The sequence below is a fragment of the Tasmannia lanceolata genome, unplaced genomic scaffold (assembly GCF_043159265.1).
Source record: "Tasmannia lanceolata isolate RefF3 unplaced genomic scaffold, GAP_Taslan_0.1 ptg000002l, whole genome shotgun sequence".
Taxonomy (NCBI): domain Eukaryota; kingdom Viridiplantae; phylum Streptophyta; class Magnoliopsida; order Canellales; family Winteraceae; genus Tasmannia; species Tasmannia lanceolata.
In genome coordinates this window covers 32122016-32194104 of record NW_027518679.1, presented here as the reverse complement: position 1 = coordinate 32194104, position 72089 = coordinate 32122016, and the positions used below count along the sequence as shown (strand labels likewise).

The 72089-nt window shown below is 38.3% G+C and overlaps 3 protein-coding genes and 4 long non-coding RNA genes across 7 annotated transcripts; 5 read left to right on the top strand and 2 right to left on the bottom strand.

Moving 5' to 3' along the window:
- Positions 1 to 6995: 6995 nt before the first annotated feature.
- On the top strand, positions 6996 to 11309 carry LOC143869944 (CASP-like protein 1E2). Its single transcript, XM_077376487.1, has 2 exons — positions 6996 to 7379; positions 10878 to 11309. The coding sequence occupies exons 1-2, from the start codon at positions 7120 to 7122 to the stop codon at positions 11215 to 11217; spliced, it is 600 nt and encodes a 199-aa protein (XP_077232602.1). The 5' UTR covers positions 6996 to 7119; the 3' UTR covers positions 11218 to 11309.
- A 4116-nt stretch (positions 11310 to 15425) lies between these two features.
- On the bottom strand, positions 15426 to 23066 carry LOC143869940 (zinc finger protein CONSTANS-LIKE 13-like). Its single transcript, XM_077376483.1, has 4 exons — positions 22461 to 23066; positions 18249 to 18461; positions 16085 to 16368; positions 15426 to 15724 (listed from the first exon to the last, which is right to left on the bottom strand). Exons 1-4 carry the CDS (start codon positions 23001 to 23003, stop codon positions 15601 to 15603), a joined length of 1164 nt encoding a protein of 387 aa, XP_077232598.1. The 5' UTR covers positions 23004 to 23066; the 3' UTR covers positions 15426 to 15600.
- Positions 23067 to 31091: 8025 nt separating this feature from the next.
- Positions 31092 to 47670, top strand: LOC143869930 (kinesin-like protein KIN-12B). Its single transcript, XM_077376476.1, has 16 exons — positions 31092 to 31620; positions 32730 to 32864; positions 32974 to 33057; positions 33166 to 33294; positions 33403 to 33462; positions 38051 to 38104; positions 38187 to 38276; positions 39301 to 39396; positions 39909 to 40054; positions 43171 to 43320; positions 43431 to 43560; positions 43665 to 45002; positions 45127 to 45225; positions 45300 to 45452; positions 45572 to 46369; positions 47098 to 47670. Exons 1-16 carry the CDS (start codon positions 31330 to 31332, stop codon positions 47404 to 47406), a joined length of 4062 nt encoding a protein of 1353 aa, XP_077232591.1. The 5' UTR covers positions 31092 to 31329; the 3' UTR covers positions 47407 to 47670.
- Positions 47671 to 49769: 2099 nt separating this feature from the next.
- Positions 49770 to 51571, top strand: LOC143884162 (uncharacterized). The gene is made up of 2 exons (XR_013252764.1): positions 49770 to 50497; positions 51296 to 51571. It is a non-coding gene; the product is annotated as an uncharacterized LOC143884162 (long non-coding RNA).
- Positions 51572 to 54371: 2800 nt separating this feature from the next.
- Positions 54372 to 56030, top strand: LOC143884156 (uncharacterized). The gene is made up of 2 exons (XR_013252761.1): positions 54372 to 54907; positions 55596 to 56030. It is a non-coding gene; the product is annotated as an uncharacterized LOC143884156 (long non-coding RNA).
- Positions 56031 to 57562: 1532 nt separating this feature from the next.
- Positions 57563 to 58955, bottom strand: LOC143884152 (uncharacterized). The gene is made up of 2 exons (XR_013252759.1): positions 58784 to 58955; positions 57563 to 57762 (listed from the first exon to the last, which is right to left on the bottom strand). It is a non-coding gene; the product is annotated as an uncharacterized LOC143884152 (long non-coding RNA).
- Positions 58956 to 68866: 9911 nt separating this feature from the next.
- LOC143884148 (uncharacterized) lies at positions 68867 to 69924 on the top strand. The gene is made up of 2 exons (XR_013252756.1): positions 68867 to 69349; positions 69628 to 69924. It is a non-coding gene; the product is annotated as an uncharacterized LOC143884148 (long non-coding RNA).
- Positions 69925 to 72089: the final 2165 nt, after the last annotated feature.

Here is a 72089-nt window from a genome sequence, read left to right as displayed (position 1 = left end):
AGGCTTATCAGTGGTTTAGAGTGTTTACAACTCGTTTATATAAGGGGAAACAGTGGTTTATCTAAGTCTATCAGTGGTTTAGAGTGTTTATAAGTGATTTATATAGGCTTATCAGTGGTTTAAAGTGTTTATACATGATTTATACAGGGTAAACAGTGGTTTACAGCGTTCATAAGTATTTTATATAATCGTAGCAGTGGTTTAGAGGATTTATAAGTGTATAATATATGGTAAACAATGGTTTAGAATGTTTATAAGTTGTTTATATAAGCCTAACAATGGTTTAGATTGTTTATAACTAGTTTATATAGGCTTAACAGTGGTTTAGAGTGTTTATAAATTGTTTATACAGTATAAGCAGTGGTTTATATAGGGGTAAGCAGTAGTTTAGAGTATTTACAAGTGGTTTATATAGGGTAAACAGTTGTTTAGAGTGTTTATAAGTTGTTTATACAGTGTAAGCACTGAGTTAGAGTGTTTATAAGTGGTTGATGTAAGCCTAGCAGCGGTTTAGAGTGTTTATAAGTTGTTTATATAAGTCTAACAGTGGTTTATAATGTTTATAAGTGATTTATATAGGCTTAACAATGGTTTAGAGTGTTTATAAGTTGTTTATACAGTGTAAGCAATGGTTTATAGTGTTTGTAAGTGGTTTATATAGGGGTAAGCAGTGGTTTAGAGTTTTTACAAGTGGTTCATATAGAGTAAACAATGGTTTAGAGTGTTTATAAGTTGTTTATACAGTGTAAGCACTGGTTTATATAGGGGTAAGCAGTTGTTTAGAGTATTTACAAGTGATTTATATAGGGTAAACAGTTGTTTAGAGTGTTTATAAGTTGTTTATACAGTGTAAGCAGTGGTTTAGAAGATACCGGAGAGAGGTGCACGAACCTGCGGGGCATTGTGACCCTCTAATGGACGGTTGGGATCATCCCATGAGAGAAAGAGGGCATTGTGGCCCTCTAATGGACGGTTGGGATCATTCCATGAGAGAGAGAGGGGCATTGTGGCCCTCTAATAGACGGTTGGGATCATCCCATGAGAGAGAGGGGGCATTGTGGCCCTTTAATGGACGGTTGGGATCATCCCATGAGATAGAGAGGGGGGCATTGGGGCCCTCTAATGGACGGTTGTGATCATTTCACGAGAGAGAGAGAGAGAGAGAGAGAGAGAGAGAGGGCATTGTGGCCCTCTAATGGACTGTTGGGATCATCCCATGAGAGAGAAAGATAGAGGAATTGTTGCCCTCTAATTGATGGTTGGGATCATCCCATGAGAGAGAGGGGACATTGTGGCCCTTTAATGGACGGTTGGGATCATCCCATGAGAGAGGGGGGCATTGGGGCCCTCTAATGGACGGTTGGGATCATCCCACGAGAGAGAGGGAGAGAGAGGGGGCATTGTGGCCCTCTAATGGACTGCTGAGATCATCCCATGAGAGAAAGAGAGAGGAATTGTGGCCCTCTAATTGATGGTTGGGATCATCCCATGAGAGAGAGGTGACGGTATTTTAGAAATGAGGGTATTTTTGTCCTAAACCCATGCAAACCAGTCACCATCACTGTATATTGGTTATTTCCAAGTCTCCCCTCTTTAAATGTCATAGTCAGTAGAAAGCCCTTTCATTTGGTCATTTTCCCATGAAACAACGATTCAATGTATACACATATACCGAAGTTTCTGTCTACACCTGATTGGGTTGCACTTCATAAATTCTAACCAGTGAACTTTAAATTGAGGGGTGCCCAAATAAAACAAGGGGTGCTTGTGCATCAGTTCCCAAAATTTTGCTATATTAGATTAATGATAGAAGGTACACCTAATATTACCAAAGTAATTAATGATGCTCGGCAGGGCGAGGGCGAGCAGTTTAGAAATGATGATAATCATGTGTTGAAAATGTGTATGGGATTTGGGTGTAGGAAAGGAGCATTCCCAAATTCAATTTTTTTTCCAAAATAAAAAAAAAATCCTTGTTTTCAAGAGAAACTATTACCTTATTAGATTTTCGGAAATTTTTGTCCATGGAATATTTTTTCGTGAAAAAATTTATTTTTCATAATTTTCTTTACCCTAGATCCAAACACACATGTACATTGGTAAGGGACCATAATTTGAAAATAACACATTGCAACCTACCAATATTTACATATGAGTTTGTGAAGGCTAAACAATGTGTTGCATTTGATTTAATATTTTAGTATAATTCTTTATTATATGGGATTTGCTAGCATCTATCGCAGAAGGCATTTTGCAGTCCATCGTGAAATGCCTTCTGCGATGGTCACTAGCAAATCCCTAAGGCCACGTTTGGATACTCACAAGATTAAGATTTGGATTTCTCACATTTGCAGTTGAGATTTGGATATGGATCAGATCCTTAGATTTTCTAAATCAGCCTCAACAGTGAAAAAAAAATCCGATTTACAAATCTGTTCTGCAAGACATTATTTGGTAATCAATATTTTTTTGGCAACTGCCTTCATCCTCGCTGCTCTTCGACCTTGCTGCTGCAGCATCCAGATCTCTCTCTCTCTCTCTCTCTCTCTCTCTCTCTCCATGAGCATGAGGATGATTGATGTATTTTATATCCAAATACAAAAACATGAGGTATCCAAACGTATCCTTATTATATTTGTTTATGTGAACCTAATTTGACTTGGTAGAAAAACTAGAAAGTTCTGGAAGACTATAAAATTTATAGGAAAATCCACCATGTCTTATTTAGTTATTTCTAGCATAGTTTTTTTTTAAGAAAATCAGAAATTATCAGTAAATCTTTCATGGAAAATGAGTTAGCCAAACTATGGAAAACTCATTCTCCAAGGAAATACTAACATAAATTTTCCGTGCATTAAAACCAAGGTTTTAAATTTCGGCCGAAATCGGTGAGGAACGAAATTTTGGAAATTTCTAAAATTTCAGCGAAATTTTTGATAAAATGTTAATTTTTTATTCCTTTACATAATGTCGGCCCAAAAAAACAACATTTCAAGCATCTTTACTGAATTTCGGCTAAAATTTTGGTTTCAGTGAGTCCTTAAAATTACCCCGAAACCGAAATTTAAAACGTTGATTAAAACAGATTTTTGGGGCGGCCTTGGTCCTTTCTCTATTATAGCAAGTCCGTACTAATACTTTGTAGTAACGCCATTAAAAGTGTATACCCTTTGAAGCATTCCCATCCCCTTGTTTGTCTTTTTCATAAATATAACTGCATTTCCATGGCCTTTTGCTTGTCCCATTAATAATTAGTTACACCCATGGTTTAAAATTTCAGTTTCTGTAACCATTTTGGACCTTCCCAAAACCAAAATTTCGACCGAAATTCCTAAATTTCAGTCGAAATTTGGTATTAATTAAAAACGAATATTTAATTCATTTCGAAATTTAGGACCGCAATTTCGGACCGAAATTCCGAAATTTGGTAATGGCCGAAATTCGGAATTTTGGGAAATTCCGGTTTCAGTCTCCACCGAAATCCGAAATTTCGGTCCGAAATCCGAAATTTCGGTCCGAAATTTAAAACCATGGTTACACCAACAAGGGCCCACCAATCCTTCATTTTCGCGTCCTCTTTCCATCTGTATTATTCTTATTTAATTAACGAGTATTTAACATGGGTTCCATTTACAAAGGATTCCCAATCCCATGAAAAATCAATAATCATAGGTGGGGCCCATCGCCAACCAATCTAGGCCATCCATCATGCGTGGCCCACCTTGGCTTTTTCTGATGACTTTAAGACTGCCATTCCAAAAATACACTTATTGGACCTCACTTTTGACTTACATGATCGGATCTGTTTATCCAAACGGAAATCACAAGTTCGGTCAAACATGATTTTGATCACCTAGGCCAAATTATCCTAGGCCCTTGATCTATCCCACCTCGATCAATCATGGTTTAAGATTCTACCAAGAAAAGCTAAACCATTGGTTGAAAAAGTTTCTTTTATAGCCCAAAAATTCTAAACCATTGATCAACTCATGCCAAGTTGATAGAGTAAAAAAAGGTAGGGGCAGACCGAAAACAACTTGGGTAGAAACAGTGAGGAAAGACTTGAGGGCTACGACCATAATAGAGAACATGACTATGGATAGGATAGAATGGAAGAAAATTATCCATGTAGACGAATCCAACTAGTGTCAGGATTAGACTTAGTCAATTTGAGCTGGATAGATCCTTTCTTCTTCATGAAAATTTTCTATAGGATTCATTAGCCAACCCCAACTAGTTTGGGACAAAGGCTTAGTTGATTTGACTTAATGGTGGAAGATTTATTAAAGAAGCAACCTTACCCTACCGAGATGGGCGAAGTAAGGAAATATAAGAAGATATAAAGGAAAACCTACATAAAAGGAATACAATCAAACCCCTTTCACGGACTAAGAAAATTGAAAACCTCCCATCTGTCTCTTTGGACTCCCACTCTAGTGAGTTTATCTGTCTCGCCATTTGTTGACCTTCTAACGTGTTGAAAATATCTAAGATCTCATCAGTAAAGTACTCTAATCTCCATGGGGAGCGGTCCGGCCTCCCAACCATCTGATTACATTGAGAGAATCACCTTCCACAATTAACCTATCGAAGTTAGTACTCTCAGTCGATCTACATGCCTCCCTATGCCTCCTTGTGGAACCCCAAAAGCTGTATTTTTACAAGTGACATTTTGCTTGGTCGTTCTCAATCTATCAAGTGGAAAAGGTTGACTAAAAGGAAAATTAAACCACCACAGGCACATAAAGGTTGTATAATTCTACTGCAAAAATGTCACTTTTATCATATAAAATTCAGGTTTTAGCATGTGAAATTCAGGATTTTACAATCGTAGATTATAAAATCCATGTATTCAGACAGTCGTCCCATACAAAAGGAAAAGGTACTCGCTCCAGGAATGATAGTACAAAACTACATGCTTTTATGACTAATTTTTATTAGATAAAAATTGAGCTTGAGCTTAAAATTATAAGGGTATTTAATAGTTATATTTACATCTACATTTGTTTAATAGTATAGAGAAATTTACATGCATGATAAATACATTTAATACTTATCAATAAATTTTTATTTATTAAGTATTTAACATTTTTTTTTAAATCATAATTATAAAGTTTTAGATAACTAAGGAGACAGCTAAAAATAATAGTCAGAAGGGTGTGCCATCCTTGTGATTGTCACTCACTTTTTGCTTTGTATGTTGGCAAACCGTCCATTAGATGGGCCATAGCCTAAATAGGTTGTGCCCCAAAAATCATTTCCGTAGGTTGATACTAACCCTCCAATCTGAATGTTAGAGGGTTGATCCTAACGCTTTATAGATTGGAGGGTTGGGATCAACCTATGGAAATAAATTTTGGGCCACAACCTATTAAGGCTGTGGCCCATCTAATGGACGGTTTGGATCATCCTATGGTGCGGGCCATACCCTACTTTTAATAAAGTGAGGAGTGCCCTCATCAAAATACAGCAGTGCTGGTAACATTTCCCATAATTTTTTGTTATATATAAATAGTATATGTAGAAATATGGACAAAGATTTAAGAGAATTGAAATTATAAAGTGATCCACATGTATTTTTAGGGCATGCAGGGCCTATCTCCTTGAAAACTAACAAATAAATGGTTTAGATCGTGCATATATGTGGACCCTACTATATAAGTTCTCACAATTTAAATGGTTTAGATCATGCATATGGGTGGGCCCTATCCTTTTTCTTCTTTAAGAAAAGAACAGCAGAGATATTATCAGGTTCAAAAAGATGAATGGTTTTAAAGCAATTAAAGAAGATATTAATTGACAAGCATTTACTCAATCCCTGGACCCAAAAAGAGAGAGGGAAAGAGAGATGGAACATGTGAATGCTCATGTCTACCTTGTTACATTGATGAAGTTTGGTGAATATTTTATCCTAATATTTTTAACTTCTATATGTATTTGATACCAATTAAAATCAAGATAATATGTTCTATTGTATCTATATTTGACACAAGGGGGTTGCTAGCGAACATCGCAGAAGCCATTTCACGGACCGGCTGCTGCATGAGAGAACAGCCACCTCAGATGAATAAAATGAATGAGACAAAATCTGAGCCTATGTGGCTGCTTTCTCATGCAATAGCTGGTCTGCGAAATGCGTTCTGCATATTGGGTTTTTCGCCAAAGAAACCCCACTTAAATTACGAAGCAAATAAATATGTGGATAAAAGAACACTAAACAATCAAATGAGCAATCACACAAAAGATTTACGTGGAAACCCTCCAACGAAGAGAGAAAAACCACGGGACGAATCAGACGAAATATCCACTAATCAAAATAAGTAATACAACGTCTTTCTCTCAAGTTTTCACCCAAACTTGAGCCAACACAAGAAATAAGAGAGCAAAAAGGGTTACCTCGTTGCGAACAACAAAACCCACTTTCTCACCAAAAAATACTCACTTCGATCTTCAAGTCGAAAAAACTCAAATCCTCACGAAGTCTCCATGCAACGAAAAGATTCGACGGTGCGGTGAAAATCTCCAAGAAGAAATGCTCTGAAAAAAGCCCTGGATTTTGGTCCCAATATAAAACCCTAACCACACAAAGAAAACCCCTGTTTCTTCACACACAAAGAAAAACCCCTATTTCTTTTCTTCTTCGTATTCTCTCTCTCTCTCTCTCTCTCTCTCTCTCTCTCTCTCTCTTTCTTTTTCTTTTTTAACGTTTTTTGCTAAAAACGTTAACACACAAAACCACTCACGGCTTCTTAGTTATTTTTTTTTTTTTTTCCTCCAAAAACACACACGTACACCATGCCACCGGCTCTCTTCTTTCCTTCTAAAATTAGGTGGCCTAATTTCCTATTCAAGATAAGAATCGGTGTGTGGGTGTGGGGCTACATGGGCTGGACCCACAACACCGCAATGGTCCCTAGCAAATCCCTTTCCACAAATAAAATAAATATATTAGGTGCTCTTTTATCTATAACATATAGCAAAAAATGGGGTTGTTATCTATGAAATCTATATAAACAAACTCCCACTTCTCCACTCTTTACATATTTGTCTCCTGTTTCCTAAGAATCTAAGTTATACATAGTCAGGCAATTGTACTTAGTTTTTCATTAGTTAGTGATAATGGAGTCCCAATTCAAGGCCAATATTGATGGAACCCAAGTGATGGGGAGTCGATCGGATGATGTAAAGGTTGCTAACCGTAGATCAATACGATCCTCCGACTTTCTCCTTCGAATTGTGGTTTTAGTGACCACTCTTGTTGCCGCAATTGTCATGGGAGTCGCCAAAGAAACTCGAGTAATCCCAGTCGCCTTAGGGCCGATCGTAACACCGATGTTTGTTGCAGTGCCGGCAAAGTCACACTACTCTTCCGCTCTCGTGTAAGGGAATTCTTCTCAATTTCTCCTATTTGGGTGCCTCAATTTTTTATCATTTCTCCATATTTTTTTATTTTATTTTTCTTTAGACTTTCTCTTCTGGGGTGTGGCACAAATTGCCACTTTTCTTCTATATTTTTTTTAGGCCATGTATGGAAACCATGAATATTTTTTTATGGAATATCAGCTTCGGTGGGTGGGAGGGAGAGAGAGGGTTTGACTGAGAAGAAGGTGAGAAGAAGATGAAAAACAAGTGGAAAACTACACTAAAAATACAATTTATTTTTCCTTGTTTTCTAGCCACCTCTCATCCTCTTCTCATTCATGCCCTCTCAAGCTAAGTCATAAATGCCATTCCTAGGAATATCCCGACAAGGGGAAATCTCGGGACTAAAAAAAAAAATGCATTAGTATACTCAACTCAACTCAACTAAGCCTTTGTCCCAAACTAGTTGGGGTCGGCTAATGAATCCTTTAGAAAATTTTCATGAAGAATGTGAAAGGATCTACCCGGCCATTAGTATATAAAATATAATTTGAAAATAAAAAATAAAATAATATTCTAAAAATATTGCAATATTATCGTGATATTTCCAAATAAAAATGAAAATATCTGTATATTTTTTTTAAATCTAAAAATTATTTCAAGATTTTGTCTTTTTATCAAAATGTCACTATAAAATTGAGATATTTTGACAAAGTATTACAGTTTATAGAATATATATCAATTTTCGAAGGATTTTTCTGAGTTATTACTGATTTTCACAAATTTAGGTCATATATATCAAACTCCATTATTTCATTCAATATCTGAGGATATGGTTCTCTTTAATTTAGAATTAAAATAAATATAACAAAATAAAAAAAAAGTGATATATTGGCCAATATATCGGACCATTAACCAGTATCCCGGAATTGGCTAAGGTCCCAGATGGCCGATATATCCACCACTTCAAACTTTGGGTCTGATAAAGACACTCTTTTTTTTAATTTCTAAACATTTCTCATGCCTAGGGGTGGCAACGGTTCGGTTTCGGTTCGGTTTGACCCCCAAACCGAACCAAACCAAAATTTGAACCAAACAACCAAACTGAAACCAAACCAAAATTTGAATTTTCGGTTCGGTTCGGCCAATTTTGCCACCCCTTACTCATAATCACTGGAAATCGGAGGCAACGATTCAGTTTCGGTTCAGTTTGAAATTTTAATCGGTTTGGTTCTACCAAACCAAAATTTGAGAATTTTCGGTTCAGTTTTGATTCGGTATCAGTTCGGTTTCGGTTGGATTGCCACCCCTACTTATGACCATATAACCGAGGAAAGAAGTTCAGATAATTAAATAGCTGACAATAAAATTCAGGAGGGACACTTTGGTAGCTAGTGCTTGATCCATTGTAATACAGTGAGACACTTCCACTAAAGTAGTGGGTCCCACATTTGATTGATCTGAACTGAACTGTTCATTTGATATTGATCTCCGGCCCCAAAATCACACAAATCATAAACAATGGGACAACCACTGTCTTAGTAAGTCCCTACCGAAACGTTCCTCACAAGTTTTGAGGAGGTGTATTTATCAAAAGAAGAAGGGGAATATATTAGCTCCCATTCTCCAAAAATAAATAAATCGTGGCGTGTAATTTAGGCTTCAAGAGACAAATAAGAGATCTTATCACTTGAATCATGTGAAAATATCTAAACAAGAGACCTATGCACTTGAATCATGTGAAAACATCTAAACAAGAAACCTATGCACTTGAATCATGTGAAAATATCTAAACAAGAGACCTATGCACTTGAATCATGTGAAAACATCTAAACAAGAAACCTATGCACTTGAATCATGTGAAAGGAGCTAAGGTGTTCGAGGGCTTGGTATCGCCACCCACAAATTTAGGTACTTATTTTGTTTTTTTATGGGTAAGCTGGGGTTAGGTGGACCCTACCAGATATATTATATAAGAAAAAAGATACATCATGAAGAAATAGAGACAAGCCCCCATACACATGGAAGGGGGAACAACCAAAAGTCTCAAGCCAACAAAATAAGGCTAAAATATCAACAATGAGAAAAACAAAATACGAACCAAAGCAACAAGCTAAAGCACAGGAAAAAAATCATGGGAAGAGGTCCAACAAGAACACAGGAAGATTGAGCACACGAGCCAGCCACCGATACGGAGATTGACAGAGACACCCAAAAAGAACTGCGACCATAGATTCCCAAACTTAACCGAGTTTTGGGGGCAATTTTGAGAGGGATGACAGAATACATGAAGGAGAGGGCCGGAGAAGAAGAACCGGAGGCTTTCCTTTTTTCTTTTTAACCGTTTGCCAGGGAGGGATCAATGCCATCTTGATCTAGGTCCTCCAAAGCAGAAAAACTATTTCCATGCGTGGGTGAAGGTATTGCTAGGAGGTTCCTTTTGAAGTTGATGCTGCTGTTGGCATCCCATCATTTTACACTAACAATCAGAAGTTGGCATCCCATCCGTAGGATTAAGGCACATGTAAAACAACGGTTCAGATTCTCTTAATGCATCCCTAAACAACGTCAAATAGATCGAAGGGCTAGGATCATTCTATCAAGGTGCGGCAGATGGTAATCCATCAGACTTGGGTTTGCCGGTCAGATTAAAGGGCCAGATCATGTCAGCTGGCAATGTGGGACCTGGAAAATTGTTGGGAAAAAACTGATATTTGCACTACCATGCTTTGATAATTTCACTAACTCATCTTATCTTTTATTAATTAAAAAGATGTCAAAAGTTAAAACTTAAAAGCTCTCAGATACCAATTAAATCAGAAAATACAAGCTGAGTTTGTGCAATTATTAAAACATAGTAGTGCCAATATCCGAACCGATATATACTTTTGAAAATGATATTCATACTCCCTGTTTTGATAATGCCACTCCACACTTTATTAACAACTTTTTTATTTGCTAATGATGGCATATTAGAATCAGTAAACGCAAGTTTAAAAAAGTGTGAAGATTGGTCTGTGCTTTAGGATATTAATACAATTACGGTATCAATGGGCCCAGGTGGTCCGATAGGATCCTTAACTAATAAGATTTGAGCACAACTGCTGGATCCGATCTTAAGTGGATCTCTGTGAAATGGGCGTGTCTTCCTAGCAGTTCTCTATTTTTCTAAGTCAGGTGATATGCACACCACCATTTTTTGATAATCGCACTAAATCACCTTGTCTTTTACCATTTTACGAGCTGTCGAGTTTATTACAATTCTCAAAAAGCTGTTAAAAGCTGATTAAAAAGAAAAAACAATGTGAGTTAGTGCAACTATCAAAACATCGTAGTGCCAAACTGCCAATTTTGGGAAAGATTGATCCATAACAGAGGATTTGCTTGGGACCTGCGGAGAAGGCATTTTCGCGGGCCGGCTGTTGCATACGAGAGCAGCCACATAGGCACATATTTTGTAATTCTTAGATTATTAACAGCTTTTAATCTTTCTTTTTTTTCTTTGTAATTCTTAGATTCTTCACTGTGGCCAATGCAATTGCATGTGCATATGCAACAATTTCGCTCGTGATCTTGATCGCTAATCGGACGGCCACCATTGGATTATCATTGTATCTCACCATCTTGGATCTAATGGTAATGGCTCTACTCTTCTCCGGCAATGGGGCGGCTTCGGCTGTCGGAATCCTTGCAGACAAAGGGAATTCCCATGTGGGGTGGAACAAAATCTGCAATGTCTATGGAAAATTCTGCCATCAGACCACAGCGTCCGTCATCATCTCGCTGATCGGATCAGTGTTCTTCCTCTTGCTGATTATCCTCTCTATCTTTAATCTCCACCGTAGATCTCGCTAAACCATGCTCATAGTATCCTTCAATCAAGTTGTATTTTCTTTATCATTTCAGTAGTTAGTTAACAAAGTATGTATTTGTTTGATTTGGGTTTATTTCTATGTTTTATCATTTCTTGTACAACTCGTGTAGAATCAATATGGTGTGTGTTTGGATTGTTGGAATCAGGCACTGGAATTGGAAGCCTATTCCGATTCCACCCAATTATGAAGCTGGTTTAAAAAATCAAGGGTTTAGCTATCCTTGGGGGATCAAGGGCCAAGAATCATTCGATCAAGGTGTTCTAAACAGCATTTGACTGGATCGATGGATATGATCACGTACAATAGTTAAAAATGAAGCCTCATAAGTGTCTTTTAGGATGAACCGCTAATAATGACTTTCTTTTTAAACCAGGACTCATCTGAAGTTTCGTATACTAGAATCTAAATAGTACCTGGGAGGGTCATGAACCCACAGTTTATCTAGGAACCTAACACAGACCCTGAATTTTTTATTGATAGAAACAAAAGAAGTACAAGAGGACATGCCACCCATCCTCCAAAACTAAAGGTGCAACTAGGGTTCATTTTGGGGAATTCGGGTTGAGCTTTTACCTAAAAATGGGGTCGGGTTCAGGTTGATTCCTATTCATTTTTTAGCAAAAGCTCAACCCGACCCGACCTGACCCAAGTTGCACCCCTATCCAAAACTCAACCAAAATGCTAAAGAATTCCACAGTAGAACCACACCGCTATATAAAATAAGGGCCCGTTTGGATGCCGAGAAGATTTAGATTTGGAATTCTCACATTTGCAGCCTTTCTGCATTGACATTTGGATCCCGATCAAATCCTTGAATTTCCAATTCAGCGACTGACAGTGAAAGAACTCAGATTTCCAAATAAGCTGTGGAAATAAGAAATTAGAAATCCATAGATGTGGCAGTTTCCTTCACCCTCTTAGCTCCTCAATCTCTCCCCTGCAGCAGGAATCACCCACTTCCTCCTCTCTCTCCTTCAACATGAGCTGGCAGATCTATTCATTTTGTACTGAAAACTCAATTCCAAATCCAAATACAAAACCTGAGGTATCCAAGCGGGGCCTAAGGGGTTTGGTAGGCAATTTCACAATTGACTTTTTCCATGAAAGATCAGCCACCTGCCACCTAGATGTATTAAATGAATAAGACAAATTTTGAAAAAAAAAAGAGTCTATGTGGCTGTTCTCTGATGCAAAAGTCAGCCGCGAAATTGCACAGCAAATCCTATTAAATAACTACACGGGCCAGAATCAACTCTGGGTGCAACTTGGGCCAAGTAAATTGAGCAATATGCAAATCATTAAGCAGTTTGGATGCATAGAAAATTTTATTAACTTTTTATGGAAAATAAATTTTCCAACATGGTAGGCCCAAAATTTCCATGTTTTCAACATGGCAAAACCACTTAGTGGGCCACAACTTTGAATGATCCTGACCATCCATTATAAGCCTTGCTTTGGATCTTCGACGGATCAGAAATTCAATGTGACTTGTGCTATCCTAATGTCCATTTATATGTAGTTTAATTTCTGACTGTTCACGTTCGTTGCCAAAAAAATCCTATCAATATAACATTAAGGTTGGATAGACTTGATTTTTCCAAGCCTTAAAGATCCATAACAAAGCCTATCAAATGGATGGCTAAGATCAATCGAAGGTGGGACCACTATGCCATAGGATGAGATCGTGCCCTATTGTCTGACATCAAAAATTTAGGTCAATGATAAATTCGCACCGCCTGTAGGATAATTCGCTCCCCTTTATACCCTTTATACGTTAAAAAGCGTTAAAGTATACCCTCTTTTAAAGGGGTGCGAATTATCCTACATGGGGTGTGAATTTATTAACTCCCAAAATTTAATTCAAAATGATTCGGATGAAAACTTCATTAGGACCAAGGCGGAATCAGAATACCACCAAACAAATTCCAGCATTCCCACATTTAACTTGGCGTCCAAACACACCTCGTGAGATGCAATTAATCCAAACACACCCTTTGTATGAGACGCATCTCTCTCTCTCTCTCTCTCTCTCTCTCTCTCTAACTGCACAATCATGCATAAGTCCCTCTCTACCGACCACTACGCTCAACTCTCTCTCTCTCTATGTAACTCCTAGGAAGAGAACGAAAGGGCAAAAAGTCATGAGAAAAAGGCAATGTTAGGTACCTTACCGATACGCCAAAAGCTCTAGAGCTGATGGAACACCTTAGGCAAGGCCCTTTAAACCTGTCACATACCAGGCTAGGTCCCACCTGGTCCCATACCTAGGCGGGCCTCCACTCAAGACCGTAACATACCACCATGCTTCTGAATCCGCCGTCCTCGGTGGCCCACTCTGTCATGGTTTTCACTCTAGCCTTTTTTTCCAAGTAGCCCTTCCCACATGTTTCCCCTTCCGCAGCGGCCCACTCTGTGGCAACTTCACTCTGGCGGCTTTCACTCTGGCTTTTTTACTAGATAGCCCTTTTCAGGTAGTCCTCTCTACAGGTCACCCCTTCTGTGATTCGAACACGGGACGTGATGGCTACCTGGAAAAAAAACCAACATTGTCATCGGAATCTCGGGATGACAATAAGTTACGAGAAACATAGATGAGAAGGATGGTGATGATAGCTATGGCAGAAGCTATTGCATGTTATGTTACCGATGCGCCAAAAGCTCTTGGCGTATCGGTAAGGTACCTTACCGGCAATAGCTTCTGCCATGGCTACCATCACTCTCACCATTATTTTTCTGTCCATCCTTTCTCATCTATGTTTCTCGTAACTTATCGTCATCCCGAGATTCCAATGACAATGTTGGCTTTACTGTACGTCTCATTCATCGATACTCCCCTCTCTCTCCCTTATAGTATCCAAATTTTACTCAGGAATATAAAATTATGATGGTTATTCACCAATCCAAAGCCCGTGTCGACTACATCAAATCACTCCAAGAAAGAGCAACACCTAATCTTCCTCAATCCCTAATCACGCCCCTTGATCTGGTTTCAATGCAAACCATGTTTCAATACAAACCATGTGACCCCATGCTTCCCACAGAATGATCCAATCTTTGACCCTAAGCAATATTCTTCATTTAGGAAAGTATCATGTGACGACGATGTCTGCTGCACTTATCAAGGAAGTAGTTGGAATATAACATCTTACTGTTGCATCTACAATATATTTTAGAAAGATGGATCTTACCTGGAGGGAGATGTTGCATATGATAAATTTATCTTCGAGGGTACGTCTCGCAAGTATGATGTGGATGATATTGCTTTCAGTTGCAATTGTGAAAATTCAGGATATCATTGGGTTAAAGAAAGTGATATAATTGGTCTAAACAGGCATAAATTATCACTTATTAGCCAATTATAGATGTATACTTTCTCTTATTGCTTTGTACCTTATTATAATAAGGATGTGAGTATGATGCCTTAGTGCAGGCATTGATTAGTGGGACAAAAAATACTATACTGCGGGTGCAAGATCCACACAAGACATTTGCCTTGTGCATTTTTTTATTTTTATTTTGTCATTCAAAGGATTGGAAGAAGTGGCGCCTAAGATCACTTTTCATTTCAAAAAATGTTGATTTGGAATTATCAAACACTAAACACTTATGTGCCTGCTGCAGACAACACTTGGTGCCTTGCCATGCTGCGTACTTATGACATTTCGATCTTGGGCAGTTTTCAACAGCAAAACGTCCTTATTGAGTTTGATCTCTCAGAACAAATGGTTGGATTTCGCCCTACCATGTGTTCCACCTAGATTTAATCTTCTTTTCTTCTTCTAATTTCTGTTTCTTATGTCTTTGTCGTTATAATTTGGTAAATTAAACTAAGTGTCTTATGAAATGACATGGTATTGTCGTCTACTATGCTGAATTGGAACAAAAAATGAAAGCTTTTCTATATTTTTAACGTTTTTTTTTTTTTTTGAATCATAAAACCTAGGTTTTACAGGTGTTTCCTCCAATCATTGAAGGATCTATCTTAAAGCCTATGGAGAGATCCTGAGAGTGGTATTTCTATGGTACGTGGCCCTGTTTGTTTTGGATTTTTTAGAATTGATTTTGATTCCAAAACTGATTAATTGTACTTCCTAATGGTCGAGTTAGGTAATTCATTCCAAAAAATTCAAAATTATCAAAGCTATGATGTGATTGAACACCTAAATTGCACCCATACAATTGAAGCAATTTGAAGACGATCAAAAATATTTTCCTATGCCATTTAGATGCTTATAATTAAAAGAAAAGCTTCCAATTCTGTATCCTTTCATGGGATCATATCCCAATTCATGAAGGAACTGTTGTGATATGCTTCCTGTTATTTTTATATAGAAATACTTAACACAACGAGGAACTCACGAATTCAAATCCGGCGAACATCTCTGTCAACATTTTGATCTTGGTTCACCTTCGCAAATCGACCCCTGATGCGGGCCCTGTTATCTGCTCGAGCTTTTCGTGATTCATAACGGATGTGCCTATCATATCTGCATGGATTTTCAGTCTAAATCTCAGAACACAACATTGTTAAAGTATAAATGATTAAATAACACCAACCCTAACAACTTAAGCTTTTGGAGTAATTGGTTGTTTCACATGGTATCAGAAAAGTCCACGTTGTAAGGTCAAAACCCAGCAACTCCTTGATATCAAAAGTCCATGTGTACGGCCAATCCAAAAAGAGGGGCCACGCATGAGGGGGAGTTTTGAAGTATAAATGATTAAATCCATAAAACTAATTCCAGAAAATTGTTCAAGATATGAAAATGATAACAATCTTGATGATGAAAATGAACTTCACAGAGAGGGTTAAATACCAATCTTCAAAGAATAGCAATACAGCTTACCTCCTCGTCTTCTTCTTCTCCTTATAACGTGAGATCACCAAGTCTCTGTCGGGGCCTGTTAACTCGTGTACACCTTTAGGTGGTAATGATGGAATTTCTTTAATAACCAGATCCTGTTGGTCTTTCTGGCCGTTGTTCGCATGAATCTCACTGACATTAACGTGGGTGGGTCTCTCGGAAACTGATGAACTTTCCTCCTTGGAGCTTCCTAATAAGTCTTTATAAGAAAAAAGTACTTGATCAATTGGTTCGTGAGAGTTTCCATGGCATTGGAGTGCGCTTGCCTGCAAGAGTCGCGACATCATCACGTTATTTCTTTTTGTAAACAAGAAAATAGGGTTACAAGGATTATGAAGTGCGGAAATTCATGAAAATTCCTATCACAAAGTACATAAACAACATGAAGGCGTCTCCTTTTCGCTTTATCTTATTCTTTTTTCTTTGTTGAACATGGTATTTCCAGTTATTTCCAGTGTATAAATCTGCATTCGGAATGTGTAAATTAGTGCTGGAAATCCAGATTCAGTAAAAATACTTTTTCCTTTTTTGTGGAAGTAGGGAAATTGATTAATATCAGGAAAGAATATACGAAAACGAAAAAGAATCTTTCTCTTTTTGGATCAATTGTATGTGAGATTATGCCATGTAGATGCTTCAATTGGACATCTGTTCCAGTGTGGGCAGAATAGCTTTGATATGCAAATACGTGCATGATACCCGGTGGCCATAGAATATGCACATGCCTAAAATTTTGGCAAATGAAGACCCAATATTTAGAAATTAGTAAAAAACTTGCAGAGGAGAAACAACCCACAAACATATATCCACATCACTAAATGAAATTTGCATATTTACATGTTAGTTGTAGCAGAAGATGATGGATAGATTGGATGATAAACTACCAGAATCAGAAGGTACAACTATCGTTTCTCTATGAGATCAAAGCAGAGAAACAAACTTCGTTTAGGTCTAACATCCAAGCAATCATGCTTATTTTAAGACCAGGAATCATACAATCTTAGATTCAATAAAAATCATGCATTGTCAATTATGCTCAATTGGCCAGTAATATGCACTTCTATATAATCAATACTTACATAACCAATGATTGGATTATCCCCTATGGCCTATAACATAGGCCAAAACAAAATCAATACCGAGTTGACGTAAATGATACACATAGTAGGATTAACCACACTGTACCTAGCATACACATGTTTGTTTTATGAGGCTGCAAGTGAAAGTGTGTTGACTAAATTGGTCCTTTTATCAAGAACAAAGAGAATGTGATCAGATGGCATGGTTGGTCAATGTTAGGCAACACAGATAGTTAAGATTGCATCTTTCCATAGATCTGGATTCTGACAAAAAATATTTGCAATTGACTTTTATTTCCTTCCAAGATGATATGTGGTGGAAGTGATAGTTGCATACTCAAGTATCAGTGGTATCCTCTTCAACGATGCCCACTCAGTCAAACCAATGGACACCCCTGCCTTGCAATGAACAACCACTATGCATGTCCTTGTCCACCAGAAAAAAACGTTTCCTCTTGTCATTATATCAAATGAGCATTCTAGACCTTTTTATATGCTCTTTATGAGAGAACATATTAATCGGAAACTAATTACTGAGCAATCAAATCACAACTGCTCTTGAAACCTTCCAACTACTCACTAGTTATTACAGCAGTTTTTTTTACATCAAACATATTCTACTGAACTCCAAGAACTCTAGCACTCAATTTGAGAAGCATTACTGGAATTATTAACAACACCAACATCCATCATTCAAAGCAATCTGATTAAAACTTATATGTTAGATTGGAATATGACATGAATTAACCAATTCCATCTACTATCCAATTCATTTCTATTCCTATAAGATATCACTGAATCCAGGCATTCATATATGTTTTTAGGTCTTACCTCAAATTACTGTATCCATATAGACAATCAGCTGAAGGATCTTAAGATTTCTATCATTTACAGACAACCAAACCAGAGAGTGATGAATAAACAAACAAAGAAGCTTCCAATCAGCAAATTGAAATCTAAAACTATTATTGCAGCAAAAGAATGCCCACACACGAAGGAACAAAAGATAAGGTGGAAAAGCATCAAAATGGAACATCATAGAAACAGAAGAGTGAGAAGAGATAAACCTTAGAACCAGGTACAGTAATTGATGCGGCATCATGCTCGACATCTATCCCCATACCCTGTAGCTGAAGATTATGCCCTGGCACTACAGACAATGAATGAGGAGCTGAATCGAACTCCTCATGATCATTATTCATATGGCTTTCCGACTTATTTAGATCATGAAGCTGCCGGAGTATTTCCTCCTTGTATTTCCCACAAGCAGTATTCCGGTGCTGATGCAATAACAACAAAATCAAATCACTACCTAAAACAAGTTTGCATTGCTCTTCAGAGAAAGAGTTTTAGAAAATCAAACAGTAGCTAAAAGAATCACGTATGACAAAATCAAACAAGATCCACCAAACAAAATTGAAATTTAGTCAAACCCAAGTGATATACTCCAGAAATTAGAAAGTATAGAAGAGGGAGTAAGGGCAGAAAGAAAAGAAGTCATTGTTTTCCTTCCGAAAAACAAGCTTGCATTCCTCTTTAAAAAAAAGCGTGGTTTCGGATAATCACATAGTAAAGAAACAAAACTACGATTCATGTACGAGACAATCAAACAAATACAGTTATCGTGCAAATTTAAAAGACTTTGAGGTGACTCCAAAAGTCACGTTACATTTCACAAACTATGATTTGGTATTGACCAAACAAAGTACGCACATCAAATTAAAGGAAGGACTATGGTGTCTTGCCTTTATACGTGCTGAAGAGATTTCCATCTTGGCAAACTATGCCCAACAAAACCTCTTGGTTGGGTATGATCTTGTGAACCATGTAGTTTCATTTGCTCCTAGAGTCTGTTCTACATTTTAACTCACCATCTCTGTTTTTTTTTTTTTTTGAATGGCGGCCCTCTCTGTTTTGCAAAATAGTTTTGCAGTGTCTTAGGATAACTTACTGTTAACAATGTTGATGTTGAAGAATAATGAGATGAAAAAATACCAAATGAAATTTCTACTGATTAGCGTTCTTAGCCTAACATGGCCCTGTTTGTTTTGAAATTTGAGAATTGATCTTAGGTCCAAAAGTGATTATTGAACTTAAAATTGCATTTAATTTTGAGTCTAATTAATCAGTTTTTAACCTAGAATTTATCTAGGTACCCGTGGCGGGCCCTTTATTTTTAATTTTGTTTGATAAGCACAAGAGAACATGCCTTTCCTATGAAACACAACCAAAATACTAAGAAAATCCATAGCAAAACCATGCCACTATATATATATATATATATATATATATATATATATATATATAAGGATTTGCTTGGTAATTTAGCAGAAAGCCATTTGGCGGCTAACTTTAACATGAAAGAATATCCACATACGCTCAATTTTTAGCAAATTTTGTCTACTTCATTTAATACATCTGAGGTGGCTGTTTGGCCAAAATATATATATATATATATATATATATATAGAGGAAACTGTTGGTGCGCTTAAGCGCCCAATCACATGGGGGCCCACTTTGTTAGGATGATCCAAAGCATTCATTTGAAAGTCCCTTACATAGATGGGGGGTGTACCAAAAATCAGCTCCATAGGATCATCCTAACCCCTCCATTTGTGGAGGACAAAAATGGACAGACACATATCTGCCCCATTTTTGTCCTCCACAAATGGAGGGGCTAGGATGATCCTATGGAGCTGATTTTTGGTACACCCCCTATCTATGATAAGGCCTTGCAAATGAATGGTTTGGATCACCACAGAACATGTGGGACCCATGTGATTGGGGAGCTTAAGCGCACCATAAGTTTGGTGCGCTTAAGCTCACCAACAGTTTCCTCATATATATATATATATATATATATATATATATATATATATATATATATATATATATATAGAGAGAGAGAGAGAGAGAGAAAACTGTTGGTGCGCTTAAGCTCACCATTGTTTTGGTGCGCTTAAGTTGTTATAACGCCTCCCATTCGTTTAAATGTTTGGGTCCCGCTTAAGCGCACCAATGGGAGGCATTATAACAACTTAAGCGCACCAAAAAAATGGTGCGCTTAAGCTCACCAACAGTTTTCTCATATATATATATAGCTCACCAACACTTTCCTCATATATATATATATATATATATATATATATATATATATATATATATATATATATATATATATATATATATATATATATATATAAGGATTTGCTTGGTAATTTAGCGGAAAGCCATTTGGCGGCTGACTTTAACATGAAAGAATATCCACATAGGCTCAAACAAAATTAAAAATGAAGGGCTCGCCACGGGTACCTAGATAAATTCTAGGTTAAAAACCAATTAATTAGACTCAAAATTAAATACAATTTTAAGTTCAATAATCACTTTTGGACCTAAGATCAATTCTCAAATTTCAAAACAAGCAGGGCTATGTTAGGCCAAGAACGCTAATCAGCAGAAATTTAATTTGGTATTTTTTCATCTCATTATTCTTCAACATCAACATTGTTAACAGTAAGTTATCCTAAGACACTACAAAACTATTTTGCAAAACAGAGAGGGCTGCCATTCAAAAAAAACAGAGAGGGTGAGTTAAAATGTAGGACAGACTCTAGGAGCAAATGAAACCAGTGTTTAAAAACGCGGATTTGACGCGGAATGCGGCCAGGAAAAATCCTTGTCGACTCAACGCGGACGCGGCCAAGAACGCGGTTGACGCGGTCATAACTTGGGAGTGTCGAAGGAGTTTAATGACTATGTAGGGCAAAACGCGGAATGCGGATGTGGTGCAATGCAAAACGCGGCCAAGGCAAAAAGGAGTCGACTCGGGGGAGTTCCTTGTCGAGTCAAGGAGTTTTTAAACACTGAATGAAACTACATGGTTCACAAGATCATACCCAACCAAGAGGTTTTGTTGGGCATAGTTTCCCAAGATGGAAATCTCTTCAGCACGTATAAAGGCAAGACACCATAGTCCTCCCCTTAATTTGATGTACTTACTTTGTTTGGTCAATACCAAATCATAGTTTGTGAAATGTAACGGGTGCATGTGTGCGTGCGTGCCCTTGGAGGCAAAAGTCGAAAACTCAATTCGAGGGGTTCGACGACCGAAATGTTTTCGTCCCTGGGAAAAGTAAAAGGTACCAACTTCTCCAGAGGATTAAGCTGTTGGAGAAAGGCGTTATTTATCTTTTATAGTTTAACACTCCCCGGCATGTGTGGCCCACTTGGCAAACACGTGGCACATGTGGTCCCACTTTGGGCTGACCATCGCATGTGGATTTTTGCTATCCCGGAGGTTTGAACTCGAGACCTTTGGCTCTGATACTATGTTAACTTACCAACTTCTCCAAAGGCTTAAGCTGTTGGAGAAAGGCGTTATTTATCTTTTATACTTTAACAAGGTGTAATGCTGAAAAGTAAAGATAAATGCTAAAACATGTTTGGATTGGGTTCTGGGGCCTTTTCCTTGGAGACAGATGTCTCCATATATGACTTTATTCGGGTAACCGCTCCTCATTAACCCACATTCTCTTGCATGGATCTTTTTGGTAACTGCCCATTCTAGGCTCACTTATTTGCACGTCCTAGATTCTTCCAGGTGGTTATTACCCATCTTCCCTCGATTGACAACCACAGTGCCACTTCTTTGACCTAGTCCATCAGGATAATGACTTGGTAACTCAGTCCCACTTGACCGATTGGGCTTAGAGATAAGTGGAACTTTTGACAACTGCCCAACCTTCTAGATTCCATTACTTCCATTTTCCCTCACATTTTCCCCAACCGCCTGCCTGACACATAGCTCCACTGATTCGGTCCAAACAAGTCGTCACTTGACAATTTGGTCTTTCATGACCGACCATGCTCAAAAAAATGGGTGTAAACAATTGGATAAGATAAAAGATATTTGTTTGTATGATTCTATTTCTTTTTCTCTTGAACCTAGAATAGAAGTACTCTTGGCAAGTCGAGACTCACCAATCTATTAGATAAGATAAAATACCTTTGTTTGAATGGTTCTATTTCTTTTTCTCTTGTTCCTAGAATTGAAGTACTAATGATTTGGCTGACTGCCTTGCGAAATCACGAGCGTCTAGTGAATCTTTGTTTATGAGGAATAAAACCCATCCATTCATATTTTTTTAATAAATTGCTACCATTATAAAATAAAAATAGCAAGAGAAAGTCAACAAAAAAAAATGGAAAGTTAAGAACAACCCAAGTGATATTCTCAAATAATTAGTAAAAGAAAAAAGACACCCTTTTCTAATCCTTACCTTGGGTGGAGGAATAAAACCCATGGCCTGAAAATTACGGCAAGAATCAGACATGGGTACAATGAGATCTTCAAGACTAACCACATTAGGAGTCTCCCACACCCATTGATCTAAAAACCCATCCTCATCCTCCCCCATATTCTCCCCTTCTTGCATAAACCAATCACCATTTTCAGCACTATTACAAGAGAGAAACAAAGACTTATCTTCAAACCCAATAATCGAAGAGAGATCAATAGCAGAAGGGCACCCAGAAAATCCATCAAGAGGGCGTCGATCATGGAGAGAGGAATGGGAATGGGAATGGGAATCAAAATCACAGTTTTGACAGAGAAGGAGATTTTCTGTAGAGCAACGAATGGAGGCAGGGTTAGAAGAACAAGAATCGCAGAGCTGAAAGCGAGTGTGCTTAGCAAAGAGGGGGTTTGCTGCATGAACTTGACGATCACAGGATAAACAAAGCTTGGCTAAGTCAGCTCGGCAGTAGAGTAAGGCTTGGGTTTCTGAACAATGGTCACAGAGGTGTCGGGGAGATGTTGCCATTTTTTCTTTCTTATCCTTTGTTTTGTTTGGTTTTGAGAGAGAGAGAGAGAGAGAGCGAGGGAGTATATTTTGAGAGCCCTTTATATTTATTTATTCTCTAACATTGTTTTCTAGTGCATGGAGAAAAGTCTCTATAGAGCTAACTTGGACAAGGGGAAAGACATTTCAAAGGTATAGGATTTTTCAATGGGAAGGATATTTTACCAAAAAAGTGGAGATTTTATACGGTGTAAGTCCTTACAGTCCTGTCTTTTTCAAGAAGTAGTGTATGGGACACAAAAAAATAGGTTGTGCCCAAAAAATCATTTCCATAGAATGATCCTAGCCCTCTGATCCATAGAGGTTTCCATAATATGTAGTTCTTCTATACATCGGAGGACTAAGACCATCCTATAAAAATGATTTTTGGGGCACAACCTATTTACGTTGTGGCCTATCACATGGATGATTTGGATCATCCTATAGTGTGGTCCATACAGCACTTCTTGAAAAATACGAGACTATCAGGGCTTACACCATATAGGCAGGAGAAGGGTAATTTCACAGCTCTTCTGGAAGCCCTGAAAACCCTAGGAACTACAATTGCCACAGTAGATAAACTTGGAATCCGATATTCCAGGAAATTAGCCTAATTAGGAAAGAGACCCAGAAAGGTAAGATTCCTAAAAGTCTGAGGATTACCCTATAAAGGGAAGACCAAACTCCCAAACTCCAAGGTACATACCTCATTCACACTTTCATACTCCTAAGCCCCCATATGGCTCAGCTTGTACTATTGTCGCATCTGACTTAGGTATCAAAGAGTCCCCCAGAGTCCAACTTCCATTATCTTTTCGACATTTTCCTTTGCTTGTAGGTTTCAAAGGTCATATTCTTGAGAGCTAGCTCATCATGGTCTGCTTCCCGAGAAGGCAGGACAGATTTCAGCAGCAACGAATTGGTGTCATCCGTGGAAATGAATTATGAAAGAAAACCCATAAGATCTGAACACTGCACCAAGGAAGAGCAACCGCAACACCCATCAAGATACGCACTCCAAGCACAAGGCGCTATCGACCCCGAAAACGTACTAGCATACAGCATCTCATGCAGCTCAACATCAGTCTACTGACGGCCATGCTCCGTCCTCAACTCAGGAGGCATTAGCAATTGTCCGCGGTCAGGTCAACAGACTAGTATAGCAGATCGCAGCCCTGACTGACCCGGTCAAAAGGCTAGCGGAGAAGGAAGACCTTCCTCCCAAACGAGAAGATTTAGGAAAAAAATCGGGAGGAGCTGCCACCCACCAAATCCTAGTCCATTTAGCCCAGTAGCATAGCACGAGTAACGGCACATTATACAAACCTCTAGATATCGGACGGTTAGAAAGCCTCCATCAAGGCATCAAACAGGACAACGTACAAGCACACGATCACCACGTGTCACAAAATGCTTGCCCTACACCTGATCATGCCACGTGGCAGTTCGTGGTAACTGTTAGCACCCCCCTTAACTGCTCCACTTCCCTCTCACACTCATCTAAAAACATAGAAATATCATTAACTACCGTTCCCTCCTCTCCTTTTTAAATCGAACTCTTTATCTCTTCCACCACAGTTTATAAGAAAATTTCTATACCCACTTTTGCTATATATCATCGTCTTCTCTTATTATCTCCATTGTTTTGCTATACACACTCCATTAATGGCTTCTTTCTCAAGGACCCTGTTGTACAAGTTCATGTTCTTTTCTTCTCTGCTGTTGATCTCAATGGCGGAATCGGCTTTACTGTTCCGTGTGGGCGGGCCGAGTGGTTGGACGAAGCCCACCGGAAATGAGACGGAAACTTACAATGAATGGGCTACCAGAAACAGATTCCATGTTGGAGATTCCCTGTGTAAGCATATGCTAAACTCGAAATTTCCTCTCTTTCCATATTTTTAGTAGTTATGACTTATGAGAGAGAGAGAGCATTAATTTGGTATTCTACTAGCCAGTTATAGAAAAATTTCACTAACAATAAGATAGGTTGCAGGTAGTTACCTCGTAGAGTAGTGGTGAGTTAACATTGAGGAGACAAGCCTTGTAGTTACACCGTAATTAATTACCTAGTGATAAGTAGTGTTTGGTTGTCAAACCTCGTAGAGTAGTGGTATGGATGTCATTACCAATATAGAGAAAATTAATCCCAAGAAAATCCAAGCTTTTTTACTTGAATTTTGTTAGCATGCCACATCACCAGACAAGTAGGAGACAACCAAGAGACATCAAAAGCCAAGTAAATCTCCCAGGAATGCTCGGCTTTTGTGTAACAATTGTCTATTGAATCGGTTGAATTGAGTTGATTCCGAAGTGGATTTAAACCCTGATAATTATTGGGGAGTGATAAATCGACCCCATATATCTTAAATCGGCCCTTTTAACGAAAACGTTCGGGCGCGTGAGTTGTACACTTGTACGGTTGATGAAAACTTTATTCACACGACCTAATGCTTTAGGTTAAAAGGGGTCGATTTAAGATATACGGGGTCGATTTATCACTGCCCTAATTAATACACCAACTCTCTATTCCTGTTCCAATTATCTTATACAGAATAACAAATTCGTTTTTTTCATTTGGGTTCTTTTGTTTGACTCATTGATTATTAGTTTTGCATTTGCTTCACCTCTCTTTTATGTTGATTTCTTTTCTTTCCCTCGTGCAGACTTTGAATACAAGAATGACTCAGTCCTAGTAGTCGACTCGGACGATTACACAGGGTGCAAAAGAACAGACCCGATTCTACTCTACAACAATGACAACACTGTAATTAATTTCGATCGCTATGGCTTCTTTTACTTCATCAGTGGATTTCCCGGACACTGCGAATCCGGGCAGAAGCTGATCATATGGGTCATGGGGCAGACCACATACACTCAAACCCCTGAAGCCGCACCAGCACCGGAGCCAGGCACCGGGCAGAATGGGCAGAGTGGTGGCTCGGTTTCTACTAGCCCTTCTAAGTCTCCTAACTCGACCCATAAACTAACTGTTGCTGAATCGTCTTTGCTTATGACTGCTTTTGGGGCCATTATGGTCATTTTCATTTTTATTTGAAGTGGTTAGTTATCTACTAGTTTCCTTTAGGCTACTCTTTATAGCATTTTAGTGTTGATTATAAGAATATTATAGATTGAAGATATTAATTATAGTTCATTTGTATTACACTTCATGAAACTGCCTTGTCTACATTAATGTTGCTAACAAGGGAAACGATATTCACACTCCCTTGGTTTGATCGTTGCACACCCAACATTATTAATACTTTTTATGACTAGTAAAATATGCACGTGCAGAGTTCTCTAGGTGCCACTAAGGTTATTTTACAATTTGTTTATTTCAATATTTTATTAATGAATTAGTATAACTTTTTAAAAATATTGTTCAATATTACTACGTAATTAATGTTTTTAATTTCAGAAGAAATTTTATATTAAAATAATCAAAGAAATGGCACCAGGATCAATTAGTAGAAGAAATAGGGAAAAAATTTCTTTGAAAGAACAAATAAACTTCTCTGATTTATTGGAGGAAGAACTAAAATATCCCCTGAAAGAAATGGGATATTTTTTTGCAAAGAGGAGAGAGTGTTTTAGAGGTAGAGAGATAAGAATATAAACGTATCAAATACATATCACAAACCTAAGCAAATCTGCATCAAGTTTCGAATCTATAAAAAATCAAATCATAATGATTGTTCCAGCAGAACCTAATTCTATCATTTCAGCAACCCATCAACATGTAACTCTCCAATTGCCAGCTTCCACCACCGAACAAGATCTCGCTATCTAGCGGTTTCTAAGAACCAAAAAACCAAAAAGCATGATCAAAATTTCCAAACCCTATTTCAAAACATTAGCAGAACACGCACTACTCTTCCCGAAGCTTTTGATCCATCAGAGAGACTGGGCTCTTAGGAATAATTTTACCTACTAAGATTGATAAAAATAAAATGTAAATCAAGTTAGAATGGATACTATACAGTCTATACGGATTTTCTTTTGAAAACCATAAGCACCTGATCAGGATTTCCGACTGAGAAATAAAAATATACAGAAATAAGAATTCCTATAAATAACATGGCAAATGGCAGGGACATTGCAGCAGTAAAATGATGAAAGTACCCTAAACAAATCCAACTTAGTGGAAACTTTTGAAGGCAAGGGTCCCGTGCAATGCACGGGCCGACAAAGAATTGTACAGACCACATCATAGGTTGATCCAAACCGTCCATGTGATGGAACACAACATAAATAGGTTGTGCCCGTAAAATCATTTCCATAGGCTGATCCTAGCCCTCCAATCTATAGAGGTTTCCATAATTGTTGTTCATCTTCAGGTGCCCGGCATCCGTCAATATTTTGTAACTTGTCCCAAATGCGTCATATATAACATAATTTTTTCGTCATTGTCATATGTCTATACCTCTTTTTGGTAGTTTTCTTTCCGTAATTGTCATAGACAGGTACCATGGGTCGGTACTTTTGACGATTGTACCCTCAGATCATTTCTCATTTAGAAAAACTTCTAGCATCAAAATGACGTAAATGCCCCCAGCTAATAGGATACAGTAGGGAGTATTTTTAAAAGAAGGGCATGTAATTATCATATGTAAATTATTTTTTTGGGAACAATCAATTTATATTGCGGCCCATTAAATGGACGGTTTGGATCATCCTATGATTAGACTTGGCAAACGGGTAACCCGCGAGGGAACGGGTAGAACCCGTGCGGGTATGGTTAAGGAATACCTGTGCGGGTACGGGTAGCCTTTCATGAACCCGGAACCCACCCGGGCGGGTATGGGTATACCCACGGGTAACTCGACAAATTTAAAGAAGTAATTATATATATATTTACCAAAAGAAATTATATGATGAATGGGTGTATGAACACATAAAGGTAGTACAATGGATGTACAAGCCTTGATATTTAATCCAACAACAGCTTCTTAACAAGTCAGCTGCTGTTGGATCAAATATCAGGGATGGGATGATAAGTACATGTTTATACGCCCATTCATCATACAATTTTTCATTTACTTTAACAAGTGTTTGTTTTGGTACAACCAAAGATACCAGACACAGTCTGATTGCTTTGATTTGTTTTGTTGGCCCACCCACATTGTCTATTTTTTACTGTTTAGTGTTTAGGCCTTAAGAATAAAAAGTTGAAAACCGATTGGCGGGTAACGCGCGGGCACCAACGCCCGACCTAGACCCACCCGCGGGTCATGGGTAAGGGTATTTTTTTTCGCGGGTAATGAAATTGGTACTGGTGCCCCCTGCGGGCGGGGTGTACCCGCGGGTACGGGTCCCATTTTGCCAGGTCTACCTATGATACAGGGTGTACGATTCTTTTGAAAAATACTTGATTGTACGGACTTACACCATAGGTTGTATGCCAAAAATCATTTCCATAGGATGATCCCAACACAGTTACGAGGTTTCCAAAATATGTCATTTATCTATAGATTGTAGGGATGCGATCATCATTTGGGAATGATCAAATGGACGGTTTGGATCATCCTATGGTGTAGGACGTAAAATATTCACTCCAATTTTTGATAGGTAAGTTGGGGTTTTGTGGGGACCCCTACCGGCTTATTAAAAAATAGTTCACTACATGGGCTTACACCATATATATTGTAACAAGAATTTTGTGACAAAGCTTGCAAACTAAAAACATATTTCTTACACTCCCTATTAAAAAAAAAGTACTGTATAACTTACACCATAGGATGATCGAAACCGTCCAATTGATGGGCCACATCATAAATAGGATGTTCCCAAAAAACACATTTCCATGCGATGATCTTAGCCTTGCAGTCTATAGAGAAACGGCATATTTAGGAAATATTTATGGATTGGAGGGTTGTAATTATCATATGGAAATGAATTTTGGCACATAACCTACTTACATTGTGGCCCATCAAATAGACGGTTTGAATCATCCTAAGATGTAAGCCATACAGTACTTTTAGAAAAACAATACTCACTATAAGGACTTACACTATATATAAAAACTCTCATAATCACATCATTTCCCTCTAAATCATGGGGAAACGGGTCAAACGAGCCGGGTCAAAATGACGCGGAAAATGTTATGGGTCATTGGGCTTGGAGCCGCACCCGGCCTGTGAGGGCGGCGTCTAACTGCGGGTCAACCGGATTTTTGACGTATGTTTTTAAGATATTTTTTTTTGTATAGGGATTTGCTAGCCACCTTCGCCGAGGGTACTTGTCTGCTTGTCGCCCATCCTTTGTTGCAAAGATTGGTAGAAGTACAATTTGTGCAAAGGTGGCTAGCAAGAATTGGGAATTGATATCGCCTCCTTTCCTCCCCGGCCTGCCCCCTTATAGTATAAAAAAGTAGTTGTAAATACCCTAAAGCTGGGGTGGCCCAGGGAAGAAAAGGGTGCGAATATAAAAATCGTAGCAATCCTAAGTTCCTCACATCAAACCAATAATGTGTTTTTGACCTTACAAAACAAAAAATACGGTGTTAAATTTGAATGATTAGTCATTTTTGGCCATAGGGATCTAAGGAAGGGCCTACAAGAAGAAGAGTTCAGATCAGTCAAAGGTAGGCCCCACTCTGCGGGTCCCATGCTGATCAGGACGATCCTAGATTCCTAATCTCTCAAACTTGAGATAGTGACGCTAACAACATTCTTGTAAATAAACCACACCCACCATCTGGAAATTATCAACGTCATCATAATTCATTTCAAATTTATGCCCCCTCTTCTAACGGCTATATTCTCCCTCAGGCACTACTACTTCAGACTCAGTTTTAATAAATACACGTGGCAAATGTTTGCTCAGTTTAGACAATTTATTAGGTGGGCCCATGAGTGTGACTTAATATGGTCGTTGCATACTGGGTCCCACGTTGAAGAGATGTCAATAACCTGCCTCTCCTATAGTAATTTTTTTAAAAATTCTCGTAAATAAATCGATTGAATCCTTCTTACTTGCAGGCTCCGATCAAACCGTTAGGATGAATTGTTTAGAGTGGACCCGGACCCAAGAACATCACAATTCTTTTGGTCAGAACCCACCAATTGAATGGTCCTAATCAAGTGATCTTGATACAATCAACTCTTTCATGACCTTGATTAAAGGCTAGGATCATTCAATGACGATGGGACTAGCTGACTAGGGGGCAATGAGCCAGTGGAGCCCACATTATTTGATGATACATTTTTCCCTTGGGCACCCCCACTAGTGTATTTATGGTCAAGGTTTAAAATTTCGGTTTCGGTACCGGTTTCGGACTCTGAAATTTCGACCGAAATTCGACTAGGGGGCAATGAGCCAGTGGAGCCCACATTATTTGATGATACATTTTTCCCTTGGGCACCCCCACTAGTGTATTTATGGTCAAGGTTTAAAATTTCGGTTTCGGTACCGGTTTCGGACTCTTAAAAATTTCGATCGAAATCTGGTACAAAACCCAAATTCAATATTATATTTCAGTGAAATATTAAATTAATATTAAAAAAACAGATTTTTTGAGTGGAAAAACTGAAATTTCAACCGAAATTCCAAAATTTCTACCGAAATAAATTACCGTTTCGGTTTTAAGTGATTTCGGTGTCGGCCATGTTTATGGTTACTATTTTTTACACTACAAGGGAGCGGTATGAGGAAGAAAAAGTGGCCTCGTACTCAGTGCCCTGAAAATCATCTCATGATCCTAAAACTCCAATCTATAGATTGACAACATTTTAATGAAACCGCTACGATCATCTTATGGAGATGATTTTTGGGTCTCGGCCTATTTTACGTTGGGGCCCAAGAAATGAACGGTTTGGATCATCCTATGGGCCCAGCTGTACATATACGTTCAGACACGACATAAAAACTAAGGTACGTGCGGAGTGCGGAGTGCGGACAACAAATGACGTAATATTGCCAGTTGTCCCCAACTAAGGGTACGTTTGTTATTTTATGAAAAGATAAAGGTCTTGTTGTCAACAAATATAGTTTTTATTTAGATACGTGTCGAATAGTGAATGGTTGTCAGGGCTCTTCCTGAAACAATCGCGTATTCCTAATTTCCTATCAGCTCACTTTTGCTAATATCTAATCCCCAAAAAATCAAACTGTGTTTTGTCTCCCGCTCAAACCCTTTCAACACATCTCTCAACATTTTCTCCACAAACCTCATTCATTACTAGGGTTTCTCCTCTAGGGTTTTGATTTTTCTCTCTTTAATTACCAGGGTTTCTGCTCTAGGGTTTTGATTTTTCTCTCTTTAATTACTAGGGTTTCTGCTCTAGGGTTTTGATTTATCATCACAATGAAAAATTCTGTACCTAGGACTGGAATCCTAAGGGGAATTCCCTCATCTGAAACACCTCCTTCTCAAAAACAACGATCGGGCCGGAAACCTAAATCTGGATCCGAAAATGTTGATCCAAACACAATAACAGAGTCTGGATTATCTTCTTCTAAGCAATCTTCTTCTAAAGTAAAAAGCCCTCTTCCGCCTAGGCCTCCGCCTTCAAACCCTAACCCTCTTAAAAGGAAGCTGGTGATGGAGACTGTTCCTGAAAATGGACCGCCCACTGGATCCGATTCGGGCGTTAAGGTAATTTAATTAGTTTTTTTTTTTTTTTGAATGGATTTGAATTATTTTGGCCCTTTTAACCCTAATTTTCCTTTCTGGATATGGGATTTTAAATTGGGAGTTTGGATAACCTTAGGTCTTGTTTGGATGGCAAGAAAAACATTTGTGATGTAAATTTTTTTCTTAATATTTTTTAAATTTTTTACAATTTGGAGAGAATTGATATAATTATAGTTAATTTCGAGGGATCTTACCGTAGATTGAATGTGACTATAGGTAAAAAATGAATAGGGTTGGTTCAAGTTATCTATTTTGTGTGTGAAAAAGGTAAGAAAGTTAGAAACATTTTTCATTTCCAAACTTTTCTAGAAAATTCCTGCAATCCAAACAGGGCCTTAATTCTGGAGGCTATTTTGTATTTTCGCTGTGTGATTTATTGTTTTGTTTTTTTAGTCAGAAACTTAGATTAAACAGAGGAATATAGATGGGTATTTATGGATTCGATTCCTTTATGAAGAACCTCTATTTGTCGATCTGCACGTTGTAGTTGGTGCAGATTTTCATGAATGCCTCTTTGCGATGATAATAGAATCTAGAAGGGAGACGGTTGTATTTTTGTTTCTGCAGTAGCAGAAATTCAACCTAATGGATTGAGCATCTAGCTCAGCTGGTAAAGACTTTATTCATTTATGATTATAGTTAATATGCCATGTCATATTAACTAAAAATTAAATCTCCAATTGACTCCATTAACAGCATAATCTTATGCACGCATGCATTTTTGCTAAATGAAGACACACCTCCTCATTCTCGTGATTGAGACACACACACACACACACACACACACACACACACACACACACAATTAGGCACTCATAGCCCATTCATAAACATAAGCAATAGCATGAGAAAGGTAAAACAAATAGCAACATTACTCTGCTGTCAATGTGGGACTGAACTTTAGAAATGCAGGTTTTTTGCAATAACTTCAAACCTAGACTTTTGTAAAATCAATTTATTTCTGGTGTGACTATTCTAACATGAATAGAACTTTTGTAATTATTTCATCCTAAAATATTTATGTTTATTTTGAAATTTTTTAACACTTTTTGTATTCTTGTATGGTTTAGGTAATAGTCCGAATGCGGCCCTTCAACAAGGAGGAAGAAGGGGAGCAGATAGTTCAGAAGCTTTCAGTAAATTCACTATCAATCCTTGATCATGTATTCACATTTGATTCTGTTGCTGATACAGATGCAGCGCAGGTAAAGTTTCTTTCAACATTAAGAAATAAATTCTCCATTTGTTTGTAGTGTATGAAAAATGTCTCACCTTTTCTTTTGAATATATTTTTCTTTTTAAATTTTCTATCAGCAAGATATATTCGAGCTTGTTGGTGTGCCGCTTGTTGAAAACTGCTTAGCGGGTTTTAACAGTTCCATCTTTGCATACGGACAGGTATTAAAGCTTCCTGATTCGAAATCTTATATTACTTTCTAATTAATTGAAGTTTCTTGAACTGACACACAAAGAATTTTGTGTTCTCAACTCAATTTAATGCCTAAGACTGGTAGCGGAAAGACATATACAATGTGGGGGCCATCCAATGCCTTGGTGGAGCAAAATTCATCAAGCAATCACCAAACGGGTTTAACATCTCGTGTTTTTGAGCATCTTTTTGCACGTATGAAGGAAGTATGTTTAACTCACTTCACTTTTGCATTCCTTCATATACATATATTTTATCATATTACGGAAACATCATTGCTTTATCTTATTTGATATTTCACATTTTATTTTCAGGAAGTAGCTAAACATGCGGATCAACAATTGAATTATCAATGTCGCTGCTCATTTCTAGAGGTACTTTTTGCGACAACTACTCTTAGATGCATATTTGGATTTTTCTTTTTCCCTATAAATAATAAATCTATTATAGATAGAAGGAAGCAAACAAAAGAACAGGCAAATATTGTCCAAATAAGTAAGGAAAAGACACAAAACCAGAAAGGACATTGCATTAAATGAACCTCTAAACAAGAAAGAAAATTGAAATAGATGAACCTCAAAACAAGAATGGACCTTCAAACAATAATGAACCAAATCAAAACAAGAATAACACTAAGACAACACATTCACAACAAATAAATGATGCCTTGAAACTCCATCTCTAGTTTAATCATCTCTTATCTTGTTTGCTTCATCCTGGATGTGGTTGAAAGAAATTCACATCACTCAATGACACAAGCTAGCCTCTATGGACCATGATCTTGCTTAAAGGCCCACTCAAATCACTTTGGAGAGTCCCCTTTAAGGTATAATTCTCCTTTTTTTAACATAAAAATTTAAGTCTCTAATAGAGCATGAGCGTATGCTTTATTAGATTCTTTTTTGCATACAAGACTTGAAAAAGCAAACCCCATTGACCATTAGTAACTTTGAAAACACCTATTATCCCAGTCAAGCCTATATTTCCTATGAACTCCCATCATAGTTGAGCTCATAATTTTAAAATTCCCCGCCGTCCTCGTGGATTCCCCTGAGTCGACTCCCTTTTCCCTTGGCTGTGTTCCATGTTTTGCCGCTGAGTTCCGCGTTTTGCCCTAAGGAGTCAATAAAAACTCCTTTGACTCTCTTGAGTTATGGTCTCGTCAATCGAGTACCCGACCGTGTCGTGCTGAGTCGACTAGGATTTCCTTCGACCGTGTTTTGACTCGCATCCGCCTATTGAAACACTGGTTGAGCTTGGTGGTACCTACAATTGTACTTGATTGAGCCAGTTCTTGTTTGGTATCTTCTCATATTTGTCTTCCAATTGCAATTAAGATCTTGGAAATTGATACCCAAAATCCTTTCTTACTTGATTCCATTGGAAAACCATGTTTGAATTTATGTAAATGAGCCTTCCCACACATGACTTCCTACAATTTCCATCATTTTTGTTAGTCCAAATCCCTTATAGAACGATCATCATAATAATTCCCCATAGAATATGCCTTCTCATGCCAAATAGGCCACTTTGCCAGCTTGGAAATGCCATTTTGCCTTATTGCGAAACACCCAATAAATTCAATTAAGCTTGAGGTATTCCTATGATACGCATTTAACTATCACATAGGGGATGAAAAGGTGATGTACGTATCTTATGCCTTTTGGCACATCGTACATATATGCTGGAATCTAAGCTTCTTGTGTTTGATATGATTGCAGTTAAAAAAATTATATTTTCCCTACTGTTCATGACTTGGACCACATTCACTTGAGAGTCAAAGGAGTTTTGAATTCTAATTGACTTGGTAAGGCAAGAATCAAACTCAGATGGGAACTTAACCAAGGTAAAAGGGTGTCGATTTGTGCAAGTTGATGATTGACTTGGGGATTTTTCAACCAGCGATTACCACCATCTAACAAAAGGCTTGCACTCTATTTGAGATGGAAACTCTATAAGATGACTTGATCGTACTCCCTTCCTACAAATACCTGAACCATGTTCTCTTACTCACCTATTCCTAAGAGCATACACTCCTTCTAAGTAATGAAGTAACTTAACATGTATATCACTGTCATTATTTCAAAATTTGGCCAAAATTTGGTAATTTCGGCCAAATTTCTGAAGAAATGCTATATAATAAAAAAATTTGGGTTGAATTTCTTGAAATTTCGGACCAAATTACAAAAAACCAAAATTTCGTCAAATTTCGGACGAAATCTTGTATCATTTTGGGTTTAGGCAATTTCAGTTTCAATGTTGACCGAAATCCGAAACTTCAGTCCAAAATTTTGGATTTTGATCGAAATTTAAAATCTTGTTTACACCATATCTATTCACCTCTTAGCTACTTCCAAACACTTGAACCCAACTTCTAACTGCATTCCAAAAATCTTGTCTTGAACCCCTCTTGTATACTTCTCCAATACGAAATTTTAGAGAGCATCATCATCTTCTGCAAGTCACCATATCCATTCCTTTGAAATAGTTATATTCTTCTCCTTTAGAGATCCAACCCCCAAAGCTCTATTCCTTTTGGTTTTGCACATCTCTATTCATTCAGTTAGATGAAAAATGCAATTGATGCTTTCCTATTTCCAAATTCCACAATAAGCCTCTTTTACTTTTTTCAGCCTTGCTGTAACCAATGCTTGTATCTTGAAGTGAGATGATACTTGTTAACTCACCAACTTTTCCAAAAGCTTAAGCTGTTGGAGAAAGCCGTTATTTATCTTTTATACTTTAACACTCCCCCGCTCGTGTGGCACACTTGGCAAACACGTGGCCAAGGTTTTAAATTTCGGTATTGGAATGCGTTTCTGTCCTCACCGAAACTGAAATTTCGGCCGAAATTTCAGGCAAAATCAAATGAAACCACTAAATTCGTATTTTATCTTGTTCCAAAATATCAGTAATTTCGCCTGAAATTTCAGGAGAATATTAAATAACATCAAAATTCCAGATTTTTTGGGATTTTCCTGAAATTTTGGACTGAAAATTTGGGGAAAACGAAATTTCAGTCAAAATTTTGTAACATTTCGAGTTTCCACGATTTCGGTTTCGCTCTCCACCGAAACCCAAAATTTCTGATTTCGGTCGAAATTTAAAACCTTGCACGTGGCACATGTGGTCCCACTTTGGGCCGCTCATCGCATGTGGATTTTTGCTATCCGGGAGGTTTGAACTCGAGACCTTTGACTTTGATACCATGTTAAGTTACCAACTATTCCAAAAGCTTAAGCTATTGGAGAAAGGCGTTATTTATCTTTTATACTTTAACAATACTGAATGATATTTCTTGGATGGGCGTGATTCGACTGGCCTACAATTAATATTAGCTTTTGCATATCATCAAATTTTAATCCACTATTTTCATGACTGGCAACCCCAAATCTTGTACCCTAGTTAGTGTTTAAAAACTTGGACTCAAATGAAAACGTGGCCAGCGTGAAAATGAGTGGATTCAGGCAAGTCAATGATTGACTTAGCAGGGAAAAATGCAGACTTGGTTTAGAAATCGTACAAGGTAAAAAAGGAGTCGACGCGAACGAGTTGTTGATTGAGTTGGGAAGTATTTAAACTGTGATCCTAGTGCCTATCTACTCTACTACCTTTTATCGCTAGGTGCTCTCTATTTATTTTTTACTTTTATGCCTGACGGAACATCAAATTGAGCCATCTTAGAATGCCTTTCTGTGATTTGGCCGACACTTTGAATTTCTTGTTGACACACGTGTCGTGTCGTGTCTGACACGACACCCGTGTCCACACGTGTCGACACTCCTTTAGACACTTTTAAATGTGCTGCTTAAGTTTTAGTAACTTTATATGTATGTACATGTATGAGTGTGCCACTAGTTCTAGATTTTCAAGGGTTTTCATGTCAGACCTCAAACCCGTGTCAAAACTCGGCGTACGAATCCGTATCCACAAATCATGATTATATGTATTTTCTATTTTAGCCGTGTCCCCGTTTCTAAATTTGGGGAGTTTGCCGTGTCCGACACTCCGTGTCCGTGTCGACACGCGACACTTGTGTTTGTGTCCACAAATAACTATCTTCTTGATTCAAATGACCAAAAGAGATAAAAATGTTGTTTGCACACATTGAAGGTGAGTGATAAGGGGGTAGTTACCTGTCTAAAAACTCAAGATTCAGCTCTATAAAACCAGGGATTTGCTAGGGACCATCGCAGAAGCCATTTTGCAGGCTGGCTGTTGCATAAGAGAGTAGCCTTATAGGCTCACTTTTCAACAGATTGTCTTATTCATTTAATTCATCTGAGGTGGCTGCTCTGTCTTGCAACAGCCAGCCTGTGAAATGCCTTCTGCGATGGTCCCTAGGAAATCCCATTAAACAATATCGTAAGGGCTTCCCCTACAATAGTAAAAAAGAGGGGAGATAAATGATCTCCTTGTCTCACCACTCTTGGAGGGCGAAAGGGACCAATTTGATGGGTCACTAAGGACAACATAAAAACTTGTTGATGATATGCAATTCCATATCAATTATGGATAAACCCCATTCTACTCATTAAATATTCAAAGAAATCCCAATCAGCATGATATTACACCTTTACATACATAACTAGCAAAGGCCCCCTGATCCACACCTTGTCCATAAATCTTTATGAATATCTTGTTTGAGTTGTTTTATATGATAATGACAGGTTGAGGTTAAACCACTGTTTTATGGTTCTTTAGGGACTTACATAGTTTCATGACTTTTGACTGCATTGATTAGGCGAGCTCTTATTTTGTTATTTTCTCTTGAGTTCTTTGTTCTTTTTTATATCTACATACATCTAATAGGCGTTACCTATCTGGCACCTCTTGAGCCCTCATTACCTTTGCCATCTCTTTTCATTACTGGGAAAAGGGAATTAGATAGCAAGAATTACATAGATTTCACCTGTTGGCTTTAATGCGTAGCTTCTTTGGTTTCTCGCTTTGCTGTAATAGATCTACAATGAACAAATAACGGACCTTCTCGATCCAGAGCAAAGGAATCTCCAGGTAAAACAGCCACGATTGCACTCGTATATGATTTTCATTCTCATGCGGTTCCTCATGTTTTGAGATTTGGCATGTTTTTCAGATAAGAGAGGTTAAATCTGGCGTATATGTTGAGAATTTAACAGAGGAGTCAATATGTACAGTGAAGGAGATAACTCAACTTTTGATAAAGGTATCCTTTGTTATTCAAGCATCTAGAATGCTTTGTCTTGTATGAGGTTCAAGATATCTTGGATTTATTGATGTAGGGTGAAGGTGTATGTTGTCTTTTGTTATTTAGTTGCAACGAAAATGTATAAACAAGATTAATTGTCTAAAAATTTGTTCGTAGTGTCAATTTTGTTAATATACCCTACCCTGTCATTTTGAAGAATCTTTGGCTCAAAACACATTCATTCTATATTATTTTATTCATTGTAAATGGTCATAATTTTATTATACTCATCTTGAACTGAGGTTTAAGGTATAGTTTTTCATCTGCACCACTCCCTAAAATTTTGATACTCCAGTTTTTTTGGGCCTCTTTTTTTTTCCGAAGAAGTTACTTTGTCAGAACTGTGGGATATTTTTTATAGCAAATGTGATTGCAAAAGTGAGAAATGAGATCTTTTAAATGTCCTACCTTTCAGTTCCTTGTGCCTCTAAGTTGTCAGGAAAAATTCTGCCATTTTTAGTTGGCAAATTTTGTTTTTGTAAGGTTTCTTCTATTTTTTAGTGTTAGATATACTAAAATGTTTGAAACACGTCCATCAAAATATTCACGTGTTACGATGACTACCTGCCAGAAGAGTCAGACATATTTTTTCAATTCCTTTAGAGAGTATGGATTTTGGGCACACAGGTATTAGAATTAAATGGAAAATGGTCGTCCAAAGACTTACTCTCTTTAAGTGCACCCCGTGAAGTTTTTTCTGCTCCAAAATTAACTCTGTAGAAATAACGGTCTCAAATAACCTCGAATATTGCAACGAACCTAGATCATGTAGTCAAGCCAATGAATTGGATTGAGTTCATTAATTTTTTAATGTATTCCTAATTATACAGGCACACACGCCCATGGTGTTTTAGTTGCCTTGGAGTGATTCTCCATGCTCTTTCTTTTTGTTTGAAAATTTGTAATTATTTAGTTGAAGTACATCTTAGAATCCATGGATTTAGTTGTACACAAGATTTACAAATGTGTCATACTGGTGCAGGGATTAGCAAACAGGAGGACTGGTGCAACGAGTATAAATGCAGAGAGTTCCCGTTCGCATAGTGTTTTTACTTGTGTTGTTGAATCACGATGCAAGGTAATGTTTGATTCTTGATTTCGTCTAAGAATGGATTTTTAACAGCTGTAGTTAACATTGGAGATTCTAGTGTCTAATATATTTTGTAGTTTTATTTCAAATTTTGTTAGTTTCACTGTGGAAATTCTAGTGTCTAATGATTCTTCTCCTCTGTTCCATCACATCAACCATCAAGACCTTAATTATAGTTCATTAACTTCATATTGTAATAGGGGGAATGATAGAATGAAGGCCGCCCTTGCCAAAACCACTTTCAAGGGTGCCCCATTGGTCAGTTTCTTCAAGCGCATTGAAGATGGTGCCGAAAAAAGTGGATGGCGCAGGAAAAAAACGGAAATGGCTTTGCCTTTTTCTGAAACTGACCAATGGGGGCGCCCTTGAAAGTGGTTTTTGCAAGGGCGGCCTTCGTTCTATCATTCCTCTTGTAATAGTAGTGCGCCGTCACAGGATTCTGTCACTGTTTGAATTGTAATTCAACAGCTTCCCGTCTAACCTTAGGCTTTATTTTATAGAGCACAGCAGATGGCTTGAGCAGTTTAACGATTAGCAGAATCAATCTTGTTGATCTTGCTGGGTCAGAAAGACAGAAACTGACAGGTGCAGCAGGAGAGCGTCTAAAGGAAGCAGGGAATATTAATCGCTCCCTTTCGCAGCTTGGGTATGACTTTTTATTTTCCTATTTGTATTAAATTGTATCAAAATTTGCTTACAGCATCATCTAGTTAGGTTTAACAATTGGCTTTGAAATCCTACAATTTACAGTTCAATTGGACTTCAAACTCAATTTCGACCTGGACTTGAGTTGTTAGATGAATTATACAATTTAATAAAATGTTGAATGTCGTAAAATTTTATGCTTCGTTTGAGATGATTTATATATGTCATTACTACAAATAAATGTCATGTAAAAAAAGGGCGGCCCAGTGCATGAGGCTCCCGCCATTGCGGGGTCTGGGGAGGGCTAGATGTATGCAGCCTTACCCCTGCTTTGCAGATAGGCTGTTTCCGTGACAAATAAATGTCATGTAATGATATTAATTGTCTAAAACTTGGTATAGATGTTAGAATATGGTTGATATGTCTGAATTGAAGTTCCTATACTTTCAAGGCTTTTACACAAATAGATCATAAAGTTGAAAAAGACTTGCATTCACTGATCAAAACTTCAAATCAATTGAAGGATTTTTACAATTCTATTTGAATTTCTGAACATTCAATAACAAGATAAACTGCTTTCACACTTAATCTATATTCAAAGCATTAGTGTCTTCCTCCCAGTCCCATTTAGTTATGTTTATGAAGTTTGTCTGGACACTACCTCAAATTGGGCATCTTAATTTGCATAAGCTTCAAATTGGCCCTGAAATGTGTGTTCCTTCAAAGCTTCTTAGGAATTCAGGAACATCAAGCTTAGTGACACATATTATAGTCACCAATTTATCATCTTCGGTATTTGTAGGGATAATTTCAATATCTGATGTTTTTAACGGGATAATATTGGGTAACAAAAGTGTAAAAATTATGATGCATGGATTGTTTGCCCCCTTATGCCAAATCTGTGTTGACGCTTTTCGACATGCGTTTTGGACATGGATTTGCATGGGACACAGTCGGATTCTTCTCGTAGCTATGTCCCACACGAATCCTTTTTTTTTTTCCAGCAAATCTGACACATTGTTGTCTCTTTTAAAATGTGAATCATGTATATTTTCCCTTTAAACACTTTTTCTTTGTAACTGTTTTTTGTAGATAAAAGCACAACCCGTCCTCTCTTAATAACCCTAACGCCTCGACCCTCCACCCTTGAACATCAGCACACATTCTCTTTTTCTTCAACTCTCTTAATAAAAATCCAAATAGCTTGACCCTCCTCCACACACACACACACAGAGAGAGAGAGAGAGAGAGAGAGAGAGAGAGAGAGAGAGAGAGAGAGAGAGAGAGAGAGAGAGAGAGAGAGAGAGAGAGAGAGAGAGAGAGAGAGAGAGAGAGCTATTTCTGCTCTTGAGCGTAGATAAGCTTATTTGCGCTCGAGTGCAAAAACAAGGGTGGGCACACAGTGTTGGGGGGATCCAAAGGATTCATTTGGAAGGCCCTATCATGGATAGGGAGTCCTCCAAAAATCAGCTCCATTGGATCATCCTAACCCTTCCATTTGTGGAGGGAAAAAATGGGCATATTTGTGGACAAACAGTATCTGTCCATTTTTCCCTCAACAAATGGATGCCCTAAGATAATCCAATGGAGCTTATTTTTGGTGGACACCCTATCCATGATAGGGCCTTCCAAATGAATACTTTGGAGTTTGGATCCCCCCAACAATGTGGGCCCACACTTGTTTCTTGCGCTCGAGCGCAGAAACACGAATCCTACTTTTTGGGGTTTGCCGAATCCGACACCTCGAATCCATATCGGATCCCGACATGTGAATCCGAATCCCTGCAACACAATGTAAAAATAAAAATAATTGCAAATTCACAAAATTCAAAACTGAATAATTTTTTTTTAAAAACTTGGATTAATACATGTTTATGACTTTGTGTATAAGGAATGAAAAATATACTAATTCTAGGGAGATTCTTTCGAAATATTAGGTAGATGTTTTTTTTTCGCCCCTTGTAGGATTATACACCCCCTTTTAGCGTGATTTGACTTCAAAAAGCGTTAAAAGTCAGCCCACAATCTATGTCACAAATATCATTCTCCGGAATTTCTCGGCAAGGGAAATCTCGGGAAATATTATTTTTTTCGAGTTTATATCAGAAAAAATGATAAAAAATTATTTTAAAAATATATAACTATATAAAAGTTTAGAAAAAAAATAAAATAAAAACATTGTAAAAATATTGGGATAAAATTGTGATATTTTATGATAAAAAAGAAAATATCGCTATATTTTTAAAATCTTGGGATTATTTTGGGATTTTGTCGTTTTACCAAAACGTAGCGATAAAAATGTGATATTTTGAAAATAGCGGAGATATTTGTGACATAGCCCACAATTCACGCCAAATGGGAATCCCTGGGGTGGGGGGTTAGAAATATACGAGATGGTTGTTACACAGCTCTAAAAACATTTATGATTGAACAAAAATATAATTTGGATGACAAAGCGGTAGTATAATATAAAGAGTACAATGAACAGAAGCCTTCTGTTAACATGATATTCAAGTATTATAGTGCAATGCACATGTATCCTACCCTTTGATTCAAGTTTGAAGGTTTGCGATTATACTTGAATATCATGTAGCCTTCTGCTAACATGATATTCAAGTATGATAGTGCAATGCACATGTATCCTACCATTTGTAGTTGCTAGGCGTGGTTTATTTTGTATTATTCCTTCAATTAGACATTTCACGAGCTTCTGTTTTAGGCAATATCTGTCCTATGGATCAGTCTATAGTTGTTGACATTAAAATGTTGCTATGCTGATCCAAGAAAGTTTGTGGACATTTTTGTCATGCTCCTTGATACTGCAGGCATTGCACAATGTTTGATTTAGTAGATACAAGTCAAACCAGGGATGAGCTGGCTTTTTTTATTATTACAGTGGCTCCACTAACTAAGATTTGGGATCTATTCCCCCCCCCCAATAAACTAGACATATTAGATACATACCTTTCTGCTATATGTTAAGCCAGGGAGATGATAGCTCGGTGGTGAGCTGCTAGATTATATTTCTGTCAGATATATCTGTTTTTTTTGAAATTCCAGATGAAAGAATAATAGTTACAGGAATACTGATTTTGCTGTGTTCATTGGGTGTTTCAGGAACTTAATAAATATTCTTGCAGAAGTTTCCCAATCAGGGAAGCAGAGGCACATTCCATATAGAGATTCCAGGTTGACCTTTTTATTGCAAGAATCTTTAGGTGGCAATGCAAAATTAGCTATGATCTGTGCCATTTCCCCGGCACAGAGGTAATCTCTCAAAGCCTTGAAAAATTTAATATATTGAATACATCTGTTTTTTTTTTTTTTCATTTTTCATTTTTTTTTCCAAGTACGATGTTCAATTGTGTTAAATGCAGCTGTAAGAGTGAAACATTTAGTACCCTAAGGTTTGCGCAGCGTGCAAAGGCTATTAAGAACCAGGCAATGGTGAATGAAGTAACACAGGATGATCCAATTTTCTTACGAGAAGTGATACGCCAACTAAAGGTATATATTGTTACGCTTATTGTATGGAGAATTAAAATTTTACTTTGTGGTTATGTAACAAGATGTTTAGCCTGTAATTATGTCTTGTTTGGTGTGTTCAACAGGATGAACTTTTACGAGTAAAGGCAAACGGAAATTCAACAGACTCCAATGGAGTTTCTTCAATCGGATGGAATGCCCGAAAGAGCTTGCAGCTCTTGAGATTGAGCCTCCGTCGCCCTATGACCCTACCTCATGTTGAAGATGACAGTGATGAGGAGATGGAAATTGATGAGGATGACGTCGAGAGATTATGTATTCAAGCAGGTCTTCAATCAGCTGCCAGTGAAGAGAAAATTAATAACTATGTAGACAAGCTACCTATTGAGTTAGACACAAGATCTCTAGCCTGTGAAGCTTCAAAAGATTCAATGGATTCAAAATCCAAGAGTTGTGATGTTGAAACCAAGTCCTCCAAGATGCAGGATGGTTCTGAAAGTGGTTGTGGCTGTGATAAAGAAATTGACAAGGCTAATGGCAATATGGAAGATTGTCAATTAGGAGAAGTGGTATTTCACCAACTTGACAAGCATGTAGTCCCTGATGGCCATGAGGAGACTGTTGTAAATGCCCCAGTCTGTTCCGACCCTAACATGCTAATTTATCAAGATGATGCGGGTAATAATGATGAGAAGCGTATGGTCGAGACAAATACCAAATTAAGTGATGGGAGTTTGGTAGGAGACCCAATTGAGGAGATGATTTTGGTCACCCCAGATTGTAAATTGCCTAATAAAGGATCTGCAGATGCGGCAGTGGAGGAAAAACCTTTTACATACGTAGATTCTAAATCTGACGTTGGAAAATCTCCAGATGTTGCAGTTGCAGACCCATCTCAAAATTCTCCCACGAGCTCTATAAATTCTGTCATCCAATCTAGCCTTAGTATTGTACCATGCCAGTTATCCCCGGTCCTCCAGTCTCCAACTTTGTCCATCTCACCAAGAGTCGATAATAACCCAAGGAAAAGTCTTAGGACACAATCAATGCTATCAGTGTCTCAGAAAGATTTAGTGGTGAACAATAAATCAGGTTCAGATGTTCTAAACTTATCTAAAGCTCCCTCACGACCAACTGAATCTCTGGCAGCCAGCCTCCATCGCGGTCTTCAGATTCTTGATAGCCACCAGCAGAATTCAGCTATGAGGCAGTCATCGTTTCGGTTTTCATTTAAACCTGTGGATCTCAAGCCGTTTTTGTCGGTTGAAAAGGTGCATGTGGGTGTCCAAACTCTTTCGGAAGAACCAGAAGTACAAGTAGATTCATCTGCATATATCTGTAGCTGTTGCAAGACAAGAACATCGCAGCCGAATTGCAGTGAGGCTGATGATAGCTCAGAACTGCAATTAATACCTGTTGATGGATCAGAAGTTGCTGAAAAATCCAAAAACCATGTTCCTAAGGTATGTCTAAAATCCTCAGAGGAATATCCTGGGAGGTTTCTTTTCTTTTTCGTTTTCTTTTTCTTTTTCTTTTTCTTTTTTTCACTGTATGTTAAGAACCGTAAATTTTTTTGGCATTACACAGGCAGTGGAGAAGGTTTTGGCAGGAGCCATCAGGAGAGAAATGGCAATTGAGGAGTTCTGTGCCAAGCAGACATCTGAAATTACTCAACTGAATCGTTTGGTGAGTATTTTAATTTACTGTCAGTTTCTTACAGTTTGAACTGCTCCCTTCTCACAATATGTTGGCATTTGCAGGCCCAGCAATACAAGCACGAACGTGAATGTAATGCGATAATAGAACAGACACGTGAGGATAAAATTCGTCGCCTTGAGGGTCTTATGGATGGTGTTTTACCCACGGAGGAATTCATGGATGAAGAACTTGTGTCAATTGCAAATGCGTATGAGGTATGTTAGATTCTGCTATCTGGAGTTACTTGTTTGGTTATAGCATTAGTTTTTTCTCTGTTTATATATTTTTTTCCCAAAATTCTCTACTGTTATTGTTGGTTCTTTGGCATATACAGCTCCTAAAAGAGAAGTATGACTACCACCCCGAAGTTCTGAGGATGAAAATAGAGTTAAAAAGAGTTCAAGAAGAGCTGGATGGGTATAAAAACTTTTTTGACATGGGTGAGAGGGATGTGTTAATGGAAGAGATTCAACATTTGAGGAGTCAGTTACAATATTATGTCGACTCTTCCCCTATTTCAACTCGGAAACGAGGTCCTTTGCTTCAGTTGACCTATCAAGGTGAGCCCATTACTGCCCCACTCAGCACAATTCCAGAGTCAACTGAAGAAAGCAGTGAGGAAAATTTCGAACAAGAGAGGCGTCGTTGGACTGAGATGGAGAGCAAATGGATTTCTCTTTCTGAAGAGCTCCGAGTAGAACTAGAAGCAAGCCGCTCCCTTGCCGAAAAACAGAAGCAAGAGCTTGATTCCGAGAAGAAATGTTTAGAGGAGTTGAAAGAGGCACTACAGATGGCAATGCAGGGCCATGGTCGCATTCTTGAACAGTATGCGGATCTTGAGGAGAAGCACATATCTTTGCTTGCGAGGCATCGGAAGATTAGGGATGGGGTTGTGGATGTAAAGAAAGCCGCAGCGAAAGCGGGAGTAAAGGGGGCTGAATCTAAGTTCATCGATTCCCTTGCGTCAGAGATTTCAGCTTTAAAAGTGGAGAGGGAGAAAGAGAGACGGTATTGGAGAGATGAGAATAAAGGACTTCAAGCTCAACTGAGGGATACTGCTGAGGCAGTACAGGCAGCTGGCGAACTACTAGTGCGCCTTAAAGAGGCAGAAGTAGCTGCTGCTGTTTCTCAGGTGAGTAAAATTAAATTGGTTATGTTCCATATAAGAAACATAAATGTTCATCATAGATTGATTATAATACACCTGATTTACCCCATGTTTTAAATTCAGTTTCGTTTCGGTTTCAGTTTCAGACTCAGCTGAAAAATAAATGTTGTCCGGAATACCAAAATTTCGGCTGAAATCTCATATTTTTGGGCTAAAATTTTGGCAATAGGCTGAATTCGGTAATTGTTTTTACAAAAATATCATTTAAACTAAATTTGGACTGAAATTTCCGAAATTTTGGCCAAAATTTGGTACATTTCGGAAATTTTGGTTTTGGTGTTGACCGAGATCCGAAATTTCGGATTTTGGTCATAATTTAAAACCATGATTTACGCAATAGACAAATGAATAGTGAGTTGTAGGAATCCTGAAAACCAGCATGCTGACATATGAATAGTGAGTTGTAGGAATCCTGAAAACCAGCATGCTGACATGTCCATGTGAACATAATTGAGGATCCTAAGTTATTTTTTCACAAGGTTAGAGTATTAGCTCTCACAACAAAAACATCAGAAGTTTCCTAATGCATGAAGAGCATTTTCTTTGAGTTTAAAAAAAAAACTTATAGTCAAACTATTTGGCCACACCTGTAAAAGGACAGTTGTAAATTACAGTTGCATTGATGCTTCTTAAGTCAAGTTCTGAGTAAATTGCTCCTAAATTAATGTTTTTCTCACCTTAACATCTTGCAGAAGCGAGCTGTAGTGGCTGAGCAAGAGGCTGAGAAAGCCCGCCAAGAAATTGAAAGGTTGAAAGGAAAACATCAAAGGGAGACTAGTACTCTTAATCAGTTTCTTCCAGAGTCTTATCCACCCAAGGAAGTGTCGGAACCTGAATATAGTGAAGCAGACATGGCTACCAAATATGATGGAGGAGAGAGTCTAAGTGATCAACGATGGAGACAAGAATTTGAACCATTCTGTCAGGGAGGTGACAGTGAATTATCAAAAATAACAGAACCCTCTTCATGGTTTTCCGGGTATGATCGATGCAACATCTAAAATGTCATACATGTGTCAAATTATGTATTACTGACAGTTTTGTTGTACCTTAGCAGTTGTGGAAATGGTGTTTTGTATTGTGGTCCTCACCCATTGTGAGTACTGCATGTTCTTTCCAGCTGCTTAACTAATCAGTAATTCTTAATCATATTAAGGGTTGAACTGCCATTCACAAACACAAACAAAAAAAGACACTAAAGGGTTGAACTATAGATCCTTGTATGATCAGGAATGTTGAATGAATGATATTCTTTTTTTCCATCATTAAGATATAAGTACACGTGCATTTTCTAGGCCTTTCTGTATGAAAACAAGGCCATGTTCTACTGTAGGCCTTGTCTATGAAAACAAGACCATGTTAGGGAGATGTCTGTATCAAAAACTTTGGCAAGAACCAGTTTAGGAGAAATGAAAACATGAGAAATGAAAACATGAGAAATGAAACAGTAAATAAGTTGCCATGTTTGGTGACCATGAATTTTGGGGACAAAGACTTTGTTGAGTTGAGTTGAGATTCGCTTACTGGGTGTTGAGAGGGTTAGGGAGAATGGCAGTGGGAGAAAATTGAGAGGAGATCAGCCTGGAGATGGCGCGAAGTGGCTGAAAAATAATGAAAAACAAAAACCTTATTTTGACTAGCCCCTGTTTTTCAGCCACTTCTAATCCTCTCCTCATTCATACCTTCTCTAGTCTCTCCCTCTCCAACCCTGCTTGTCCCTCTCCCGCCATTTGATAAGCTAATATTCCATGGGAAAAAACTTTCATGGTTGCCAAATGTGTTCTAAATGTCTGTGATGGAAAAACTTTGAGATTAGTGATGGAAGAGATATTCATAATGGTGCATAAAGAAGCCTAAGAAACTGTCTTCTTCTTTTGTTTCCTATGAAACCGTCTTCAAAGTGAGTTTCATTTTTGCCTATGGATGGAGCAAACCAGTCAACTCTTGCCTTTCCTTCTAGACATGGATAAGGCCAAGCCAGTCCAGTTATTGACACCAAAAATTTACTGATGACAACCTTGTGGTCCTTGATTGACAAATGAAACCATTTTCTCATATATGATAATTGTTTGAAAAACAGCCAGGTGAAAGATTAGAATCCAGTTCCTATAATCCGCTTCGGTAAGCCCCTGTTTGCTTTGGATTTTAAGTTCAAAACTGATTATTAAACTAAAAATTAAACGCAAGTTTGATTCCAGCACAAATTCCAAAATGAATTCCGCCCAACTAAGCAAAGGCAATATTAGTCATAAACTGATTCTCTAGAGTGCCTAAACACTCTTCAAAGATTAGAGTCCAGTTCCAATAATCTGCTTTATTTAGCAAATTAAAAAAAAAATGCTCACAAACACTTATGTTTGCAATTAAAAGTCCGGGCTCTTATAATTAATATTTTTCGGTGGCTTATTTTTATATAAAATATTAGAACTTATAAAGTATTAGAAAAGAAATTCTATCATCTGAATTTTCTCAAAGTTTCACCGCCCTTTATCACCACACTTTATATTTATTTCGTTTTTAGCATTTAATAATTTTAATGGTGAGAGAGAGCGAGCGGGAAGAGAGAGATAGCGTTACACTTGTCATTTCAAAGAGGAAGAGATGGGGCTTAGACTTGTCATTTCAAAGAGATGACCAGTGATGCCCATAACATTTAATGCTCTTACAATTGAGAGAGAGATGAGTATGCTTTTAATGCTCTTTGACCAGTGTCTTTTCTGTTCTTCTATTTTGTACCAACATTTAATAAAATACATGTACTTCGAACAATATTTTCTAGAAAGGTAGTCGCCATCTTATATCACTTAGATCTTTCTAATTTTTCTTTATCAAGTATTAGAAATAAGAGATTATAAAGTACCCAGACAGGGACAATGGTGGTTCCTGGTCAAGCAATAGGGTATATTATAAATTTATAGAGCATTACCCAACTGTGTTGGCCATTCATTTTGTGCTTCCGATTTCATGTCTCTTTCTTCAGAACTTCCCTCAAAATTTTATACTCACATTTATTTTCTGAGATATGAGGGAACGATAGAACACATGGGATTGATATTCATTTCTTTGTTGCTTTGGGCGTCGAGCATATGGAGGAGAAAACTTCACTTGGATTAAAGCAACATATACTATTTCCCTTGCTAATATTGGTAGCAAAAATACAGTGAACAAACACAATCGCCCCACCAGATTTACAACGGCAGTGAAAAATGTCGTGTACATTGGGTAGTGCGCCATAAATTACTTATATAGTGGGAATAAAACTAATTTTACTGCCCATTCTACAACTAAAAATGGGCGTAAAATTTGTTTTACGGCCCATTTTACGTTGAAAGAAACGTAAAATAATGGGGGCAAGACAGGGTCTAGACTTTCATTCAGTTACTTAATCTTTTGATGTTGAAGTAGGTCATGGATTCAACTTCTTCTGGCTTAAATTGTGCTTGCTAACCAAATTATGTGAAAACTCATTGAATGGATTTCAGTGTTCTGTGGGCCTTTAGACCAATGAGACCATGGACAGGTAAAATTAAGCTAGTATATAGAAATAATAGCTTAAGGGCGAAGGCATGCATGTATAGAAGAGTGGAATGGTAGCTGAGAAGAATGGTAGGTCATGTGAGAATGGTAGGCAGGTACGCGGAGCTTTGAGTTTTTGAAAGAAGGATTTTTTTTAAAAGCATCTTTATAAGTACTAGTGAAGGGTTTCTCTTACTTCTCTACCTTTGTTTCTGTGTGATTGTGTTCATATTCCAGTTGCTCAACTCTCCTCTGCCATTGTGTTGGGGTTGAAGAGGGACAGAGAGAAATGGGACCTGGTGGGCCTGGAGGTGGTGGGCCTGGAGGTGGCCCAGGTGGTGGGCCTGGCTGGGGAGGCCCTGGGGGTGGACCTGGAGGTGGGCCTGGGTGGGGTGGACCTGGAGGTGGGCCTGGGTGGGGTGGACCTGGAGGTGGACCAGGGTGGGGTGGACCTGGAGGTGGACCAGGGTGGGGTGGACCTGGTTGGGGAGGGCCTGGTTGGGGGCCTGGCGGACCCGGCTTTGGTTACGGATTTGGTGGTCTCGCAAACGGTTTGTGCGGCATGATCAACTCTTGGTGAGCTTATGTTTACTTAATCTGTCTTTTATAGTTATGATTAGGGAAACGGAAAATTTATATGGGGGATGAGTGGGGTGCAACTTGGGCGGGCTCAACCCGAACCCGACGGGTTCAACCCGGGAAAAAGTCGGGTTGGGTTGAGTTCCGGTCGGGTTGGGTTTTCTCAACCCGGGTTGAATTCGGGTCGGGTTCGGGTTGAGGGCTTGGGCAACCCGACCCGAGTGAAGCCGACTTTTTAAATATTTTTTAATTTTTTAAAGCTAAAAATCTCGGGTTGGGTTGGGTTGGCAAAAAGGGTTCCTCGGGTCGGGTCAGGTTGTACCTTGTCGGATTGGAACTCGGGTCGGGTTGGGTTGACCAAATGGTTGCTCAGGTCGGGTTAGGGTTGGTATCAACCCAAACCCGACCCGCCCGAGTTGCACCCCTAGGGATGACCTGTGCTTTCCAGCCAAAAAATCAATGGGCCCACATTGTTTGGGTGATCTAAACCATTCATTTGTTGGACCCTGATGTAGATAGGCCGTGTGTAGAAAATCTTCTCCATAGACTGGTCCTAGCCATCTGATTTGTTGAGGTTTAAAATGGACGGCACAGTATAGAAACCGCTAGTGGGGATGTGTGGGCCCGGCCGAGAATGGTTGCCAAAACTGTTTTTTTCATTTTAAACTCTTTTTTTGTGGAATATTTTGATTTGATTTATTAGTGGAGATATTTGTTGCTTAAAATGAATTAGGGAAGTTATAGAGAAATATAACCTAACATTAATCACGTCATTTTTTTTTTGGTGTTTGGCAGTTTCTACTTCCTGTGTTGTTGCTGCTTGCTACAAGATTGCTGTGGGCCCATGTTCGGTGGCCCCCGTGGTCCTGGTGGCCCCTTTGGTGGGCCAGGAGGTGGGCCAGGAGGTCCTCCTCCATTCTGAGATGGTTGCCGGAAGAAGTGGAATTCTGTAATCCAACACATTTTGTTTTGATGTATCGCTCTTCTTTTTGCCTCTTCTTTGTCTGTATGTTTACGAAAACTATATGATATTGATAGAAATAGTGCAATTGTCTTTGTTTTTGTCCATTATGTTGAGGTTTTATATATGTTGAATGAACAAGAACATTGCTAATTTTTTATTAAAACTAATGACCTTCCCTTGGATTGGGTTGGGAAGGGAAATGGAAAAGCCAACCCAATTTAATTCCAGATTGGATTAGGGTTGAGGCCTTAGGCAACCCGACCCGATCATGTACCCACACTTTAATGTGCACCCCAAACCCAATATCCAATTTTTTTTAATCTTGTTTTGCCTCAAGTCTATCTGAACCCAATTCGAACTGATTAGAGAACCAGTTAGATGAGAGTTGGGTTAGGGTTGACCCTCCTCGACTAGGGTTTCAGGTCGGGTCAGGTTAAGGTTGAGGTGATGCTACTTTGCATTAAATTAGGATTAGGGTTGGCCTCAACCCGACCGAACCCGGAGAGAGAAAACCCCTTTTCCCTTGATTTTTGATCAATCAATAGCTCTTTTTTTTAAAAAAAAAAAACTTTTCCGTGGATCAAATATCAAGGGTCGCAGTTTTGTCTCTCTCTGCCCTTGTAACTACAAGGTTGGCCACCGTATAATTTCTCATCAAAGCAAAGGGATAATTTGCGCCCAAAGCAAAGAGACTTACATAATTTCCCTTTAAGATAATTTGAGCCCGTAATTACGTGAATTTTGTCAGACTTTAACGTTACAAGTGGTGCGAATTATCCTACAGGGTGCGAATTTATTAGTATCCTCTTTGTACTCCAAAAACCCTAAACAGTAACCCTAAACCCTTTTTCTATTCCAAGAACCGGCTGGTGACTTCTTATAACCGGTTGATTACTTGTGAACTTAACGTTTTAGGTTAAAGAGGGGTTCAAGTGGGGTAAATGAAAACTCCCACGGGGGGCGAATTTATAAGCGCCTTGTCACGAGGATCCCGGGGCATGATTTCAGGAAAGGGATTTGCTAGGCAGTTTCTCGGAAAGTGGGCTCCACGTACATGAGGACTTGTATGTATAATCAGGTTCGTTGATCTAGTGAACAACCATGAGATGAACGGTCAACCAGATGGTCTTGGTCACATAGGTGTCTGGTTGTCATGATCTCGACTGTTCATATCAATTGGAGATCCTGTCCACTGGATCAAGGATTGTAAATGTCACCACTTTAGAAACATTTTTTTTTTTTTGGGATCGAAGCCAGTTTTAGAAACTTTCTGTTTTGGATTTTGAGAATCATTTTTGTGTCCAAAACTGATTGTTGGGCGTATAACTAAACGCATTTTTGAGTCCAATAATCACTTTTGGACTCAAAATCCAAATCAAATAGGGCATTCAAAAGAAGCAATTAAGACCCTCACTAATCCCAATCAAGGGTAAAACATATAACCATTGGGATTTTATGTTTATAATCAGATTTTGTAAACAAGGAAAAAAATATGAAGAGAATAGGGAGAAGCACAACTCATACGAAAATCAAACACCACCTCAAGAAATTTTATGTGAACATAAGAGTGTTCTAAATATTTAAAAGGCCCTTCTTATATAATGCACACCCCATATTTGCATATCATTTTCTATTTTTTTCTATTTATACATACAATATCTTATATTTTTTCATGTAATAAATCTAATATTTTTGTTGTTGGTTTAAATTAATACACTACACATGCAATAATGGAGATGAGCAGGAGCGGAGCTACATGTAGGATAAGGGGGGCAGTTGCCACTGTTGAGTTGGGCTAAATCCTTATTATCTTAACCCCTTCTTTTTACTTGGGACAGTCCTTTCTAGTGTAAAAGAGTAGTCGTAGACAAGGTTTTAAATTTGGGTTTCGGTACCTATTTCGGACCCCACCGAAATCTAAGCTTTGAAATTTGGGACCGAAATTTTGTAACATTTTTTTTTTAAATGCGTTTTTCTCGAAATTTAGGACCGAAATTCCGAAATTTTCGCCAAAATTTGGTATTTCATGAAATATCAAATTTCGGGAAATTTAGGTTTCGGTCAATTTAGGTTTCGGTCGAAATTTAAAACCATGGTCGTAGAGACTCTAGAGGGCACGTCCCAAAAAAAAAAGAAGAAGAAGAAGAGGCAAATGCATCACTTCCCTGTCTTCATCTCGCAGATAGAGTCGATAATTAGTAAGTGATTGGGGGAGATAAGTTGATTTACAGATAGAGTCGATAATTAGATTAAGTGATTGGGAGATAAGGTGATTTATAATATAACAATCTGAACTGTTGATCTAAACCATATAATTCACTACAAGAAAAACCCCTTATAGGGACGAAAAAAAATCTTATCTATTGTTGCTATATATGCAATTTCCTTCCCTATAAGTAACCCATCTAAGTAATCCATAGCAGATGGCTTGCAACTTGGGACTTTTCCGGCAGGACCCAGGCAACACGGCAAACGCAACTCAAATTTTTATTTCAATAAAAGATGAAGATAGCTGTTTACATTGAGGCTTATTTATAGGCTTTTGAAAAGAAAACTCATACTCCTACGTTAACTCAAGCTTTCCACATTCTAATCTAGTTTTCAAATAAAACAAAAACTCCTTTCCCAATAAAACTCTTCCTAATTCAAATTCCTACCTTAAATAAATACCTAAAAGAAAGAAAGAGATAATTACTAAATATTTAAAAGAAAGGAAGAAATTATAAAACTCATTTTGGACCGTTGATCTGCATAATTGATTTGGGCGGCCAAGATGCACCTGCATCACATACCAAACATATCAGAGGGTTAGGATCATCTAGCCGAAGAGATCTCTGTCACACCCTGTCTAGGATAAGTATCAGTAAGGCCATGTTTGGATTGCAAGAATTTTCTGGAAGAGTTTGGCGAATGCATTTAATCTATACGTTACCCCTAAAATTTATCATTTGTCTATAAATTGTGGGAACAAAAAAAAAATCCTAGGAAAAGTTGTCCCTAAGTAATGTATTTTCCTTCAATCCAAACAGGGCCAATGAATTTGGATCATAGAAATAAGTTTGTTGGTTGAATGAAGAATGGTAGTTAGGAATGTGAGAATGTTAGGAAGGTTGGTCCAGCTAAAGAGGATGAATTGGGAGCTTGAAAGAAAGGTTAGAGGCTAAGGAAACTTACGTTAGATAAATACACGAGTTTTGAACACTATTTCTCAATTGTGCTACACAGCTCTAAGCTTCATTTGTTTTCTTTTTTATTTGTGTGTGTGTTCTGCTGAGGCTTCCCTCTTCTCATTAGCTTCTTCTTTGTAGTTTGTGAGAGATGCAAGGACCCGGAGGCCCACCTGGTTGGGGTCCCGGACCAGGAGGTCCACCTAGTTGGGGTCCTGGACCTGGAGGCCCACCTGGAGGACCCTGTGGCTTTCTTTGCACCTGCCTATCTTCTTGGTGAGTTTGTTTACTTAATTTTATATTGCATCTTTTTTTTTAAACTAGACATACTAATCACCAATGGGGCCCATCCAAAAGGTTACTGAATAGCCAATGATGGTGGGCCCTGATGTGATCACCAATCCGGGTCGCAACACTAGTGACACAATAAGAAGCTGGATCCAAAACCATCCACATGAGATCAGGATCATGATCCGGATGTTTTGATTGTTATGCCCTACCATTGATATGATTGTTGCCAGAAATTGACATTTATCGGATATTTTAACGATCCGATCAATCGCATTCAGATGAATGGTCGACATTAGATTTCTTTGATTGAATGGTTAAGAAAGTTTGGGAGGTTATTTTATTGGTGTCAATGGATCCTGACAGTGAAAAGGACCATGTGGATTTGTCTGATTTAGTTAGGATTTGGACAACGATTCGATCTGTTGGGTCCAAAATGGATTCGAGTCTTGGGCTCTAAACGGATCTTGAATTGGATCCAAACTCAAAAACTTAAGACCCACGGACATGGCCCATATCCATTTTGAGTCCAAAATTTTGGCCGAAAGTGTATATGAATGAAAAGGGGATGGAAATATCATTCCCCTAATAATTTGTTATTTTTGGATAATTTGTTTCTTTACGAGTAAAAAAAACAAAGAAGTGTCATCTGACTATTGTTTTGTGTGGTTGGCAGCCTCTACTTCCTGTGCTGTTGCTTCTGCCTACAAGCATGCTGTGGGCCCTTGTTTGGTGGTCCAGGTGGTGGGCCACCCGGTCCACCTCCATTCTGAGACACCGCTTGATAGACGGGAGTATCATTTATGTAATAACTTGAGATGTTCTTGATGGACCTTGTCCAACACATTTCATCCTAGGAAAATCTTCTTTCCCTCTTCTTCTTGTTGCCTATGTTGTCACAGTTAATGTATGGTTATCTCTTTCCTGTATTGTTAAAAGAGAGCCCAATCCCATTTTTGTTAAGAGTCGAATGGTGTACCATTGCCTTGGAGATTGCTTTAAACAAGACAGAGATGAATTGTGTACCATTGCCTTGGAGATTGCTTTAAACAAGACAGAGATGTCACCTTGTATTAACTTCTTTTTAATATTGAATCGTTGGTTATCTTGATTTTTTATAGTATAAAGAAGTAGAAATATTGTTTTAAAAGGAAGGGTCAACCTGTTCGGAATTACAAAGGTTGAAGAAGTGGGTATGGAATACTGTTGTTGGAATGACATTTTCAATCTCCTGAAAATTGAAGTGAGAGGATTTCCATGCTATTAGGCTGCGTATGTACCTCTTTTCTAGAAAGATTCCTTGATTCTCGAGTTCTAAAGAATGAAAAATTAAAAAAGAAGAAGTAATGTTTGATAAATAGTTTTTTAGGGTTGATTCCTAGAAAAGTGAGAAAATGAGGATTTTACTTACACGTCATAGCCACTCCCACTAAAAATTTTCTAACAAAATTTAATGGAAGTATCAATTTGATTTTGTGAGAGAAAACTTGAAGCAGGAGGTATTTTGAGAGACGAGAACGGCCGTATTAAATGGTCATTTTTTGGGCCGATTTGAATAAGGACTCAAATGAGGTGGAAGTGAGGGCGATCTTACAGGGCATAAGATTATTGACGGCAATCGAGTTTGATAATCTTGTAGTTGAGGGTGATTCCCTCATTGTTATTAGATGGTTGGGCGGTAGGTCTACTCATCCCTAGAGATATTCAGAGTGTATTGATGAGATCTACGACCTGGTGGAGGGACACCAGGTTTGATTCATCCATGTCAAGAGGTCGGCTAATGGAGATGCTAATCACCTATTTCGTGAAGGGGTTATCTATAGCATCTATAGAGGTTTGATTCATCCGTTTCTAAACCTTATTTTTGGACTTATAAATGATAGAATTATGGAAAGTCGTAAACTACAAAGTTGTAGGTATTTTTGAGATATTTTCAACAAGTATTTCTGCTAGAAAATTGGACAAGTGGTTAGAAAGTTATGACAATTTTAGTGGATTGTGTCTGTGGGTTTCTAAACCAATCAAAGTTAGTGAGTTCCAATGCAATTAATGTTATGTTAGTCCCTAAGTTTGCTTGTGGAGGAAGTTTGACGAATTTTATTTGGTTGTCTTTTATTTAAAGGGTTAAAAATCATCTTTAGAGGGGATTTTGGATTTAGATTAATTTATGTAATTGATAGAATATCAATTGAGTTGAGCTTTGCTCTCATTTTGGTTCTTCCTCTCCTGTCTCGCGTGTTCTTGAATTCTAATTTTCTTATTCTCCCCCCTTAAGCACCCGCATCAATTATGCTCCTGCATCAGGAAGGGATTATTAGGGCTTTGGGCACCCTCCTCTTAATAACTAGCTTTTACGGGCAAGTTCTGCCAGGGTCCTAACAGTGGGACCTTCTGAATTTGTGGATTACTCCAATCTCCAAGATGCATCGTGCAAGCATACAATGATTGGAGTGGTGTATGGAGGTGGGGCCCAAATTGGGGCTGTTCTCCAAGGGGATTGAAATCCTTGGATAAGCTGTTCTAGGATTTGGCCAAGTTGTTTGAATAATTCTGTCTTGAAAAAACCACTAGGATTTTCTCCAACTGGTTACAGCTATTATAAAATGACTCCAAATTTCCATAACATCAAGCAATATCACCACATTAACACGAACAGATTACTTATTTCAATGCTCCTTCTTAAGCAACTAATACAGACATGACCAGCTGTAGGTACTATTCTTGAATCTTTGGGTACTTGTTCACTGGTGTCGCGGGCGCATGGCTTGGTGATGGAGGAGGTGGTTCGCCGTCCCTTAATGAACGCCAAATTCGCCGTGAATGTAATTGTTGCTTTGGCGATCCTACATGTGCAGCAAATACAGATATAAATATCTCTAGAAATCTAATAATCCTCTTAGGCCATGTATGTTTTGGCTTTTGAGAGTTGATTTCGAGTCCAAAACTGACTATTTGGACTCATAATTGTGTTTAGTTTTGAGTCCAATAATCAGTTTTGGACTCAAAATCAATTATCAAAATTTAAAACGAACAGGGCCTTAGGGTAAAGAATTGCAAAAGCTAATGAAAATCGGATCTTTGATTCAGTTATCAACTTGGGAAAGGGAATAGTCTGTTTTCTAAGAAGTAGCATTTTCATCAGTTCATTTGTTCTTTTAATGGGAAGTTAAAAAGGACGTGGTTTGTATAAAACATTTGGGTTGCAGAGGAACACTTCGGGCATGTGTTGCGGCCAAAATTCACTCAATCCATCATGGGTAAACACAGAAGAATTCAAGATCTTGCATAAATAAGATGGAAAAAATATATATACCAAACAATCACAACCACAAAGGGAGTAAAAGGAAAAATAAGCACAAAGCAACCACAAGACAAGAATGTACGTGATTCACCACACTGGGCTGCATCATGGAGAAGGCAACCACAAGACAAGAACACTCTTTTCTTAGAAAGAACACTAACTCATACTTAAGGATCAAGCCCGCAACAGCATGAACCCCACACAAGGAGGGTTCCACCTTTGATTGATCTGAACCATCCACTTGATAGACCTTTCTTTGGATCTCCTATGGGCCAAAATAAAATAAAATAAATAAAAACTACACAAGCAATTCTTGCCTTCAACTGATAAAAAAAATACTGTATTAGATGTCCGGATTGCATGATTGGCTTGAATTTTCCGCCAGAAATCCAAAGGGAGGATATCAAATGGACGATTCATATCAATCAAATATGGGTCCACTATGCCATAATGGGTGCCCCTCATTGTATGGCAATGAATTCATGTCTTACATAAGCATTCACCTGTACTGCAAAAATGTTAATTCGTAGCAAGCTCGGTGATAAATATATTAGATTTCTTACCCGTGAAAGCCATTGATTCTGTTAGCAGCAAAACAACCACAAGTAGGACGAGAAGAGAAGAGAGAAAGACAGAGTATTTCATCATGTAAGATCTGGCTTTTATCGATTCAGATAGGTAAAGAGGAGGCCTGACCTTACCATATTTATAGGGGTGTCTCTTGCTTTCTTTGCATTACTATTTGATGAAGAAATGCAGCTTTGGAAAAGTCCATGTATGAGATTTTTTATCACCGTTAAAACAAGGGAAATGTTATCAGCACTACTATATTTTGATGATCTCACTCCTCGTTTTATTAAAAGTATGGTATGGCCCGCATCATAGGATGATCCAAACCGTCCATTAGATGGGTGAAAGCCTAAATAGGTTGTGCCCTAAAAATCATTTCCATATGTTGATCCTAACCCTCCAATCTGTGTGTTAGAGGTTTGATCCTAACCCTCTATAGATCGGAGGGTTAGGATCAACCTATGAAAATGATTTTTGGGCCACAACCTATTTAGGCTGTCGCCCATCTAATGGATGGTTTGGATCATCCTATGGTGCGGGCCATAATACTTTTAATAAAGTGAATAGTGTAATCATTAAAATACAGTAGTGCTGAAACCATTTCCCTAAAACAGAGTCCAAGAATTAATGAGAATGGGCCCCAACTAACCAGACTTGCTTGACATTTTCATACGTGATTGGGCTATTCCCGAGAATAGTAAGACGAAGCTCAAGCAGAGGCTCGTTTACTTACGTGTTCTCTTACGAATCTCTTGTCTCCAACCCAAGATATGGTTCAAGAGTTGAAGACAATACAGTTATTTAAAGACCTTTACGTGTAAGATGTTTACAATGGATAACCTTCGTTTTCTAATAACATGAAATTCTAAGTTTCAAATGACTTACGCTCCTAAGACTTTCATATTGGGTCTTTGCTCTTTGCTTTTTAAAATCATCAACTTCCAAATGACTCGATGATCAATGCCGTAATCGGCAATTCTTGAATTTTTGGCAACATTTCTACACAGATTTTCTTTCTTATTATCTTGGGGATTTTAAGGCCCTGTGTGTTTTTTATGACAAAAGTAGCTTCAAATTTACCATAAAAAAAAAACTAACTTCAAACTTGAACATAGGAAGCAATTACTTTATCATAGGAAGAGCCTTGAAAATCACTTTCTATTGCAGATTTATCATCATATAGTAAATTATAGAGAATATGCATTGTTCATGTCTGACTAGTAGTAGACGGTCTATGGAGGTATTCAGTGAGCAGATGGATGGACTCATAGTTAGATCACACACCTCATGAGATCGTGTGGTTGAATTTAATTTGTTGGTTGATTGATACATATTTAAACTTCCCCTGCCAATACTGTGCATGAAGGTTTACCATTGAACGAAAAAAAAACACTAAGCTCTAAAAATTTTTGGTCTGAGTTAGCCTTGTCAGATAGCTTGCTCGTGCATGTGTCTGTGATCATGTGGCTTATGAACCACATGTTGTAAATTGTTTATGTCCGGGTGTGTGGATGCGTAAAAATTTATCTTGGAACATGAGTTTTCCAATGTTTGGCTGTTCCATTTTCCACGGAGAATGGAGATACAATCTTGGAAAATGAGTTTTTACTGTATTAAAATTTTAGATGCACAAACATACACCATACACCATGTAACTCTCTCGACCTGCTCTCCTCAGAATGTTTTAACAGTTGATGTCAGATCAAATCAAGGGATACAATGTTTACAAGACATGCTAATCTTATCATCTTGAGCTACTTCTATTGTATTAAACTGAATTTAAGTTTTCACCTGCTAGATCTTTTCATAGTTTCTAAGATAACATGATCTGAACTATCCACTTCACAAGAGTTTTTTATTTTTGATTGGCAAGCTGGGGTTAGGCAGGACCCCCACCAGATATATTAAAAACAGAAATTAGAGTTACAAGGGGGCCCGCAAGGGCAGCATAAACACAAAAGGAGAACCAACAAAAGAGAACGAAGAACAGGGCTGGGGGAACTGTTACAGGCACAGATATTGGGATTCTTTTCCATCTTCATCAATAATGTTGGAAAGCTCATAAGTGGATCTCGAACAGGGCACATTCCAACCTTTTATAAGACAATTCCTCTTTGAGAGGTAACCAGCAACAGAGTTTGCCTCCCTCCAGATGTCGGTTATCTTGTGATGGATGAAAGCACATAGAGCAAATTTAATTCTTCAGATTCCCATTGTCTGTCTCCATGGGATCGCCGAGGAACCAATTAAGATATCAATTGCGAACTTGGAATCAGATTCCACCCAGATATTTCTTGCATTGAGGGTAGAAGCCAGTTGAATACCTTTTTCAATAGCATAGAGTTCAAGCTCGTAGATTTCTTCTTTGTTCACAATTTGCGAGAAAAGAGAAATGCAGGTGCCTGAATTGTCTGGAATCAACCCACCTATACCTCCTCCATCATCATCCAGAGAAGCATCCACAGTAATTTTTAGTTCATCGAGACAGGGGGGAATCCAGGAACACCAATTTTGACTCAGGTGAGTGAGATTTAATATATACCCGAATAAGGATGCTATTTTTTTATTTTCTGCAGAATCTGTATCAGTAATATTCAGAGAATTGATTTTAAGCTTGGCTTCGAAGAGAATATCTTTGAGGGTGAGGGATTTATGCTTTCTTGTACCTTCAAAGATTTCTTTCTCTCCAAATTTTGCAATGGCATTGGAAAAGCAGAATTTAAGCACAATAGATGACTGACTATTCCCACGAGATTTCTTCTTGAGCCAACTTGCTTCTTCGATCAGAGAGTTCTTTAGGTTTTTGTGATGCCCAGCTCTTCAGAGAATTTGTCTCCAAACCCAAGCAGAATACCCGCATTTAAAGAACAGGTGGTTCACTGATTCAGTGGCCGTATTACATAGAACACAAGAGGAATAAGATTGGGTGCCTCTGCTGAATATTCGATCTTTAGTGCTCATCTTATTAAGGAGAGCCTTCCATGATGTGACGACATATTTAGGGACATGACCTTTGAACCACACAATATCAGTCCAGGGATGATTTGAGTTGTGGACTCAAATAGAATTCCAGGCACTTTTGGTGCTAAAAGCTCCATCTGTAGAGGGGATCCAGATAGGATAGTTTTTATTATCCTCATTTGTGATTATAAGTTGGAGAAGCTTGAATTCATCTTTAAGAGAGTCTTTGAGCATAGAGTTGATCCAACCATCTCTTCTCAGGATCTGGGAGAGGATATTTGCAGAGGCTAGGGACGATGAAGTACGAGCTCTCGGGAATAGGGAAGAAAGGATGCCTTTGGGGTGCCAAGGTTGATTCCAGAGGTCGATCTCTTCTTCTTTACCTACATTGTAGCAAATGAAAGGTTTAGAAAGATTACGAGCTTTAATCATACCTCTAACACCCCACGAAGGCTTAGCTGGCATTTTCGTAGTCCAAATGTTTCTGGACTTAAGGTATTTGCTCTTAAACCACTTGGTCCAGAGAGAGTCTTCTTTATTAATTGTGTTCCAGGACAATTTCATTTGAAGAGCTTTGTTGACATCAGAGAGTTTTCGGATACCCAACCCTCCTTCATTCTTTGGTCTACAAAAATCTTCCCAAGCAGTGGAATGGTATTTGATTTGACGTATATCATGACTCCATATAAAGGCTCTGCAATTTTTTTCAATCTCTTCCATGACTCCTTTAGGTAAATTAAAGGCTCACGACCAGTAGATTTGGAAAGAGTTAATAATTGATTTTATGAGTTCCACTCTACCCGCTTGACTTAAAAATTTTGTACTCCACCCTGAAATCCTTCTTCTGATTTTAAAAATGAGCGACGAGCAATCTTGAATTCTCAGATTTGATGTGAAGAGAGGGCTCCCCAGATATCTTAATGGAGATTTTCCTTCTTGGATATTGAGCGTGTCATTGAGAGTGTCGGAAATTCTTCTTTTCACTCTAGAGCTTGTTCCAGAGAAGAACACTTCGCTTTTATCAAGATTTGCTTCCAAGCCAGAGATCTTAGAGAAAGATTTTAGGCAATTTAGAATACCCTTTGCTGAAGCTAAATCTCCATTGAGAAAAAACATGAGATCATTTGCAAAAAGTAAATGGGTGATGGAAATATCTTTGAAATGGAGTGGCATAGAAATTTTTCCTTTTGAGAGAGCCTTTTTAAACAGAGATTGAAAGCATTTCCATAACTATGGTAAAAAGAAGGGGGGATAATGCGTTCCCTTGCCTTAAACCATTAGAGGAAGTGAAATGCCCTTGGGGAGTGCCATTTATCAAGACCGAAAATGAGGGTTTTTCAATACAAGCTCTGATCCATTGAATCCAGATATTGTTAAATCCCTGGTCTAACATGAAGGAGAGAAGGGCCTCAATGTTAATGTTACAAAAGCTTTGGCTAAATCCACTTTAAGGCACATAGAAGGTTGGGAGGATTCCATATGGAATTTATGAAGGATATCGTGAGTTAATAGGATGTTTTCATGAATATTTCTACCTTTAATGAAAGCAGATTGGGCAGGATTAATAAGACTATGGATTTTGATTCTTAGTCTATCAGCAAGGATTTTAGTTATGATTTTGTATGAGAAGTTGCAAAGGGAAATCAAACGAAATTTAGAAGGCAAGGAGGCATCAGGGCCTTTGGGAATGAGAGAGATGAAAGTGTCATTAACCTCCGAGAGAAGCTTGCCATGTTAGAAGAAGTTCTTGATAGCTTTAATGAAATCTTTACCTACAACATACCAAAATTGTTTGAAGAATGAGGCATTGAAGACATTGGGTCCCGGGGCTTTATCTCCATTTGCTTTAAAAACTGCAGAGGTGATTTCTTCATCGGTGACGGGGATAGTAAGACTATATGCATCTTCGGTGGATAGGAATCTGCAAGGGGAAGGGCTTCTTTTCTGCTGAGATTTTCCATTGTTCAACGCTTTGTTGAAAAATTCGACGAAAATTTGAGCTATTTACTTAGGATCAGAGGCAGTCAAACCATCAGCTCTTTGAATGGCTCTGATATTATTTATGTTCTGACGGCTCTTAATGGAAGAGTAGAAGAATTTGGAATTTGAATCTCCAAGATTTAGCCATTGGAAAAGGGACAGCATTATCAACCCTCCCGAACACCTGATGGTACCACTCCTTTATTTTCAATCTAACTTCTCTCAATTTCTTGGTAAGCACATACATTGGGTTTCCGATAATTTTGATATTCCAGGCACTTTCAACAACCGGGTAGAGAGACAAGTCTTGAACATGTTCATAAATTTGAAAGGTTTGGGACAAAGACTGACATAGGGGGGAAAGAGTGACCGTGAATTTGGAGTGCTCAGAGATTCCTTCGGTTAAGAATTCGGCAAATGATTGAGAATTTTGAGAGATCCAGAGATCATTTACTAATACCCGATCGAGCTTTGCAAATTTTCTCTGCACTTGTTTATTTGACCAGGTATAATTTTGACCAACGGAGAATAAGTCGGCTAGAAAACAATTTGCAATGTAACTATTAAGCTCTTCCATTTCAGAAATGGATCCCAAGCTCCCTCCCGATCTTTCATTTTGGAAACGGACAACATTAAAATCTCCAGCAACCAACCAAGGATGAGAAATTCTAGAGGCTATTTCTTCCAAATCAGACCAAAGAGATCTGCGGGAGATATATTAATTGTGGGCATAGACTACTGTTAGATCGAACAAAAACTTAGATTGAAGGAAAAGAATCTCACAGTGAATGAGTTGGCTGGATTCTTCTTTTATTGTAATTTCTACAATGGAGGGATCCCAAAGAATCCAAATCCTCCCTTTGATGACAGATGAATAATTTTCATGAGATTTCCAACCCTAACAAATTTTGCCAGTGATTTCATCAAGTTAATGGGCTTTAGCTTTAGTTTCAAGGAGGCAACAGATTGGGAGACTTTTTGATCTAATAAAGTTTGTGATCTCCTTTCTCTTTGAGTTAGAACAGATTCCTCTAATGTTCCAGGTTCCTAAACTCAATGGGAAACATTGGGGGATTTTTGGGAAAAGGTGGTTCTTTTGGAGTCGGCAATGAAAAGAGATTGAGTAGATTTGGAGGGGGAATTTGACCGAGCTGGGGAATTAGAGGGATTGGAGCCAGAGAAGCAAGAAGTGTGACCAGGGGAAAAATTTGATTCTGGGATCTTTGGTTTGTTCCTAATTTGATCCTCCAATGACAGAGTATCAGAAGTGCCAATGGAACAATTCAGAGAGTTTTGGTTACCAGGGATTGGGGTTGGAGTGATTTGGGGTTGGGTTTGGAGATCGACTCGAATTGTTAGGATTTAAGGGAATGGTTTCGGCAGTAACTGGGATATTTTCCAGGGAACAGGGATCGGGGGATTGGGTTATTTGAGTGGCAACTTTGCAGAGATTGACAGGAGGGGAGCTAACTCTTTCTGGTGGACATGAAGTAAAGGGAGAATGTTCTTCCTCCACTTCAGCAAGAGTACTGAATTTGTTAGAAGCATAGGGGGTGGAGGAGTCCAGATTTTGGGAGGTTTTGGGTATAGAGACTTGAGCTGTTCCTTTACCGGATTTGGAGGGAGGGACCTGAGATTTCGGGACCCACTCTTGTTTTTAAACTTGCTTATGAGCTTCTTGGGTCAAGGGGCATCTGGACGAGGGATGGCCTAAATCTTGGCAGGATTTACAGGCAGAGGGTTTCCAATCATATTTGACTGGCTGAATTTCAATACCTGTGGGAGTGTGGATTCTAACATGGTCGAGAAGGAAGCTGTCTAGAAAAAGTTCAATGCAAACGCGAGCGAATCCGAGCCTGGTAGCTTCCGCAGTTTGGGTGTCCATGTATAGTGGCATCCCAATGGTGCTTGCAAGTTTGCCCAAACCTTTAGCAAACCAGTACTTTAGATGCAAAGTTACCTGTTTTTCACAAGAGTTACCTGTTTTTCAAATGATACACGAAGTATGGGGAGAAATTTCGCAGAAAAGTCCTGCTTTGGTTGACATAAAACAGGTCCAAAACTACTTCAACTTCATTTTAAAGATAGAAACGAGAAATGATTGAGTCCAAATGCCAATACTGACATAAGAACTGAAAAAGGGACAAGGCTGTTACGCCTAATTGGTCGTAGGACAAATAAACAAACAGAAAATTAGAAAAGAGAGGGGGAGAGGTTTATTCGAGGCAACCAGACCTCCTAAAGGGTCAATTCGAGAGGAGCCATAACTCTCCTACAAAGCTTCCTTTGCTGTAAATTTCTCCACACTTTATCAATGTAAACATGCCCTTTAAATAGGGCAACTATAGCCCGCGTTTTGCAGTTACATGGATTATAGCATGACCCAAAAGATAAGGAACAATGAGAAAAATAAGCAAAAGTAATATCAGCCACAATTCCTAATAACAACTACAACTTTAAGGACTCAAATAAAATAACTAAAAGCGTAAAACTTAGGAGATTTATGTGGGGAAGATTTCCATCCGTTTTTTGGAGAATCCATATTTGGCACGCATCATTCCTCCCCCCTTGAAACAACCTTGTCCTCAAGGTTGAATTCTCACCGGAGAAAATACTTCAATCCACCGGGGTCCATTGTACATTGTTGATATTAGCTTTTCATGTTCTTCAAAAATAGTGGCCGCGATCATTTTAACACCGCCTTCAAAATCTGATGTGATCCGAGTTGAACTTCCATCTTCAAAAGTAATGATCTCGATTTTTTGAGTTCCACTTTCCAAATCCGTTGCGATCAAACTCGAAAAGAAATATGATTTTTGATATTGGTCCCATCAATTCTTACACTTTTCTCTACTCAAACACCAACATTTTCAAGATTCTGATTTTCTTCATCATTATGCATGTCCTCGATCATCATGCCAATTTTGTTCAAGGTTTTCATAAATCGTTGTTGTCCTTCCATGGCGCAAGATCGACTGCTCTGATACCACTAGCTTGTTACGTGCCTAATTGGCCGTAACACTAATAAACAAATAGAAAATTAAAAAAAAGAGGGAGAGAGGTTGATTCGAGGCAATCGAACCTCCTAAGGGCTTAATTCAAGTGGAGCCATAACTCTTCTACAAAGCTTCCTTTGCTGTAAATCTCTCCACACTTTATTAATTTCTCCACACTTTATTAATGTAAATATGCACTTTATTAACTACAAAACTACAGCCCAAGTTTTGTAGTTACGTAGTTTTGTAGTTACGTGGATAATAGCATGACCCAAAAGATAAGGAACAATGAGAGCGACGATTCCTAATAACAACTACAACTTTAAGGATTCAAATAAAATAACTAAAAGCCTAAAACTTAGGAGATTTATTTAGGGAAGATTTCCATCCGTTTTTTGGAGAATCCATATTTGGCACACATCAGAGGCACCCGATGGAGATCGCTTGCTAGCGGGGGGGCTCGATATAGATTGACTGAGGGAGGTGTGTAGCAGGATTTGCATCTTATCTTGGAGACCAGACAAAGCTAATGCAGAATTCACTACGACAATAGGAACTTCATATTAGAACATTGGAAGCCATTTCTTCATGAACATTACGATCATGTGATTCAATTTTATTTGTTGGTTGATTCATACATGCTTACATGAATTTCCTCCATTTTTACCATATGTGAATGTTTACCATTGGAGGAAAAAAAAACTATATATGTGGAGGTTTAACCTCTCTAATTTGGATCGCAGGTAAAATATTTAGCGGTTGGTGCAGTCATTTAGGCCCTGTTTGAATTTTGGATTGCAGGAAAAAAATTCCTGCACATTTCTTGCAGAAATTTTTTCTAGGATTTTTTCCTTAGAGGGAAATGATATATGGTTATGGCTTAGGCCCTGTTTGTTTAAGATTATGACAACCAATTTTAAGCGCCAAACCAATTATTGGACTCAAAATTACGTTTAAATTTGAGTTCAATAATCGGTTTAGCACTCACAATTGGTTGTCATAATCTTAAACGAACATGGCTCAATTTAGAGGAATGTCATTATAAAAGGTCTCTCTTGATGAAATTAAACTGCTTTGGTTTAAATTACTTTTTTGGGAAATGATATCACCACAATGTTTTCATATTTCCGCAGAAGCTTCTCTCCTTTTAGTGTTTAAAGGGCTTTCAAAAGTTAATTACACTTCCAAAAACCTCAAACAAAGCCAATTAAAAAGAAATAGGCAGAAATATCAAAATATGAAAGTGCTGATATCATTTCCCTGCTTTTTTTATTTGTAATTAAACATACCAAAAGAACAGAACCGGATAAGACCTTTTTCGAAGCAATGTTCATTGATGCCTTAAGAGTGCACAATTGAATAGTTGAAAGAGAAAGAAGAGAGATGAAAAGATCTAAATTAAGGACTACTCCTAGATAAAAGAAAAGATAAATAGTGTTGGTCGATCGATGCGTGGATCCCTTCTTCTTTTTTTACTTCGGCCATGGTTGCTGTTGATTAACCATTTCATAACTACTCCTTTTGCAATCAACACGTGATATGTCATTCAAATTTTGAATTTGTTCCTTTTGCAATCAACACTCGATATTTCGTTTAAATCTGCAACAATAAATGTTCCTCTCTTTACAATAAACATGTGTTCTTGTTTCAAATTTTGATCTTTTTTTTTTTTTTTGATGCCATAGGGTATCCCCACCCCGCTTCGTGGGGCGGGAATAGTCCCTAGGGATGCACGCAGGCACCCGGTAGACCACGCGCATCGGTTGAACAAGGGGGGTTTCGAACGCTCGTCACTGGGGAGCATACCCATGACTTTACGCCAAAGAGCCACACCCTCCCGGGTTAAATTTAGATCTTTTTGGTGTAAACAAATGGGAAGAGCACAAGGCGAGTGTGAGGGTCATAGGATATGAGCATGGAGCCCCATCCATTTCTTCTTCTTGTTCTTGCTCTTCATCTTCTTTTCGTCTTGTGTTCGGTTTAGGGTTAAAGGAAATAGAGATTGGATCATCAAAATAATGTTTTTTCTTACAATCCTAACAGGGTCATAGTGAATAGTAAATTTGGATCATCAAAATAAGTGGGCTCCACTACATGATCCATTTCATACAAGTATTTATGACTGAAATAAATGAATGCTTAATTTCGATCATCCAAATAAGTCAGCTTTTGTTGGTTGAATGAAGAATGGTAGTTAGGAATGTGAGAAAGTCCCCCCCAAACCCCACCTTACCTACCCAAAAAAATGTGAGAATGTTAGGAAGGTGCGTGCCTGTAAAGAGGATGAATTGAGAGCTTGAATGAAAGCTTCAAGGCTAAGGAAACTAATGTTACCTAACATGATAAATATACGAGTTTTCAGCCCTACTACACTTGATTGTGTTACACAACTCTAAGCTTCTTTTGTTTTCCTTTTTTTTTTCTCTCTTGGTGCTTTGCTGAGGCTTACTACGATCCTTCTTCTCATTCTCTTGGTTTTAGTAGTTTGTGAGTGGGAGAAATGCAACCTGGTTGGGGACCCGGAGGCGGAGGCGGAGGCCCACCTGGTTGGGGTCCCGGAGGTGGAGGCCCTGGAGGCCCTGGAGGACCCTGTGGCTTTCTATGCAGCTGTTTATCTTCTTGGTGAGTTTGTTTACTTGATTAACACGATTTTGATTTGTTGTATTGATTGGAGTCTTAGGTTCTAAAGGGATCTTGATTTGGATCTAAACTCATACTTAAGATGCAGGGACAACATGTCCGAGGTCCATTTTTAGTCCAAAATTTTACTTAAATAGTGCTTTCGGAGTTAACGGTTGCTTCTCCACCCCTGCATAAAAGTTAACGAAAACTGGAAATAGCCATAAGGGGGGGGGAATACACTGCCCTAAACTAATAGTGTTGTTTTCTGTGTTTGGCAGCCTCTACTTCCTGTGTTGTTGCTGGTGCCTGCAGGCATGTTGTGGGCCCATGTTCGGCGGACCAGGTGGCGGACCGGGTGGTCCCCCTCGATTCTGAGATGCTGCTTAATAGACATAGTGTCATTTTGTGTAATAACAGGAGATGTCCTTGATGGTCCATTTCCAAGATGACTTAACTTCCGTAGAAAAATCTCTTCTTTCCTTCTCTGTTCCCTATGTTATCTCAGTTGATGTAGTGTTATGTATTCCCAATTTATGTTGTTAGTAAAACTCAGTCTTTTTCTTCTTTACGTTAAACCGTTTGTACCATTGTCTTTGGAGATTGCTTTCAATTAGGGCTGCAACAGGGTCGGGTTGGGTCGGGTTTTCCAAAAACCTAGCCCGACCCTGGATCCCATTATCTCGGTCCTGACCCGCACTGACCCTGATTCAGGGCCGGAAAACCTCAACCCATTACCCGCCCTACAGGGTATTGTGCTGGCCCTGGCCCGCCCTGATTGGCCCTGATAGGGCCGGGCCTAATTAACCCTAGTGCAAATACCTGTTAAGAGTGCCAAAAATAAAGCAACCACTTATCATATGGAACAAAATGATCAATAAACAGAGAAAGGGAACAAAATAAGACAATATGAATTCAACAACATAACGGGCAACAAAGACAGTTAATAATAATAATCTAAAGAAACATCAATCCAAGATAATAGAAAACATTAGCAAAAGAAACATGCACAGATGGTTCAATTCTATAATAGAAAACTCAGGGTCGGACCTGGTCAGAATACCCGAGGCATTAACCCAAAACCCGCCCGACCTGAGTCAGGGTCTAAAAAAATGAACCCTGACCCGCCCTCAGGGTTAGAAAATCCAGCCCTGACCCTGTTTGGGAACAGGGCTGACAGGGCCAAACTTTTTTTTTGAAATGGAACTGACATGGCCAAACTTGCACCCCAACTTTCAACCATATAGAGATATATAGAGATATCTTCAGCTTGTAGTGACTACTTTTTAATATAGAATTTTATCTTGATTTCTTATAGTACAAGTGGTACATAGACATTTTATTTTAAAAAGGAAGGGTCAACTTGTTCGGATTTACAAAGGTTTGAGAAGTGGGTATAGAATACTGTTGTTGGAAATACCAAATTCAATATCTCTTGAAAATTCACTCATTAAGTGAGCGGATTTTAATTATGCTAATAGGTTGGCGTATGTACCATTTTTCTAGACTTTTTGAAGACTTTTTTTAATCGAAATGTAATCGCTCCAAAAAAGTGATTTTGAGAATTTAAGAAACAAAAAGAAGAAAGAATAATAGGTATGCAACTCGAGGAGGTGGGTTGGGTTAGGTTCAGGCCAATCCGAGTACCTGACCCGATTTTTCAACAAGTAATCAGGCACAAGAACTACGAAACTCACAACATACAGTAGGGCTGATTGATATATAGAACAAAACCTGTGATAGAAAATGTGAGAAAATGAGGATTTTACCTACAAGTCTTCGCCATTCCTTCCCTATCTAGTTTGTCTCAAAGATAGGGGTACTGGTTATTGTACTTAAATGTATCATCTTTCTTTTTTATTTAATAAACAAGTGGGGGTCCCACCATACCCCACCTTACCTAGGAAAAAATATGGTCTTAGCCTGGATATTTTCTAAGAAAATTTGAAGGAGGTTTCAAATTGATTTTGTAAGAAAAGCCTTGAACCAAGAGGGTACTTTATTATACAAATCAATATCCAAGTATATTAATTAAAAAAGAAATGTGGGGGGTTATGTAGAAACCACAAAGGGGAAGTCCTCTGGGCCTACTCGGGGCCTATCGGAGTGGCAGACTCAAACGAGGCAGAGGTCCGAGCCGTTCATAGCGGGCTTCTCTCGATGCCTCGTCTAGAGTGCGACAAAATTATCGTCGAAGGGGATTCCTTAAATGTTATTCGCTGGCTTTCGGGTAACGCTTCTCCCCCTTGGCGATTTTTGCCTCTCTTAGAGGAAATAGAGGACAGGGCTAAGGGCTCCTCAATAGTTTTTCGCCATGTCAGGAGATCAGCCAATGCGGAAGCAGACACCCTTGCCAAGAAAGGAGTCTTTCGGGCCGCGTTTGAGTGCTTTGACTATCTACCTCCTTGAATTATTGTACTGCTATCTTTGTATTATCTTTGTTCCTTCAGGACCACCTCGGTTCTGTTTTTACATATATATATATATATATTCTGTTGCCCTTTTCAAAAAAAAAAAATTAAAAAAGAAATGTCTAACAAACAAAACTTGATATTGAAAAAGATTGCCCTAATTATTTGTCGGGACTCTAGATTAAAGAGTTCTCTTACAATCTTTTCTTTATCGTGTGATTTAGCTGTGAGAGAGAGAGAGAGAGACTTGCTTTTTGTCTTCCTTGGTCCACCAAAGACCCCTCTTAACCTTTAATTTGTCGGCTGCAGCAGGAATGGTGCATACTTTTTCT

Coding starts and splice junctions, on each gene's coding strand:
- LOC143869930 (XM_077376476.1), top strand. CDS start 31,330: ATGAAAAATTCTGTACCTAGGACTGGAATCCTAAGGGGAATTCCCTCA. Junction 40,055..43,170: donor CGCTCCCTTTCGCAGCTTGG/GTATGACTTTTT, acceptor TGGGTGTTTCAG/GAACTTAATAAATATTCTTG. Junction 45,226..45,299: donor TTACTCAACTGAATCGTTTG/GTGAGTATTTTA, acceptor TGGCATTTGCAG/GCCCAGCAATACAAGCACGA.
- LOC143869940 (XM_077376483.1), bottom strand. CDS start 23,003: ATGGCAACATCTCCCCGACACCTCTGTGACCATTGTTCAGAAACCCAA. Junction 18,462..22,460: donor GTTTTATTCCTCCACCCAAG/GTAAGGATTAGA, acceptor TTATTGCATCAG/CACCGGAATACTGCTTGTGG. Junction 15,725..16,084: donor GAGAAGAAGAAGACGAGGAG/GTAAGCTGTATT, acceptor AAATCCATGCAG/ATATGATAGGCACATCCGTT.
- LOC143869944 (XM_077376487.1), top strand. CDS start 7,120: ATGGAGTCCCAATTCAAGGCCAATATTGATGGAACCCAAGTGATGGGG. Junction 7,380..10,877: donor CACTACTCTTCCGCTCTCGT/GTAAGGGAATTC, acceptor TGTAATTCTTAG/ATTCTTCACTGTGGCCAATG.